This window comes from Lycium barbarum, chromosome 12 (genome assembly GCF_019175385.1).
Source record: "Lycium barbarum isolate Lr01 chromosome 12, ASM1917538v2, whole genome shotgun sequence".
NCBI classification, from domain to species: Eukaryota; Viridiplantae; Streptophyta; class Magnoliopsida; order Solanales; family Solanaceae; genus Lycium; species Lycium barbarum.
In genome coordinates this window covers 95,908,223-95,980,311 of record NC_083348.1, presented here as the reverse complement: position 1 = coordinate 95,980,311, position 72,089 = coordinate 95,908,223, and the positions used below count along the sequence as shown (strand labels likewise).

The following is a 72,089-nucleotide window of genomic DNA, read 5'->3' as shown; positions in this document are numbered from 1 at the left end:
CTTTCAGTTAGCACTGTTGCCACGTAGTTAATAGATGGAAAGAGAGATTGTAAAGTTTATGGAAGTGTATATTTGCCTTCGGGGCTATGATGTTTGCCTTCGGGGCTATGATAGTTGCCTTCGGGGCTTTGATGTTTGCTTTCGGGGCTATGATGCTTGCCTACGGGCTTATTGGCCATGCAGTTGCCTTCGGGGCTATACCAACGCGCGCTTGAATTATTAGTTATTAGACGTCAGAGGCAACTAAGTACAACCGGATTCTTTATTGAATTTTCAGTTATCTTATATTTCATTTCAGTGTTAGTTTCAGTCGCCTTACATACTCGGTACATTATTTCAAATTGACGTCCCTTTGCCTCAGGACGCTGTGTTCATGCCCGCTCGTTTAGATAGGCAGTTAGAGAGACCGCCTCAGTAGATTGCCGAGTACCAGCTAGAGTGGTAAGCTCCATGTCATTCGCAGTTACCCAGGCAAGAGTTTTGTGTATATACAGATTATGGGTAGGTTGGGGCCCTGTCCCGACCATAGTACAGTCATTACTCTTTAAAGGCTTGTAGACATATTCCTGTATGATATATATGTCAGTATAGAGGCCTTTCTGGCCCTTGTATATGTTCCTTTTGGTACTGTTGGTTGTAGACATTTTTGGCGGCCTCGTTGGATTGCACAATTATGTATATACGTTTTGGGTGAGTTTGTCCTTCAGGTATGATAGTTGTTACTTACAGATGATTCAGGATATGGCCTTATCAGCCCTAGGTTGGTATTATCTGTTTGCAAGTAGGCCTCGTCGACCTAAGTTGAGGGTTACCCCTCTAGAGTCACATTTACAGAGTCGTTCGCTCGGGCCTAGTACGGCACCGGGTGCCGGCCACGTCTCTCCAGATTTGGGGTGTGACAAATAAATTTTTACAAGTCAAGTCAATTTTAATTATTGTTGTAGTTAATGTGAGACTATTTTGCACATTATTAGTGCCTATGCGCCGCAAACGGGCTTGGGCGAGGAGGAGAAAAGACATTTTTGGGAGGATTTGGACGAGATGATGGGAAGTATACCGTCCACTGAGAAGCTATTCATCGGAGAAGATTTCAATGGGCACATTGGGTCAATTTCAGGGGAATATGACGATGTGCATGGAGGTTGGGGTTTCGGGGACAGGAACGGAGGAGGAGTTGCACTGTTGGATTTTGCAAAAGCCTTTGGGCTGATGGTGGCCAATTCGAGTTTCCCGAAGAAGGAGGAGCACTTGGTAACCTTTCGTAGTTCGGTGGCTAAGACGCAGATAGACTTTTTACTCCTTAGGAAGGATGATAAAGGTCTTTGTAAAGACTGCAAGGTGATCCCGAGTGCGAATCTAACGACCCAACATAAGCTTTTGGTGATGGATTTGGAAATCAAGATGAGGAAGAGAAAGAGGGTCGTGGACGACAGGCCTAGGATCAAATGGGGGAGTTTGACCATGACGGGTGCCCTGGAGATGGGGGAGAAGCTGAGATCTATGGGAGCCTGGGAGAGTAGTGGGGAGGCGACCAATATGTGGGATAGGACGGCCAGTTGCATTAGGGAAGTAGCTAGAGAGGTGCTGGGGGTCTCGAAGGGTAGCCGTGGTCGGCACCGAGGGGACTGGTGGTGGAATGGAGGAGTTCAAGAGAAGGTGGAAGCAAAAAAGGTGGCGTATGCGAAGTTGGTAGACAACAAGGATGATGAAGAGAGGCGAACGAATAGGGAATTGTACAAGATGGCGAGGAGGGAGGCAAAGTTAGCGGTTACGGCGGCAAAGACAGCTGCTGCCTTTGAACGCCTGTATGCAGAACTAGAGGACAAAGGTGGGGATAAGAAGTTGTACAGACTAGCCAAGGCGAAGGAGAGGAAGGCGCGTGACTTGGATCAGGTGAAATGCATCAAGGACGAGGATGGTAGGGTACTAGTGGAGGACGCCCTCATTAGACGGAGATGACAGTCATACTTCCACAAACTCTTGAACGATGAAGGGAACAGAGATATTGTGTTAGGAGATTTGGAGTACTCCGAAAGGTGTCGTGATTTTGGATATTGTAGGAATATAAAGGTTGAAGAAGTTAAGGGTGTTGTTCATAGGATGAGTAGGGGAAGAGCGACCGGGCCCGATGAGATTCCGGGGGAATTTTGGAAGACTGCAGGCAGGGTAGGTTTAGAATGGTTGACGCGACTCTTTAATGTCATCTTTAAGACGACTAAGATGCCCGAAGAATGGCGATGCAGTACAATGATTCCATTATACAAGAACAAGGGCGACATTCAAAGTTTCAACAACTACAGAGGGATCAAGCTGCTAAGCCACACTATGAAAGTGTGGGAAAGGGTGGTGGAGATGAGGGTGAGGAGACGCGTGTCTATCTCAGAGAACCAGTTCGGATTCATGCCGGGGCGCTCAACTATAGAAGCCATTCATCTTGTACGGAGACTGGTGGAGCAATATATGGAGAGGAAGAGGGACTTGCACATGGTATTCATCGACCTAGAAAAGGCATACGACAAAGTGCCGAGAGAGGTTCTATGGAGATGCTTGGAGGCTAGAGGTGTACCTGTGGCGTACATTAGGGCGATCAAGGACATGTATGATGGGGCCAAGACCAGGGTAAGGACTTTGGGAGGAGACTCAGAGCACTTCCCAGTGGTGATGGGGCTGCATCGGGGATCAACTCTTAGCCCATTTTTATTCTCCTTAGTGATCGATGGATTGACGCGGCAAATTCAAGGTGAGGTGCCATGGTGTATGTTATTTACGGATAACATAGTCCTGATTGACGAGTCTCGCAGCGGGGTTAACGCTAAGCTGGAAGTTTGGAGACAAACTCTGGAGTCTAAAGGGTTCAAGTTGAGTAGGACCAAGACAGAGTACTTGGAGTGCAAGTTCAGTGATGTAGTACATAAGGCTGACGTGGAAGTGAAGCTTGGCACCCAGGTCATACAGAAGAAAGATAGTTTCAAGTATCTTGGGTCTATTATACAAGGAAATGGGGAGATTGATGATGACGTCACACATCGTATTGGTGCAGGATGGATGAAATGGAGGCTTGCCTCCGGAGTGTTGTGTGACAAGAAGGTGCCACTGAAACTTAAAGGCAAGTTCTACAAAGTGGTGGTTAGACCAGCTATGTTGTATGGGGCGGAGTGTTGGCCAGTCAAGAAATCTCAGGTTCAAAAGATGAAAGTGGCGGAAATGAGAATGCTGCGATGGATGTGTGGGCACACTAGGAGTGATAGGATTAGGAATGAAGTCATCCGAGACAAGGTTGGAATAGCCTCAGTGAAAGACAAGATGCGGGAAGCGAGGCTGAGATGGTTTGGGCATGTAATGCGGAGAGATGAAAATTCCCCAGTGCGGAGGTGCGAGAGGTTGGCCAGCGACGGTTTCAGAAGAGGTAGAGGTAGGCCGAAGAATTATTGGGGGGAAGTGATTAGACAGGACATGGCGCATTTCTTGCTTACGGAGGACATGACCTTAGATAGGAGAGTATGGAGGACTCATATTAGGGTAGAAGGATAGTATGTAGTTGCGTCTATCCTCCCTTAAGAGTAGTTATGTTGTTCTATAGTTTCTTGTCTCTTGATTTCTGCGAGTATCTGTTGGTTTATAATGACTTATTTACTTTCATTGTTTTCATTTTCATAGTTATCTATAGTAGTTAATTCTCCTTTTACCATGACTTTCTTGCTTTGTTATTCCTTGCTTTCATATTGTTTTCGATACGCTTGATCATATCTAACCTTTTGTCTTTTCCTCTGTTTGTCTCCTCTCTTGAGCCGAGGGTCTTTCGGAAACAACCGCCCTACCTTTCAAGGTGGGGGTTAGGTCTGCGTACACTCTACCCTCCCCAGACCCCACGTAGTGGGATTATACTAGGCTTGTTGTTGTTGTTGTTGTTGTTGTTGTTGTTGTTGTTGTTAATCCCCTCTTATTTTTAGATTATATGATCAGATCAAACTTCTGATATTTTTGCTTGAAGTTTTGGTTGCAAAGGTCAAACTTCAAATATATTCAACTATTTTGAAGTTTGAATTACCTCTTCATCTTTGCTAATATTTTCAAGTTTTTCCAACAACACATACTTGATGTAAACTCAATTCTCATATTAGAAATCCAAAACCCACTTCTACAAACTTAGCACAATGGTAATTAATGTTGAACGCTTAGCAGACTAAAGAAATTTTTAAAAAGGTGACTGCGTTTTAAATGATGATGTGTTAATAGGCGGGCAATTTGCGCGATTTCCCTTCAAAGACGCTAGTCTTTAATTTCCCCCCCTCAAATTACTGGTCTTTAATTTTTACCCTTTCGCTTAAAAAGGTGGCCGAAAATACCCTGAGGTTCTGGGTTCGAACCCCCATTCAGTAAAAAATAAATAAAAAATCGCAAGGCATAAGTTCATATGAAACTATGCCTATTCACTATGTAGTTACATAGAAACTATGCCGGACACGGCAAAGGTTTCTATGAAACTACATTGAACCCATGCCTATAGGCATAGTTGCGAAATTAAGGTAGAACTTCATTTCGACAAGGCATAGGTTCTATAGAAACCTATGCCTTGCGATATTATTATTATTTTCGACTCTGCTGGAGATCGAACCCAGAATCTCTGGTGCGAAAAGGGTACTTTTGCCCATAAATTTTTATTAAATGAGAAGTAGGGACAAAAATTAAAGACCGGCAAATTGAGGGTAAACAATTAAAGACCAGTCCGTATGAAGAACAATCCACGCAATTTTTTGTTAATTGGCTACGGAGTGAACTTACTTCGTTCCAATCCCAGAGAGCTTCTGGGCTTCGAGTAAACGAATTGTCTTGGTTTGGGAATGTTTTGTCCAGTATAATGAGGAAATCTGGGCTTCAAGTAACTGAGACTGTCTTTGCTTGGGCCTAAAATCACGTTTTGTTTGGTCCAAACTCCAAAGTAACGAAACTCACTACGTCCACAAGAAAAATTGTTGCAGTACTATAATAGAAGTACATAACGTTTGCAAAGAATAATTTGCACGGTCAATGTCTTTATAAAATTTTACAACAATATGATTAACTGCTTACTGCTATAACGTAATAACTTATAGAGAAAAAGATACCAGAAGTCATCTGTTTAATAAATTACTCGTTGAGTTATAGCTATGTGTAGATTAGGAGCCCGTTTGGATGAAATTATGGCTTTTGATTTACAAGTCAAAAGCCATAAGTTAGGAATTTTAGCTTAAGGCTTTTAACTTAAAAATAAGTGCTTAAAAGCATTTTTTTTTATTTTACCCAAACATATAAAGTGCTTAAAAACTATTTTGGCTTAAAAGCACCCAAAATAAGCCGATCCACATAGGCTCTAGCTTATCATGTTTAAGTCCTTTATTGACCATTTCTTACTTGATGAGATTAAACTCATTCAAAATTATTTTACCACAAGAAAACTATTTTCGTTATTATAAATTTACACTTAACTTTTTAAGAAATTTCACAATTTCCTTGCATTGTTTAATTGACTTTCTTTAATTAATAAAGAATTTTAGTATTTTCTTATATGGGGATTGGGGACATTAAGGATACATTAAATCTTCTTTCCGAGTTTCAAGTTATTATTTCCCCAATTTAATACATTAAGAAAAAGTAAGTGACCTAGGAACTCATTAAACATCATTTCCAAGTCTTTTAGTTAATACAACATCAACATACCAGTGAGTCCCACAATGTGGGATCTGGGGAGGGTAGATTGTACGCAGACCTTACCCCTATTTTAGGTAGGAAAGCTGTTTCCGGAAGATCCTCAGCTCAAGAAAATTTTGTTGTATAATGACATAAGAATGCATTACTTCTTCTTTTCAAAATTTTATTTTTTTATTGTTATATCCAACTTATGATTATTTTTTAGTTTTTGGGCAAGTGCCTTTTTTAAAACCACCATAAAATTATCATAGGCATCAAAAAAGTTACAATCAATATAGAGCAACTTCATTATTTTGACCTTTTCAATTAATAAAAACTACTCTATATTATTTCTCAGTATGGTCATTAACATTAGAAATGCAGTAAATCTACATTCCAAATTAAGTTATTATTTCAATTTTTCAACATTAGAACTTCACCTAATATTTTGGAACTATAAATTAAACTACTCAAATCTTTATATATGTCAAAAAAGTTTTTAAGAACAAGAATCAATGTAGTGTATTAAAACAAATGGATAATAGTTTATTAATTTGAAGGAACCCTTACCCAATATATATAAACATTACTAATAAATGTCTCTTGTCAAGCTAAAGAGTATATCTAGCTTGTAAGAATATTACAATTATAAACTATAAACATTAAAACGAAAAAAGTGATACTAATTTATAACACGTACGACACATGTATTAAATAGGGAGGATAGGTGTCATATTAAGGAATTAAATAGTATAATTAACCTCACTGATCATTTTGCATTGCAAGGCTTTAATATGTGTTTTGAGCTCTCATGAGAAAATGAAATAACTATGATCAATAAGAAATGCGTTCGTAAAATCCTATGTATCACGATCATCCAATACTAGCAAAGCACCAAGTGATGCGCTAAGGGAGAACACAACACACAAGTCTAGATCTAATTGATCACGCATCGGTGTTATAAACCTTCTACTGCAGAAGAGGCATAAATAAACTTCCAAAGAAATAAGCCATCCATAGTCCTCGACTCCCAGATCATCTATTTCTATATAATTCGTTTCCGTATCATCTATATCCATCTCATCCATCTCTATATAAACCATCTCCGCATCATATTTATTTTTGTGATTTTTGTAATTATGCCCGTTAAAGCTTACCTAGTTGGGACTCTCAACTACCTCTTTATCCAATACATTTTTAACTTGTATGATGCAAGTGATCCTCCAAAATATCTCATGTCATTTAGTTCTTTAATGGTGCATCCTTCACCTATTTCAACAATATAAGCATAAAGCATTTGAAGATTGATCCAATAGTTCCTAGTTAAGAAAAAAAAGAACAAGTTGAGAGCTTAAACCTATGAAATAAATTAAACAGAACAATAATGATTAGTGCCAATGGTTTGGAGAGTGTATGTCAACATTTTAACATAAACAAGTGTTCCACGACCCTTTGCATGTATTTCACTTGGCAAAGTATGACCGCAATTTTTACATGAGTTAATTTAATAGACGATTTCTTAATTTTAATTTAATAGACGATTTCTTAATTTTTACTTTGCCATACCACGATTCTCAAACTATATATTATAATAAAAAATCATCACTTAACTTATGATAAACGCTACTAAGTATTTTTTGTAACGAAAAAAATCACTCAATTTTGCCTCAGTATCATAGAAAGTCAATTTGGAAAACATAAAACAAATATTTTTAATAATACTTGGGCAAATTTTCAAAATTTTATGATATTTTTGTCATAATGTTCAGTAACTCTACGTGATACCTAGTGACTTTATCGTTACAAAAAATAGTTTTGTAACATTGGTGAAATAGAATAAAAATTAAATGACCATCCGGGAAATTACTTCTTTTCTGTTACTACGATGACGATTATTGTTAGCACGAATTCATCTTACAAAAGAAAAGAGCAATTAAATCATTTTTCTATAATAAAGCACGACTACTACTGCTCCAATTGTGGAAGACCACCAATATAGATCAATTAAAAGCGAATATTCCATGGCTGTGGCCTTCACAAGCCCCATCATCATATCCAAAAAGAAACAAGTGAGCAAACGAACAGAACATAGTGCCCACACGAGAACACTGTAAAGTAATACCCTAGACGGTTTCTTTTCTTTTCTTTCCTCTGTTCTTTTCAGTTTTCAATTATCTTTTCTTTGAGAATATTAATAAAGTAACTACTGAAGTTTAATCACCCATCATTCGGATTTTCAGTTTAAAACTTTTTCTGTGTTTTGTTTCCTTACCACGAGATACTAAAGGGAACATGCAAATGTTTGGGTTAATATCTCCAATGTAAGTGACAATTGCCTAATTTTAGGGAAGTTAATGAAAAAGTCAATTGGCTTAAATTAAGGAGAAATTGGAGTAGTTGGAAAACTTAAATTACCGAACTGTAAATAAAGAAGTATCCATAAAGAAAAGCCCAAAAAAGGATAGAAAGCACAAAATGATATACCAACATGAATTGTGATGGAATAGTTGGGGTCCCGCTTTTAATTAAAGATTTCTGGTTTAAGTCATGTAAATGAAAAAAATTCTATTGGTAGCGCTGCTCCTAAAATAGGCCCTATAATGTGCTATCTGAATTTAGTCGAATTATAATGCGAGTATAAGACACCGTTTAGAAAAAAACCTTCAAATGACATGGACACACGTGGAGAAGACAATAATGAGAGAGAACAGGCGATCACTCACATAAGGGGACCAGTTGCCAGTGACTTTGTGCCACAATTCGAGCCGCCAAATCCTCAATTGTGTTTTTTTTTTTTTTGTACAAACGCCCAAGTCAATTTGACAATCATCTCTAAACTTTGTTTGGGTCACAAATAGGACCCTCACAGAGAGTTTTTAGCATTTTGCACCCTTAATGTAAGTTTTTTTTTTGCGATTTACACTCTATCCTATTTTATTTAATGACTTGCGCCTTAATCTATGTATTTCTTTGCAAAATGATATTCTTTTTTTCATTTTTTTTTGAGGGGAAAATAGGAAAGATAGTAATTAATATCTCCCTAACCTTATTTTTCGTGAAGATTCAAAAAAAAAAAAAAAAAAAAGAAGAAGCATAGAATGTTGCGGTGCCGATTAAAATTGGTCAACTAAATTAATCAAAAACGTGATCTTTACTTGAAGTCCAATGATTTTTCATCTACGAAAATGCATTATGTTGTAATTAGAAAAAAAGTTTAGGGGAACCATGGCAGATCTCAAAAGCTTTTATGTCATTTTTTTTGTGCAACATTATATTTTTTTACCTAACAATATTTTATGTGGTTCAAGATTTTCATTTGCAGAAAAGCCATGAGCAGATGATTTCATGGGTTATCATCACCTTAAATGAAACACTGCCACAGTACCACTTCTTGTTGGACATTGAAATTACTCGTTTTTCCAAAAGAGTAGAGAGTGCGGATTTTCTTTTGTCAGAATTAATGGATTATATTCGTGGAGAGAAAATAGAATCTGGAAAAGAGTAGGGAGGGAGGGCTCACTGTAGAGAGGAGCCAACTCCATTTTTTTCCGATCAAATATGAACCTTGGCTAGGATATTCAACTCTCAAAGATTTTGGGATATATTAATTATTTTTCCTATTTTACCCTTAAGAAAAATTTGAAAAAAGAGTGATTTTATCGTTTTGTAAAGAAATAAAGAAATTAGGGTGCAAGTCATTAAAAAAAATAGAACAGGGTGCAAATTGCAAAAGAGGGCATAAGTTAAGGGTGCAAAATGCCAAGAACTCCTCACAAAACCCCGAGGATTGTTTGTTCCGTGAATAAGTTATTTGATTATAATTAGAAAAATTAAATTATGATGAAGTTATTTAGTAAATATTTAGTTTATTAAATTAAAAATAAGAGACACGATGTATACTATGTGTTTGATCTTACACTAGATAAACTTGAATAAAGTTTTATTTTTAATTTTAACCTTTGTTTTCCTAAGAGACATTGGGAGACGACCTTCGAAAAAATGAACAAAAATATTTGATTATTTTATCTCAAATTTTTTATATATTCGTGTAGAATGTGACATAAAATTAATATCATAATTATTGTTTTTAATATCACAATCTGGGAATGCTTATATTGAAAAAACAACCAAACACAAAAAAAAAAAAAATAACAACAACAAAAACATATCTAGTATAATTTCATAAGCAGATCTGGAGCGGGTAAAATGTACTCAGACCTAACCTCTTACTTTCATGGGGTAGAGAAGTTTCTGATAAAGGAACTAACAAAAGAAAATAATCTTATTTTTTTTTAAAATTATTATCCATAATTCTTGTCCCAAACGTACCCATATATTGTATTGACACCCACTTTTTTTGTGATGGATGACGAGAAAGTTGGTCACGAAAGTGGGGTTATGACATGGCGAGGAGCCCTTATTGGAATATGAAAACAATGGAAGAGAAATTAACAGGTTTTACTTTTACCTTTTCCAACATTTAAACGCAAGCAATGATGCTTCCCAACTGAAATCCAATCCATGAAAAAGTCTTTTATTAGAAAAGAAATACAATAAAAGAGAGAGTCATAAGTGGGGTAAAGATAAGAAAGGTCGTCCCTTGCTTTTGTGAAAGTCGGTGCAATTTGATCATGTTCCTTTCCTTTATTTATTTTTTCTCTTTTGCCCTTTTGTTGAAAAAGATGAAACCCCGACAAGTCATTAAGCTATACTTTCTTACTTGGACTCTTGTCCTCACGCTAGGCCACAACCACATCATGCTTATTTATACTTCCAATTTTGCCATCGACATCGCATGAAATCTAATGTACTCACTCATCCACAGTGCTTTTTATATCATCATCAGAAAAATAAATTCATAGTGGATACAGAATTAAATATTGGATATGTAAAATTGTTTCTAACAATACATAATCAGATACGTCAAAGTTGCAGATCTTATTGGATCCGCCATTATATACATCATACTGCACTTTTCCTGTTATTTTTTCTGGAGGATTTATAAATTTAAGAAAAATAATAACAAAAACAATAATAATTATAATTGCTGAAATTTGAAACCTGCAGACTGGTACAATAAATATAAATTGCAACTACTATTTTTATAGAAAGAAAATGCATGTAATTTAATCGTTGTTTTAAATGATTATCTTTCTTTTTCCCCTAGTACTTTCATAGGGAGTATGTATCAGACACCTGATACAGATAAAAGAAATTGCATTAGATTTTAGTATTTACTTTGGTTAGATTTTGATTAATTTGGCTCCTGTAGTCATAACTTTTCATGCTCCCTTGTAGTGTAAGTATAAAAGTACACTTCAAAATTCCGGGGAAAATGCATTTCACCTCTATATCTTTCTCTGTTCAGTATATAATCATAGGTTAACTTGTATTTGACTACTAAATCATCGAATAAAGAACCTCATCTCCAACAGCAGCACATAGCAATTAGCATCCCCTCCCAATTAATCAATCTCTTTTTAGTGTATAAAGGAATCAGCAACAGTTGCCATATATATAGGAAATTTGGAGAATCTCAACTATATCTTTTCTCCTTTGTGCTTTCTTGACGAGTAGTCGTAGTTTTGCCCATAGTTTTTTGTCCTTTGTTTTATGCTCCAATCTATTGTTTCTTGTACATCGATTTTTTATTTATTTATGTGTGGTAGCTACGATTCCTTTTTTTTTTTTTTTTTTTTTTTTTCAGTCTGGTGTATCATGATTTTTCGCTTTCGTTATTTCATTCCCATACTACTTTGAATTACTTGTTCTTATCTAACCTTTTTTGCCATGCTTTCTTTTGAGCCGAGAGTCTTTTGAAAACAGCCTCCTTACCTTTCGAGGTTGGGATAAGGTTTGCGTACACGTTATTCTTTCCAGACCCCACATTGTGAGATTTCACTGGGTATGTTGTGTTGTTGTTGCTGCTGCTGCTTTCTTGACGAGAAGTGCTAACTTCCCTCCCCATTAAACAGAATATTTACCTCACTTTGGGATCTGTTGAAATTAACATGAAATTAGTTGTTCACAACTATTCATAATTGACTTTGCGCTTTATCTCTTCGTTTTTTGAGACCATTCTTTTGAAGAGAGAAAAAAAAAATTAAAGATGAGAATAAATTGTGACCTCCATTTGTTTTTCGTATTAGTATAAGATTCTGATTTTCTATCATTTCACGTTATCTCAAAACATATCTCTTTTTATCATCAATGGAAGAGTATTTTTCTTTTCCTTTATCATTATAGCAGGGAAGAAAACTTTATAAAGTAGAAAAGATATTCTGCCTTTTATGGATATGATTTTCAAGTACACTTAAGATGCATCATTTTTCACAAGTGTTTTGAAGTAAATATTCCAAACTGGTGACAAGAATATTAGGAAGGTACGGCACAATAAAAGACAGGTTCTTCAGACCTCAACGGAGCACAGTGCATGCAGCAGTACAAAATTAGAATCTGAGGTTGCAGTGGGGTTTCCTAACACAAATTATATGAAGCCCAACTTCTGTAACTAACATCCATCTGCTGCCTGTAAAGACAGGCAATAACGAGGGGCGTGACTACTAAAAATATACGGGTAAACCCTCTATATTTTAAAATCAAATACTTACACCTCCTGTATTCTCAAGATCCTATACTTATCCCCTATAATGTATATCCATAGCTAAATAAATTAAAATATAATCATTAAAAGACAAACTAAAATTATAGATAAGAATTTTTTTTTGGAGTTACTTTTATAAAATTCTAAAACAAGATAAGAAATTTAACAAGAAATTTTATTCATACCTTTGATTAAAAAAATAGTAATAAATATTTTTAGAAACATTTATTGCTCGAAACTCATAAATAGAATAAATGAACACAAATTAGTTAATAAGATGTCCCAACTATTAGTAATAAATTTCTTGCCGTTTAAATATGGTAGTTATTTGGAATTTTATCCAATTATAATATTTATTTTACAGAAATTTATCTTTTTTTTTAATTTTAGTTTTTTATTTATTTTTCGATTCAAAATTATCTTAAATATACTTAGTTAGATAAAGTTTCATTTGTGTAGGATTTTCATTATATAAAAGCTTTAATTTTTCTTAGAAAAGGGATAACATCATAGGTGTAAGTGAACGATTTTCATAATAAATGGTATGTAAGTGTTTGATTTTAAGATACTGGGAGTCTATCTGTAATTAAGTCATAGTACAAGGGTGTTCAGTGTAGTTCATTCTTTTTTATATAATTACCAATACTTTTAACGGATTATTACAAAAACTTACAAAAACATCTATAATAAACTATTATTCTTCAAAAATACTCCCTCCATTCCATAATAAGTGACTCTTTTAGCTCATGCACACCCTTTAAGAAATTACTTACTCCTAGAAAATTATGAGTATTTTTACTAACTTACCCTTAATTAATGGTTAGAAAAAGAAAAGTTATTTAATGATTTTTTATTATAAATAAAGGTAAGTTTGAAAAAATAAGATTAATTTCTTGTTGAAATCCTAAAGTATCACTTATTTTGAAATAAATAAAAAGCCTAAAAGGTCACTTAATATGGAATGGAGGGAATTTTTTTTTCTTTTTCCTTCAAAATAACCATATTTTGAGAGTTCGACCGATTAAAATGCATTGATTCATTGAATAGAAGTTGAAAAATAAAGATAAAGAAAATCTTATCCACCTTCCAAAAATTCTGGTTTGCATGATTGCCAAGTTCTACGCTCCATATTCCTCAATCCCCCACGGAATCGAATACCCATAATACCAAATCATTGGCGGGTCCCTTTATTGTCGCATTCCACGCTTTTTAATATCTCCACCTCCTTCGCACGTGAAAATGAGTTGCTCTTTTTCCTTTTTCCTTTTCCTTTTATCTCTTTGGGGACCAATATTATGCAAATTACTAATACTGTAGTTTACTGTATTCACTATTTGCAATAGATTCGATTTGTGTTTAGGGGAAAAATTCAACTATATGTATGTGCATGTACGTCCTCTAGATGCATGAATTTAGACACAAATTCGAGAAGAAACGTCTTTTCATACTGATTTTGAGATGAACACCTTGTTCAAGTGAGAAACTAGTATTAAGAGGATTATTATCACCTTTTATTATCATTTTTTCCCTTGCCTTCACAATTTTTTGCTAGTCATTAAGATTCATCACCTTTTTTAGCAACTTTTTTCTTTCTTCTTCAATTTTAAATTAAATATTTCTATCAATCTGTTGATTGTTTAGGTGGGTTCTCAATTATTCCCAATCATCTTTGATAAGGTTCTAGTTAGGACGGACAGCACATACACACGCGCACACGCACATATACATTAGCAGAATCTATATTATAGAAATACTAAAAGTTCTCCAACCATATCAAAGTCAAATGCTTAGCAAGCTGCTTTTGGTATTCGTCCACTAGAGACAAAAATGTTTGGATGACAATCATATTAAACAAGTTTCTTTAAAAAATTTTGATACCTTAGTTTCACAACTAGTCATATTATACTATCGATACTAAACCCATTACGCACAAGATTAGGTTTTTTGTTCTGAGTGGTTCATTCATGATTGCACTTATACAAGTCAAAACTCAAAACAGCAAGCCACTCACTCACTTTCACACGTTAATGGTAAGTGGATATGAATCTTTCTGTCTTAGAATATGATCTGAAATCTTTTGAACAAAATATATGCCATTATGCCAATCTTCCATAGAAAACAAATACGTATAATGATTAATTATCCTGTTAGTTGACGTCAACCGAAAACATAGTATCATTTCACAACTTTCGATCAGTCCAAAATTCACTAACCATGGTCGTTAACGAATGCTTTTTAATTTTATTTTCTATCAAACGATATAAAACACGGTCAAATTAACATTTTTTAGTTTCTGTCCAGTTGGATAATGTTTATAAATTAAAACAGAGGGAGTGTAACCCTTTACTTTTCCATGTGTATATATTTTTATACCGTAAAGATAAATAGCTGGTAATGAAACAAAAGAATTGTATTACTCACATAATAAGTAGTTATTTCCAGGTACCAGTTTCAGATGTCTTTCCTTGACTTATATTCTCTTTTCCTTAATCAATAAGCTGCAGTTCATTTAGAAAATAGCCATTTGATTGATTCTTTTAATTAGTTTTGATGCAATTGGTTGGTTTTAGCATATGGCATGCCTGCCTGCTGGCTGCTGCATGTAAAATGCAAAGATGACAAATCAAATTGACTAGTATGAATTAGGACAACGAAAGAGGTGGCGGAAAGAACTCGAACACATTAAAATTGTGTAAACGGAACAAAGTGACATGTACACTTTTGTTTTTGTATTAATTTGTCAAATATTGAAAAGAATAATGAAGTGATAAAAGTAAGTAGATAAACACAAGAATATGTAGATTGTGGGAAAAAAAACTGGGTGCACCACACCAGCTTGGTGAGAGATGACTGGTTAGGCGGGACCATGCCCATGCCTTATTGGGGAATAATTCCAAACCAACCTTGTTAAATGAATAATCTAAACAGAACCAAGGATGGGAGATGTATTTAAAGTTAGATCAAATCATGTTTAATGGGTGACCTAACTTCTCATCACCTCAGCCGACAATGCATTATTATATCTGTTTGTAAGCATACAGCTCAATTAGCATGGGGTCCCAATACATAAATTCGCACACATAGATCGAAACTTCAAAAATATTTATTTATATTTAATGAAATCAATTAATTTAATTTTAACAGTTTATTTAAATATACATAAGTAACAAATATATATGTAAAAATAATAATACATTTTTAATATATATTAAAAAAATACTACTGTATATGTTTTTCATATTTATTGATTTAATATTTTTTCCACGAAAGCAACACAGTACATCAACTTTCTAGTTAAGCAAAGATCCGGATTCTTGTCGATGAATCATATTCTGGCAGCATTATTACTCTTATGAAAATCCCTATAGTGTCTTCTACCTACTTTTCTTCCTCTATGTCTTGCCTCTTTTCTCACACACCAAACAATGAAGACATCATGCTCAGTACTGCAGATAGTGCACATCTCTATCTCATCTTCAAACCAACCTCACTATACCCACCTGAGTATATATTCTACCCAAAGCAGGATATACGGGAAGTAATTAATTCTACAACCAGTTAATTCAACTATATATTCCTGAAAGGTTCGCTCAATCTGGTAGCTTGTAAAAGGATACATAAACCAATTAATTAAGGGCTTTTTGGTCGGTTAATTAGATGTGCATGCCTTTCCTTCTAGTTCTTGAATAATAGTTCAGTACTGAAAATTTGATTTATTTAAGTTATTTCACTTTATATATCAGGTACAACTTGGAAATTGCCAAGAAATAATTGTACCTAGGTGAATAGTAAGACGGTTATGGGGCTATACCTAATAAACATTAGTGATGGGTACATCATGGCTGCTGTCACACAAGCTGGTTAATGATTGTAGTACATGTATTTATGAGAAATATGATGATATAAGTAAACAGTGGATTACGTAAAAAAAAGCAAAAAAGAATAAATAAGAGAAGAATCGTCCGAAAGAGAAAAAAATTAAAAGCGGGTGGTAAAGAAGAGTGAAATTTTGGTATGGTGATGGGTGGCCGAGGGCAGACGAATGATTCTCCATTTACATGTGAATCCACGTACTCATTATATGCATTTATTCTTTTGGTATTCCAAAAGTTCAAGTAATGAGAGAGCGTATCCTTGTTTGGTTAAAGAGGCCAATATTGTAATGCAGAGTTAAATATTTCTTTCATTTTCAATTAGAGATTTTAGATTTGACATCTAAAAATAGAATACTCTTTGAAATGGAGCGCATTATTCTCAATATGAAATTTCTCCACATAAATTCGAATTAATTAAATTTCAAAATGAATACTAAACTCGGTATATGGGTACCAAAAAGATAAAAGAGGGGAGGGGGTTAGTTTCTTTATTTGTTGGTCATTACATAATGGAGAGATAGGAGTATAGTGTGGTTCAGATAGTCAACCTATGAAGAGAGAAAGAAATAGACTTTTAATAATTCCTATACACTACTCATTCACTCCTTTGATTAATAATCATAGATTGATAGATAGTCACCCAACCACTCACCCACCCAACCACACCACACCCCCACCTCAAGACACAAAAGTCGTATTCCTTAGTTTCCCTTCAAAGACTCACTTTATACATTTCAAGTTTCAACAAACCCAAGCTACGCCTAATTAGCTAAGCTCCCACTCTTCTCTTCATATATATCCCACCACCCCTTTTCTCTTTTCCACCATTCCTCCTCACAACAAAAGTTCACACTTCTTCACTTTTTTTTTTCTCCTCCTCACTGGTCTTCTTTTCAATGGGTTTTGATGATATTTGCAACACGGGCCTGGTTTTAGGATTAGGCTTTTCCTCAGCAACCGATCAGAAATCAACAAAAATAGCACCACTTGGCAAAGGACCGTCTCTTGGGTTTGAACCTTCGCTAACTTTAAGCCTTTCAGGTGATCGTACCTACGAACAACAAGTTATGAAGAAGGTTAATGTTACGAAGCCGTTGATAAATGATCATCAATCAGCTGATTTATATCGTCAAGATAGTACTGCTGCTTCTTCCTATTCAAATGGTAGTGTGAAAAGGGAGAGAGATGTTGGTAGTGAAGAGACGACGACGGAAATAGAGAGAGTTTCCTCAAGAATTAGCGATGAAGATGATGATGGTTCTAATGCTAGGAAGAAACTTAGGCTCACTAAACCACAATCTGCCCTTTTGGAAGAGAGCTTCAAGCTACACAGCACTCTCAATCCTGTAAGCTCTTCATCTACTTTTCATGACTATTCTCCTCTATATTTTTTTCTTTTTTATTTATGAAAATACACACTGAGTGCACGCGACTCATAATCAACGAGTTCAATTGAATTCAATATTTGAAACGAGAAATCACTAAAATTTCAATCATAATTTTAATATCAATATTCTAAAGACTGAATTTATCAGATTTAGATTCTAGATCCACTTTTGACGAGTACGCTCACCATTGATTTTCTAATTATGCAGAAACAAAAACAGGATTTAGCCAGGGACCTGAATTTAAGGCCTCGCCAAGTTGAAGTCTGGTTCCAGAACAGAAGAGCCAGGTAGGACTAATAATATTCTTCTTCTATTTTTTTTTTTTTTTTTGACATTTTTCTTTCGAAGAAAATAAGGAAACACAAAATTGATGGGATGGTCTATTTTTTCACAGAACAAAGCTGAAGCAAACAGAGGTTGACTGTGAGTTCCTGAAAAAATGTTGCGAGACACTGACAGAGGAAAACAGGAGGCTTCACAAGGAGTTACAAGAACTGAAGGCTCAAAAAATAGCACAACCTTTGTACATGCAGTTGCCGGCAGCCACCTTAACTATGTGTCCTTCATGCGAGAGGATCGGTGGTGTCGGAGAAAATCCAACAAAAAATCCTTTCACTATTGCTCAGAAGCCTCACTTCTACAGTCAATTCACCAATCCATCAGCAGCTTGTTAATTATAGACCCTTATATACTATATAGTATATAATAATAGTAGTATCATGTTTAGAAAAATCTCCCAAACCCGCCACTTTTTTTGGTTAAGGGCTTGTATGAAAATCAAATGACTAGTTCAGTTGTATGTGTAGAGTTAGAGTTGAGGTCACTAATCAATCTTTTTAATTTGTTTTCTTATGGTCCATATTATAAGTCTGTAAATCATTAAGGAATATATACATATGGATGGATTATTATTTATTATATTGTACATCTGTTGATCATTCTTAATTTTTTAATTTAATTCTCTCATGTATATTTTTCTTTTTATTGTGTCTCCGCAATCTTCTCAATTATTGGAGTCTCATGATTAGAGCAAAGGAGGTCCCAAAAGGCAAAAAGGCCAAAAAAAAAAAAAAAAAAAGGAAAATGTGATGAGATGACGATTCGGGTATTATTATCGCCAAACGATTTTTGTGGATTCGTATAATTATCACAAAGGAATGAAATCTGGACGGACCAAAATATTCTGGATATAGAGATGAAGATGATAATGTATTCTTTGAATAACAGGTCATGAATATTTCTCCATTAATTAAGATAAAAAGTGGGTAATGAATATTATGTTGCGCCACTGGATAATACATGATTAGATAGGTGCATGCTTGAAGCATTATCCATCATTTAAGGATAGAAGAAATAAAAGAAAGGAATAGTTAAAAGGATCGATAGATCTTTTACCAAACAAAAAGAGAAAGATAATGATAATTCAGTTGGAGGTGTTTAATGATGATGGGATGATGTGTAATGTAGGGAAAGATAAAAAGGTTGGTATCTAGGTGGGGCTCTGCTCACGTGTATCTGTCTCTAGTTTTGTTAGTTAATTGATAGAGAAAGTGTCTACATGAATAAAGGGTTAGAGGGGCACTGCCGGACTCCTAGAGGCGTGTAGGTAAAGAAAGGAGTGCATGAATAATGATTCACTTATTAATTTAATTACGTAATTCATTTTAACTTGTTCAAATTCCAATTGCTATCTCTAACAATTAATCAGAACTCAATTACAACGTTATTGGCTGAATGAATCGGTTATTCTTTTTTCTTTGAATAAATGTTGTGTTCAAGCCTGCTTACATGCACCTTGATTAATTTCACAGAATATCTGTCACCTCTGATCATTAAGAACAGGTATCAGGTAACTCTGTCCACCAAAGTTCAGACAGGTGAGAAAAAACCAGTTAGTGTTTTCGTCTCTACTGAGATTTAAACTTGAAACCTCATGATTCTCAACTCACTTCATTGACTATTAATATACACCCTCAGATAATTGAACTGGTTATTTAATTTTTGAAAGCCTTCACAATTTCAAAAAAATCGATAATCTAATCCAAGCAGGATTTTTTTTCCAAAAATAAAAATAAAAAATAATCCAAGCAGGAATTGATTAAGCGTATGATTTTTGTTCACCTGAAATCCAACTTGTGATAATATTAATATTCGAAGTGAAATTCTTCTTGTTATTGGACTTTCATTTCGACCTAATATTAGGTTCATTCACTTTGTGAATTGTGATAATGTGTGTGTGAGAGAGAGAAAGAGGGGCAAAAGCGGTGGAAGCTGATGGCCTTGTGAGGTGCCCAAACTTTAAGGGGACCAGTGGGTCACACATCATGTGAAACGCACGCTCATGGGCCCTAGTTTCTAACAATAACTCATTCATTATGAACAACGAGACTTCCATGTATCATTCAGGTGGACTTAGCCTACTTCCCCCCCCATGTGTCTTTCCCAAGCCATCACTTATTCAGAAAATCCGAGTCCTTTCTTTAATTAAAATAATGTTTCCTTGGACCACCCCTATACGAAGTAGACTAAATTATTGGAAACCACACGAAATAGCCAATTACTCGTGATTCAAAAAGAGTGTTTTGTATAGCTTTTAAAAAAATATTAATTTTTAGAAAAAAATAGATAATTTAATTAAATTATTTCTAATTAAATAAGTGTTGCGATTTGATCACTTAACGCTTAATAAGAGCAAATCTGAAAAATAAAGTTAATTCTTTCTTGATTTGATAAGTGAATATTTTTTTTGAACCAATAAAAAAGTTAAGTGGACACTTTTTATGAACCAGAGGGAGTACCTTTTATATATATCTCACTATTTTCATGAATCGATAAGAAAATCTTCTTTTGTAATTGGATGAGATTTATTTTCTTGATGATATTTAATACTTACTTTTTTTCTATTTCATGAATTAATAGGGAGTACCTTTTTTTTCTTACTATTTCAATTTATATAATATAATTTAGTGAATCATTATAGAACTTAAAATAGTAGGTCAGACTTAGCCAAGTGCACGGCAGTGATTGTTCAAACTTCAAACATAAGGTCCAAAGAACTGGTAGAAACCCGAAGCAGATTCGAAGATCAATTTGGTTAGTTTTGATATTGACCATCCTTTTGTTTAATTTTCAAAAACGCTTAGAAACCAAACACCTAGTAATTGAGAGAACTAAAAAGTTTGCGTTTAAAGTTGAAAATTTTTAAGCAAATTTGGTTGATTTTTCCAGAAAGAAACGTTGAAAGTTGAAAGAATTGAGGGGGATGAGTCATTTTTCTTGGGCATAGGCATAGGTCAAGGGAGCAAAAGCATGTGGAGGTAGTATAGATTAGGAAACACGTAATCATGGTTGGTCATGGACAAAGTCTAAGGTGAATCATTGGGAGGATCTATCATGGGTCTTTTTTTGTGGTCCACCTTTGAATTTCATTATTGGTTTCTCTAGAAATGTCTATGTTGGTTTCTATAGTCTTTTGAGAAAAACATACTTAACCAAAAAAATTAAGAATGAGTTGGTGGTTTAATCATCATGAATGTAAATCACCATTAGAAAATTTATGCGTTCGAAGGTCTACGCATTTGTTGAAGAGTCCCACCCACACTCTGAGGGGATGGGTTATCGATCTCTTTGTATGGTTAGGTAATTTTCATTTCATTAGCTAATTTTCAAGATAGACCTCTGGAGGGTTGATAATTTTTAATGTGGGGACAATATATTGGATAACAAGAATTGAGATATTATTAGGGTTTGTCCAAAATTTCTTACCTTATTTGAATTCTTTCATAATTGTGTTTTATTTCAAAAAGATTGAAAAGATCCGTTTTTTGCACAAAACACACAATAACATCCATAAGGTAGTCGTTTAAAAGGTCTTGTTTAGGGGAAGATTTTTTCTCAATAGTTTTATGCTTTTATATTAGTTTTCATACGTAGATCAATTGATCAAACTATATTAGAATTTACGTCTCTTTTAGTATGTTTTTCTTTATCATCTGATTTAGTTTAAGATTTTGCAATTACCAGCTTCCGCATAACGCTATGATTATTTTCGATCCAACACAGTCCTGCTTTAGTACATCTTAAAGCTAGTTAATGAGTCCCTGAGAGCTGATGTGGGACTCTTAACAATATTAAAATATTAACAAAACTTAAGTAATAATTATTAGTAATATATTTAATTTATAAATCTAAGATATTATGTACTAATGTCAGAAATCACGTGTTTGAAAGAAAAAAAGCCAATTTCCTCTGTCTCTTTAAATAAATATCACAAAAAAGAATAACATTCTAAAATCCATAACCATTGAAACACCATAGCATATAGATAGACATGATGGCTTCTTTTGGATAGCTGTTAAATATGTTTACAAGAAAAACAAAAGCGAAGGCGTAAAAAAAGCATATGATAGTTTCTTTTGGAATTGTTAAACACGTGTACAGTTATGCTTAACAATGTCCACTTTGAGACACATAAGTGATTTTATATTTCTAATTATGCACACGCAACTGTACAACAGAGAAAACAAATTAGAGAAACAACCAAAATTGGTCGACAGATGTCAAACGTAGGAAAAATTGTCGGCCTGTCCAGTCTTTGTAACGTAATGCTAAATTGTTAATTAACCAATGCTGGCTTTGGTGACTTAGTATTAAAATTGAAAAACTGTACATAGTTTGATCAATCATGGAAAAACCAACTGATTAGTTGGTTTCAATCTCAATGACATGAAAGTTGAAACTCTCCCGCTAATTCCTTAATCAACATCTAATTTCGCATGCAAAAAAGCATTAGGATATCTTACTTTAGTAATTGTAGTACTAATTATGGAAGCCTTGTCATTAGTTTGATTATTTTTTCCTTTTATACTTAATAACCAGTATTACTTTGCCATGTTGCCTAAAAGCGTGCTTTCATCTCATAAGCAATAATTGTACATAGATAATTGTGAGTCCGCAACCAAAATGCCCCCCCAAAAAAATCATTTTGAACCAAAATACCCCATCAAAAAAAAAAAATGTTACAAAAGTACTTTTAGCGATTACTGCGCTAAAGCAGTTCACGGAGACGGAGCCGTTAACTGCTTTAGCGCAGTATTTTATTGCGTTATAGAAGCAGTTAATTTTTTTTTCCTATAACGCAGTAAAATACTGCGTTATAGAAACAGTACAAAAGAAAAATGGCCAACTTTATTTTTTGCAACACTTAGTGTTTTTTTCCATACTTTGACTAATGATTAGTCGTGTGTCAAGATTCCGAAACGCCAATATTTTATATAGAACCTGATATTTTTTTTTTTTGCGTACAATAATGTAGGCTCAATACATCAAGGATACGTAAACGTTCGGATCGTCATTTTAGGGGTTGAAAAGATGCCCGAAGTAAGTTTTATTTGTAAACTTTAGGTTTAAGTGTTCTATATACATAGACGTCCATTTTTGTTTGAAGACTTGTTGTCATTAGCTTAAGGTTTTTTATTTTTAGGGTTTAGATTTATTGAAAATAAAGCCGTTGCCAAAAGGTTTTTAACTGCTTTAGCGCAGTAAAAGATTTTTTTTTTGTTTGTATAGCGCAGTAAAATAGCGAGCACTAAAAAACAAATTTGACAAACTCTTTTTTTTTTGCAACACTTAGTGTGTTTTCTCATACTTTGACCAACGATTAGTCGTGTGTCAAGACTCCGAAACGTCAATATTTTATATAGAACCTGATATTTTTTTCTGCGTACAATAATGTAGGCTCAATACATCAAAGATACGTATACGTTCGGATCGTCATTTTAGGGGTTGAAAAGGTGCCCGAAGTAAGTTTTGTTTGAAAAAACTTAGTGTTTGACTGTAAGGTTATTTTAGTCAACTTTATATGTCGAGAAAATTAGTCAGCTTTATTTTCAAAAATTAAAACCGCAGAAGTGAAATTGACATTCACAACTACATTATCCCGAAATTTTTACGTTGAAATCTATTGCGTATCATCATATTATAAGTAAAGAAAACTAAAAACTTCACGCCAATATGGGGGGAAATTGAAATTGAATAGGATAACAGGTGTTCAGGTATTTTTTTAAAAATCGGCTCAGCCAAACTGGCTGTTTTCCCGCGTAGATCTCAAAAAAATACGCACGTTAAAAAAAAATGCGTAAAACGGACGTCCGAGCACAAAGTTATGACCATCTAAAGTTTGACCACTTTACAATTAGTTTTTCTCCCTATATTTTTTAGAATTATATTTATATTCAAAATAAAGTTATGTCGTGATTAAAAAATAACACGCTTAAATCAAAACCTTAAAAAATAAAACACTTAAACCTTAAACAAAACTTACTTCGGGTACCTTTTCAACCCCTAAAACGACGATTTGAACATTTACGTATCCTTGATGTATTGAGCCTACATTATAGAACGCAGAAAAAAATATCAAGTTCTATATAAAATATTGACGTTTCGGAGTCTTGACACACGACTAATCGTTGGTCAAAGTATGAAAAAACACTAAGTGCTGCAAAGAAAAGATTTATTAAAATAAGATGTTGCGATCTTTTTATGGAAAAAAACACTAAGTGTTCCTTAAGTGTGTTATTTTTTAATGCGTAACATTATTTCGAATATGTTGCAAAAAAAAAAAATCGCACAAATCGGATGTCCGAGCGCAAAAAACAGCGTATATTCGAAATAAAGTTACGCTTTAAAAAATAACACACTTAAATCTAAACCCTAAAAATAAAAAACTTTAAGCTAATGACAACAAGTCTTCAAACAAAAATGGACGTCTATGTATATAGAACACTTAAACCTAAAGTTTACAAATAAAACTTACTTCGGACACCTTTTCAACCCCTAAAATGACGATCCGAACGTTTACGTATCCTTGATGTATTGAGCCTACATTATTGTACGCAAAAAAAAAATATCAGGTTCTATATAAAATATTGGCGTTTCGGAATCTTGACACACGACTAATTATTAGTCAAAGTATGGAAAAAAACACTAAGTGTTGCAAAAAATAAAGTTGGCCAATTTTTTTTTTGTACTGTTTCTATAACGCAGTATTTTACTGCGTTATAGGAAAAAAAAATTAACTGCTTCTATAACGCAATAAAATACTGCGCTAAAGCAGTTAACAACTCCGTCTCCGTGAACTGCTTTAGAGCAGTAAATTACTGCGCTAAAGGTACTTTTTTCACTTTTTTTTTGTTAGTTATTTTGATTCCACATGATTTTTTTGGGGCATTTTGGTTCTAGACTCGATAATTGTTGGAGAAGTGGCAGGTTATGCACCATATCTACAGCATGTATAAGTAGGTGTGGTATGCAACAACTATTAGATAATAAGTAAATTAAAATAGGACTTTCTTCAAAATCAATAATTGTAATAATATTATAAATAATTTAATATAAGCAGAATTAATGTTATCATTTAAATCTTTCATACTTCTCTTCATGGGCGGAGCCATGTTAGCCGAAGGGTGGTCAGGTGCACACCCTTCGCCGGAAATTACGCGGTGTACATAGGTTAAATGTTAGCTATTATGAGTATATATTTAATTTTGCACACCCTTAGCACAAGTGAGAAGAAAATTTGCACACCCTTCCTCAAATTCCTAGCTCTGCCACTGCTTCTCTTACGAGATATAATTTCAAACCCTGCTATACAAAACTTTAATATTAATACATACGAATAATTATGTGTGTTCGACGGTAGGACGTGTTTTTGAATTAGTCCAAATTCTTGATATTCCACTCCGGAATGAAAGAGAGCGTGTTAAAAAATTACTAACTGTTATGAGTTTGTTTGTCCATTAAGATTACTTAGCCATGTTATCTTAAATAGCTTAGCCATTCCATTAAGTTACTTAGCCATGTTATCTTAGATGGCTTAGCCATTAAGCATATATTTTCCTCTATAAATAGTGGTCATATGTAGAGAATTGGATGAGCAATAAAATCATATATCTCTCTATATATTTCTTCCGTGTATTTACTTTATATTTTTTATTTTATAACACGTTATCAGCACGAGACTCTGTTATCTCGAGCAAATACTTGAAAAGTCTCGAAGGTATTGATTTTTTTTCCCTTTACTAATGGCAAATCTTTCTAAACGTGAATTTGTAGCCTTAGATATATCCGGCAATAGCTATATGTCTTGGATTCTTGATGCCGAGATTCACCTTAATGCGATGGGTCTGGCAGACACCATCAAAGATAAAAAATGAGGCATCAAACCAAGACCGTGCCAAGGCAATGACATTCCTCCGCCATCATCTTGATGAGAATTTGAAAATGGAATATCTCACGGTTAAAGATCCTCTTACGCTGTGGAATGATCTGAGAGATAGATATGATCACCTGAACATGGTCATACTTCCACAAGCACGTTTTGATTGGCTTCATTTAAGGCTACAAGATTTTAAATCTGTTAAGGCATATAATTCTGCAATGTTTAAAATTATTTCTCAGTTGAAATTATGTGGTGAAAATATCACTAATCATGATATGCTGGAGAAAACATTCTCTACTTTTCCTGCCTCGAGTATGCTCCTGCAACAATACCGAGAGATGAAGTTCAAGAAATATTCTGATCTAATCTCACATCTTCTAGTGGCTGAACAACACAATGAATTATTAATGAAAAATCATGAAAGCCGACCCAGTGGTACTGCCGCATTCCCTGAAGTCAAAGAGGTAATTTTTCGCCATTCTAGGCGTGGAAGAGGTCGTGGCCCCAGTCGTGATCATGGTCGTGGTCGAGGAAGGAATTTTAATCATGATTCTCGTCTTGCACCATATAATATCCTTCACCACCAGCAGTGTAAAAGGAATGATGAAAAGCATGAAGCTGTGCAAAAGAAAAATTCAGAAAATAAATGCTTCCGATGTGGAGGAAAAGGGCACTGGTCACGTACCTGTCGTACGCCAAAGCACCTAGTTGAGCTGTATCAAGCCTCCCTCAAAAAGGCAAAAAAGGATGCCGAAGCAAATTTTATTTCTGAAGATAATGTTGAGCCCATGCATCTAGATGTGACAGATTTCTTTGAACTCCCTGAAGGGAAAATAGATCATCTGGTCGGTGATGGATCTGTAATAACTTAGATATTTCATACATGTCGTTTGTATTATCTAATGTGGCTATGTTTCCATAGTTATGTAAATAAAGTGTGTGTAATGCTTTGTTTAATAGTAATATATGTAATAAAGTGTGTGTAATACTTTGTCTAATCATAATATCTACTTCGATGTTTACTTTGTCTATTCTTTCGTTTTGAAGAATATATGGAAAATCCTCAAATATTATTTGGATCAATGACCAATCATGAAGATATTTGTATGATTGATCGTGGAACAACGCATTGTTGACACCCAATTTTGTCCCGCATCTCCTCCGAAATACCTATTTATACTTCTGGTATTTCGAGAAATTAAAAAAATATGCATTTAAGTTTTACTATAATTATTAGTCTTTTATTAACACCCACGTTTTATTTATTCTTCTGCAGTTTATTATTATCATTATTATTATTATTGTTATTATTATTATTATTATTTTATTATTACCCCATTATTGTTATTATTATTAATTTATTATCATTTTGTTATAATCAATAATTGTTATTTATCGTTATTATTTTTTATTTATTTTAATTTCTATCATCTTTATTATTATTATTAATTATTATCATTTTTTAATTATCAATGTTTGTTATTTACCATTATTATTATATCTATTATCACCATTATCATCAACATTATCATTATTACCATTATCATTGTTATTTAGCAGTATTACTACCGTTATTTATTTGCTACTATTATTTAGTATTATTGAAACTTGCATTTCTCGACATTTCTACCAACTTCCTCACACACATCGCATTTATTTAGCACATTTAAATGATAGCGTTTGTTATTAAATATTATTGCACGGTCATTTGCAACATCATATAATTTTTTACCCGGGTCTTTTTATAATTACATATTTCCGTATTAGGTGATATTCTGGCACCCTTAATACATCGTTAATCAAAATGTGTCTCTTATTTAGAAGCCAAACTATTTCTTGCACTCAGTCCGTATTTTGACTTACTGGACCCCAAATCAAAGTCCGATTAATTCCTAATATTTTGGACTAGACCATATTTTTATCTCAATTTTTTTAGATCAGTCCATGTTTAATTTACTGGTCCATTCTTTTAAATACCCAGTCTAAAATTTGACCCGGTCCACAAATGGACCGGGTCCAATTCATTTTCAGCAAAAGTAAGGGAAACCCTTTTAGGGTTCCCCCTTTCATTTCCGCCTCTTTCTCTTCTTTCTCTCTCCGCCTCCCCTCTTCTCTTTCTCTCTTTTTTCTTTTCCCTCGTCTCCCTCGCACCCCGCTCCTCTCCACTTACCCCTGTCCCCGCGCCTCTGTCACCCACTCATCTCTGTCCCCCCACGCTCTCTTCCTCCTTTTCTAAAACCCTGATCACAACCCTATAAAGAAGGGGGAATTGAGAGAAAAAAGGGACGGCAACAAAGGAGGAGAACAACGAGGAGGAAGAAAGAAGAAAGGAAATCAACGAAAAAGAAACAGAAAGAGAGGGGGGGACTCTTTTTTTTATCTGGGTTTGATTCATAAAAAAGGGGATAATTTACTATCCTCAACATTTCTACTTTACCTATTCTAAATCTGGGATTTTGTTTGTTTTTTTTGAATGGTTTATTTTTTTTAAGAACAAGAAATCCGAACATCAGAAGAGGATTTAGAACCCAAGAAACAAAACATCAATTTTGATCAATAATATAGCCACATATTACTCTATTTTTACTTTCTAATCTGAAGCCTTAATTACTTTAATCGTTTTCGAGTTCGAGTAGATTCGACGACCTCGACATCTCAGTTCATTGCGCACAAAACAGGTAAACTTCGATATAATTGTCACTCGTGATCTTTAATTTCTGCTTGTTTAAGATTTTTAGTTTACTCAGCTGTATGTTCAGTGGTTATGTAATTTCGCTGTCGTCGTGTTGTTTGTTTGATGTTTGGAGCTATTAGGATAGAACGTTAATCGCCAAAAAATGAATTTGAAAGATGCATATCGTAATTCGGATGTTTAGATTGAATTCCCAGAACTTAGAACCCATTTAGAGCCGAATATACATGGGTATACAATGAGCTATCAAGATAAGGCGAAGGCATACACTCGATATACGTCTGCTATACACATTATGGTGTGTATATCTTAGGTATATCATGTATATGATTGAAACAGGCCAGCACTGTCCCTCCTTCACTCTGTTTGTTCAAGCAATATACACTGATATGTATATAATCTTCTTGGGTTAGATACGATGCAATGATTACATGATATGTCGATGTTGTTTGCTGTTTCGATTTGGCCTCTAGTTTACGTTCTATGCTCAATCCCATTAGCAACTATGTATTAGGCCCAGTTCTATTTGTTTTGTCTGATGAGTATGTCTTATATGAAATTAAATATGTCTTAGATCCTGATATCAGTTATGCGCGAGTGTTTCGTTTATGAAAATTTATGAAATAAATCATGTCTGTGCTGTCTCTGAATATCATACTCTAATCCCCACGACTTGAAGTGAAACCTTTCGTTGGTTCAAATGATCAGATGAACTTAAGGCTGTTTGCAGTAAAAGGGAAAAATCAAGACTTATCCTTTCTGTTAGTAGGAGTTGGCATGGTCTACTCTTTGGTTCATAGACACGGATAAGTTCTATGCTAATTACTTGCTTATAGTTAGTGAATTTAAATTCTGCTTAGTGAGCATATTGTTAAATCTGCCTGCATACTTTATTTATAAGAGTTTACTTGCTTAAATAACTCTGTTGTACCTATTTAACTGAGGCTGTTTGTGCCATGTATAATTGAACTTGCTTGGTATATCGCCCCTGTCCTAAACTGTTTGGTATTGTCTTTCTTTCCTATATATGTTGCTGTTATTTCTGAAATATGGCATGAATCAAAACTTAGTTCCTTATAATGCGATGGGTATTTGATAGAAGTGAGAATCATCTTAACTCTGTGTTGAAAGAATCCTTGTACAAAATGCTCTGTTCACTCTTAATGTCTTCCATGATAGATGCTGCATTATTGTACAAGTATCATGACTTGACATTCCCTGTAATTTGCCTTTGTTTCCTATTGACTTGGTAGGCTTTATGGTGTATAATAACTGGTTGACCTGGTATAAATATGATGAAGAATAAAATCAAATAGATAAACTGATCAGGAATATTAATAAGAGTACCATGTATTCAGAACTCAGCCTGGCTTATTTCATTTGATAAAGGCAAATCAAGCTAAAATAAGACCTATAGAATACTGATATCAGGACTATAATGCTTAAAATCCTCCACTTGGGCATGATCTCTGGGTTGGGTTTGACTAAATAGGCCTTTAGAACTAGTGGAAATCTAAAATGCTTACCATATGACCTATTTGTGAAACAAATATTTTGTTGTCTTTGCATCTGCACATTGCATTTTGGGGACCTGTTTTATTACCAGCTGAGTCTTTATCCTTTTTTCGAATCCAGTTGTGCGAAATACTTAAAGGTTTGATTAGGTCGAGTGTTTAGAGGATCACTATTTAGAATCAGGTTTAATCCAGGGCCATTTGGTTACTTGCTTGCCTGAAATACCTTTGAATCTTGTTTAAAGATCTTGAATGCCTTAAGGTGAGAGTTGACACTAGTCTTAATCAACATATTTGTTTGTCCAGACCTAAAATTTATAAAAGGAGTGAATCAAGTTGTTAATCTGAATCTATATTTTGAGTCATGAGATTCCTACGCAGCTTTATCTGAAACAAAATTGGTTCAGGGTTAAAATGGAAATCTACTTACTGTCCTTCTGTTGAATTATTTGTGCTTTGGTCTGAGTTTAATACGTTGTCCATATGTTTAGTTATTACTACTTGACATATTGTCTCATATACACTTTCTATGACTTGGTCGAACAAAGTCTACAATACGATACAACCCGTTGAGTGTTTAGATTAGTTTGTGGGGGTTCGTTGAAATGAAGTTTACAATATAGTATGCTTAGATTTCATACTGGCCCACATTTGGTTCTTAATGAATTTCAGTTAACGCTCTAAATTCCCCCGTATTAATTCTGCCGCTACTGTTTGCGTATGGGTGCATACGAAAAATGATGTTTGCCCATTATTAAAATATATCTCAATTATAAGTTGTGGCTCAATAGGAGCCTGGACAATAATGATGTACTGTCAACATGTAAACTTTTTTCTCTTTTATAAAAACTTGATTTGGGTTTCGCTGTTCCACTATATATTGTAATCCCAGGTTAACTGCCATCTCTTACTAATTAAATCTATACACAAGGTGTATAGACATATACAAATGTTTATATAATTCAGTGTATATTGCGCTGTATATCACATATAACTCTCTTGTATATCTTCACTTTACTAATCGTTTTTCTTTCGTGTTTATGCATGACTATCGCATATGAGTCTCTCGGACTCGTCTTCCTCCGTGTTTGGTGTTGGGCTAAAAGCCCAACATGGCCTCTTCTTGTCCAGCTTGCCACAGCAACAACAACAAAAAAAAAGGGATTTTCTGGGCTGCAGCAGCAGTCCATAAATGGACCGTCCCATTTGCTCTTTTTCCTTCTATCTTATTTTGTTGTATTTCTTATTTACCTTGTATGACTAACGTTTTATCTTTTAGGTAATTTAGATAAATTCTAGACATTAAGAGTTTAGTTTAATAATGGGTAGTTAATTCCACAAAATTACATTCATTTCTAGTCATGTTCTAAACTACTTATATAGTATCTATAACATTTATTTGGAGTAGTTTTTAAATAGCATGACTATATATTTGGGTTTAAAGAAACATTTCTCATTATTACCATCTTAGGAATTTGAAAATATCACCAACACACAAAATATGAATCCAATTGTATTTTATAAGCGTTTTCAAGATTTACTAAAATTATACACTTTTTTAGCTGAAATTGGTTAAATAAAGAATAAAATAAAAAAATAGAAAGGAATTCATGGCCTTTTCATCATACTTGAGAATATAAGTTCAGGCATTTTTCATACTATCATATTCATATAATATCTTTTACTTAGAGGTTACATTTGCCACATTATTTTTAAAGAGACTATTATTCATATGCAAATCATTCTATTTTCTACAAATCTTATTGTTGAATGACATTACTATATTTTTCATTTAAGGCTTTAGCAATATTTTTGAGTCTCATTTAACATTTAGAATCTTCTTTTACACAAATTATTACTTTTCCACAAGTATTATACATTTCTACTCTCGTTTAAAATTTTAACAACGTTTATAAGTCGTATTTCAAAATAGCATTAAAGGTACTCTTTCATACGAGTTATTATTATTTTTTATAAATTCTATTTCAAATAGCGTTCTTACATATTTATCTATAACTTTAGCCATACTTATAAAATTACTTTTCCTTTTTTTTATAATACTATATTTACTTAGCCTAATTAAATTTTAGTCCGGTCGGTTAACCATTGTTAATGGGTCTTAAAAGGTGCCTAATACCTTCCCTTTAGACTAATTGAACCCTTACCTAGAATCTTAAGTTTCGCAGACCTTAAACAGAGTTAACTTTAAACATTAACTTTAATAAATTTTAGGTGTCCTAATTCACCATAAATAATTAGGTGGCGACTCCTTAACATAACACAAACAAAAAACAGGAATCTCCAATACGTCATACTTCTAATTTTAACCTCCGGGTAAAAATGGGGTGTGACACGCATGCCATATTCAAAGATGAGAAATATTTTTCTCACTTGCGTAGAAAAAGGGGGAATATTAATACAATTTCTGGCAATTCGAAATTAATTGAAGGCTCCGGAAGAGCTACTATATTTCTACCTAAGGGGACAAAACTTGTTATAGAAGATGCATTATTCTCTTCTAGATCCCCAAGAAACTTGTTGAGTTTCAAAGATATCCGCCGTAATGGGTATCACGTCGAGACATTAAATGAAACAAATGATGAATATCTTATTATTACAAAGAATGTCTCCGGCCAGAAATATGTTTTGGAGAAATTACCAACTTTGTCTTCTGGCCTGTACTATGCAGAAATTAGTACAATTGAAGCACACTCAATCGTAAACCAGAAGTTTAACGATTCAGGAACTTTTGTGCTTTGGCATGACCGAATGGGTCATCCTGGATCAATAATGATGAGACGAATTATTGAAAATTCAAAAGGCCATCCACTTAAGAACCTGAAGATTCTTGAAAGTAGTGAATTTTCATGTGTCGCTTGTCATCAGGGCAAATTGATAACCAGGCCATCACCAATGAAAGTTGACGTTGAATCCCCTGTTTTTCTAGAGCGTATACATGGGGATATATGTGGACCTATTCACCCATCTTGTGGGTCATTCAGATATTTTGTGGTTCTAATAGATGCGTCTTCGAGATGGTCTCATGTGTGCCTCATATCGTCTCGCAACCTGGCGTTTGCGAAATTATTGGCACAAATAATACGCTTAAGGGCACAGTTCCCAGATTATCCTATAAAGGCTATATGTCTTGATAATGCTGGAGAATTTACATCCCAAGCTTTTGATGATTGTTGTTTATCAGTTGGGATAAAGGTTGAACATCCTGTAGCACATGTTCATACCCAAAATGGCTTTGCTGTGTCATTTATTAAGCGTTTGCAATTGATAGCAAGACCATTACTTATAAAAATACGGTTGCCTACAACCGTCTGGGGTCATGCTATCTTACATGCAACATCTCTTATTCGTCTCAAACCGACTCATTATAATAAATACTTCCCATCACAATTAGTATTTGGTCATGAACCAAATATTGCTCATCTCCGAATCTTTGGCTGTGCTGTATATGTGCCTGTAGCACCACCACAGTGCACTAATATGGGCCCCCAAAGAAGGTTAGGAATATATATTGGGTTTGGATCACCCTCCATTATTCGCTATCTTGAGCCATTGACGGGAGATTTATTCACTGCCCGATTTGTAGATTGTCGATTTGATGAAACAAATTTTCCACAATTAGGGGGAGAGAGAAAATAAATCAAAAGAGAAATTGTGTGGAGAGTTCCATCACTATCTCGTTTTGATCCACGTGCCCCTATATGTGAGCAGGAGATCCAGAAGATCATCCACTTGCAGAAAATAGCAAATCAAATGCCAGACGGATTTACTGATTTGAAAAGAATAACTAAGTCGCATATCCCTGCAGAGAATGTGCCTATTCGAATTGATGTTCCAAAGGGACAATCTACTAGTGTCATAGCCTCTGAATCTCATCCACGCCTAAAGCGTGGTAGGCCATTGGGCTCCAAGGATAAAAATCCTAAAAAAAGAAATACAAACAATGATCAGAATGACACTATGAAAGATCTCATGAAGAGATTCAAGATCTGATTAATCCTGATATTCCTGAAGAAATCAGCAAACCCGAGACTCTAGTGAGTAAAGAACTATCATTAAGTTTTACTAGTGATGAGGGCAACTTGAATCATTCGAAAATTGTGGTGAATAGTGCTTTTGCATATAATGTTGCACTAAATATTATGAAAGGCAGTGAGGATCAGGAACCTCAATCTGTCGAAGAATGTCGACGAAGATATGATTGGCCAAAATGGCAAGAAGCAATTCAATCAGAATTGAATTCACTTGCTAAACGTGAGGTTTTTGGACCTGTAGTCCAAACGCCTAATGGTGTAAAACCAGTTGGCCACAAATGGGTCTTTGTACGGAAAAGAAATGAGAGAAATGAAATTGTGCGATACAAAGCACGCCTTGTTGCACAAGGATTCTCTCAAAGACCCGGCGTTGACTATGAAGAAACGTATTCACCAGTTATGGATGCTATAACATTTCGATACCTCATCGGTTTAGCTGTCTATGAAGCCCTTGAAATACATCTGATGGATGTGGTTACAGCTTATCTTGCTCACTTGATAATGAAATTTATATGAAAATCCTGAAGGATATAAAATGCCTGAAGCGTTTGGTTTAAAGTCTCGGGAAATGTATTCAATCAGATTACAAAGATCATTATATGGTTTAAAACAATCAGGGCGCATGTGGTATAATCGCCTAAGTGAGTACTTGATAAATGAAGGATATATAAATGATGCCATTTGTCCATGTGTTTTTATCAAGAAAACAAAATCGGGGTTCATTATACTTGCTGTTTATGTTGATGACATAAATCTCATTGGAACTCCAGAAGAGCTCCAAAAGGCGATTGAATATTTGAAGGAAGAATTTGAGATAAAAGATCTCGGAAAGACAAAACTCTGTCTTGGTTTGCAAATTGAACATTTCGCAAAAGGGATCTTTATCCATCAATCTGCCTATACTGAGAAAGTTTTAAAACGGTTTTACATGGACAATGCGCATCCTTTAAGTTCTCCTATGGTTGTTCGCTCACTTGAAGTGAGCAAAGATCCGTTCCGACCTCAGGAAGAAAACAAAGAGCTACTTGGTCCTGAAGTACCATATCTTAGTGTAATAGGTGCACTTATGTATCTTGCTAATGCTACAAAACCTGACATCGCGTTTTCTGTTAATTTGCTAGCAAGATATAGCTCTTCTCCTACACAGAGGCATTGGAACGAGATTAAGCATATATTGCGATATCTGAAAGGAACTAGCGATATGGGTCTGTTTTATGCTAACAATAGTAGTACAGATCTAGTTGGTTATGCCGATGCAGGTTATTTATCTGATCCACATAAAGCTCGATCTCAAATGGGCTATCTGTTTACATGCGGAGGTACTGCTATATCATGGCGATCGACAAAGCAGTCCATTGTTGCTACTTCTTCAAATCATGCTGAGATAATCGCTATTAATGAAGCAAGTAAAGAATGTGTGTGGTTGAGATCAGTGATGCATTTCATCAGAGAAAGATGTGGCTTGAAGTGTGATACAAAAATACCCACAGTATTATATGAAGATAATGTTGCATGCATAGCTCAATTAAAAGGAGGTTTCATAAAAGGAGATAGAACGAAACACATTTCACCAAAGTTATTTTTCACACATGATCTCCAGAAGAATGGTGATATTGATGTGCAAAAAATCCGTTCAAGTGACAATCCTGCAGATTTGTTCACCAAATCTTTGCCAACTTCAACTCTTGAGAAGATGATTCAAGATTGGAATGTGAAGGCTCCGACATCTGAATCTTGGTCTTCGTCAGGGGGAGTGAAATACGCGTTGTACTCTTTTTTCCTTAACCAAGTTTTGTCCCATTGGGTTTTCTTGGTCAGGTTTTTAATGAGGCAGCTCTCAAAGCGTATTACTAGATATGTGTACTCTTTTTCCTTTATTGAGGCTTTTTCCCACAGGGTTTTTCCTAATAAGGTTTTAACGAGGCACATCATCTAATTAATGGACATCCAAGGGGGAGTGTTATGAGTTTGTTTGTCCATTAAGATTACTTAGCCATGTTATCTTAAATAGCTTAGTCATTCCATGAAGTTACTTAGCCATGTTATCTTAGATGGCTTAGCCATTAAGCATATATTTTCCTCTATAAATAGTGACCATATGTAGAGAATTGGATGAGCAATAAAATCATATATCTCTCTATATATTTCTTCGGTGTATTTACTTTATAATTTTCATTTTATAACACTAACCTTATTTTAGTCCACGATTGTGGTTATATAGTTTTCAAAGCAACTTGACAAAATATAAATTCCTTTGCTTTTGCTTCATTATCATTTATTTATTCCCAATGGAATTTTCCATCGGCATAAAAGACACGATCATAATAAATTCATAATTGACCAGGAAAGATACAAGGAGAAAAGCAAATCTCAAATGATTTAGCAACTTGAAATATGTGTTGCTATTTGCTATGAGGCCATGTAGCGTTGCTTCGGTGTCAACTTCATCTATCAACTTCATTATATTGTCAGGTAAACAGTGGCGGATCTAGATTTTTCATTTAGGGTGTTTGGAAAAAGAAAAAAAGCTAAATATATATTGTAATTTTTTTCCAAGAGTGTTCAAAAATTAATATATGCACATAAATACAGAAAATTTACCCTATATATACATTGTAATTTTTTGCCGAGAGTGAACACCCTAGCCCCCAAGTAGATCCGCCCCTGCATGTAAATCATGACCATCATGAAATAATTACTCCATCCGTCTAGTTACTTGTAAAGAGAATAATACATTTATATATTTGAAAATATCTAACTATAAATTTCTCATTTTATTTTTAATGAGAAGCATTTATAGTCATACAAATATTATGATACGACTAATTTAAAATTACAAATTTCAAAAATCTCTCTTTTTAACAAATTTCATGGTGAGTCAATCTATATCACATTATTTGAAATGAAGGAAGATAATATATATAGCTTGAGATAGTCAAGCCTCAATCAATTGGAGGTCCACGGACGTGTAATATTTTAAAGGTGGAGAATAAATCGAAAATTAAAACAACCCTTCTAAGAATTATATAGGGGACCATATTTTGATCTCCGATCCTCTGTTTAATTTGGAGCATCTCTATCACTAATGAAGACTCTCCACGTGGCTTTTAAATAAACGAATAATCATTTACAAATTATTAACATGTTATTATGCGTTTTGGGTTGATACTTGTATACGGTGAAAATCGGGTCAACGTAAAACCGGTGAGACCGGGGGCCGAGGGTAAGTCCAAATGAGCACGAGTATGTTCGGTCTTTTCTTCAGACCGGGGGGATTGCACCGAATGCGGCTGACCCGAGATAAGAGAAGTGCATCCGTTGATCCGGTGTCTCCTAACCAAACTCAACGTAGCCGTTAGTCCGGTTTCTCCAAGTCAAACTCAGGTCGGCGTTGGTCCGATTACTTCACGTCTGAACTAAACGTGGTCGTTGGTCCGGTTAATCAGTTGCGGTGCTGCCACGCGTTAAGACCGTTTTGTCATTTTGTATTGACAACCGTACGGGTGTCAGACGGTATTGTCCTATCTCATCCTTTTAGGGTTTCTTTATTCTAAAAGGCTTTGTATTGTATTCAAGGCCCATGAGTCAAACCTATAAATAAAGGACATTTTCCTACTTTGAGGGGTTGACTTTTTCAGATCTAGAACATTGTAATAGAAAAATATATATTGAATCTCTCTCTTTCTCTGATTTTAGTCCGGATCTGTAGTTTTCTTTGACTTTGTTCATCCATTCAATACTCTATATATATTGCCCCCCCCCCCCACACACACACATATATATATATATATATAGAGCAAACAAATCCATATATATTTCGTATCAACCAAAAGTAGATTAAATTTCATCCACATATCATATACCTCACTTACAAATTCAATTGTTACCGAAATTCGGGGTAAACAGTTTGGCCCCCACCATGGGGCTAGGATAATAGTGATTTTTTAGTCTTTCGTTCTACCTCTTTTTACCCGTTTGATAAAGGAATCTTCTGCCAATGCTTGCAAAAAAAGGACCAAATGGCAAGCAGCGGACAATCTGGTCACGTCAACAACAATGAAATTGTGGCCGAAAACGAGAACAGTGAGTTACGGAACCTACCAGCAGAACCAATCGATCCAAATTTTGTTGATTCGAGGGAAGACCGCAACCGGCAGAACACCGTGAACCAGGAGAATGCCACATTACCGGCCATTGATCCCTTGAATACTCATAACTCAATTACTTTATCTCGGGCCCAAGGGCGGAAAGCATCGGATACTCCGGATGAGATTAACTTACATTTAATTTTTAAAATGTTGCAGGAACACGGAACCGCCATAGCCGAAAAGGGAATTGCAATAGCTCAGCTGCAAAGCAAAAATGATAAGGCAGCTCCGGAGAGGTCGAAGGGCGTCACCGAATCGAGAAAGGATGAAACACGGATAGTCGAGAGTAATGGATCGGGAGCCGGTTCATCCACCGAAGTTCTGAAAATGCTCGAAACCTTGGAAAAGCGGGTAGATTCAACTGAGAAGAGGGTGGAAACATATAAATCTCGGGTGGATCAGATCCCGGGGGCTCCGCCGATTCTAAAAGGGCCGGATTCGAAGAGGTACATTCAAGGACCTTTCCCTCCAAGTGCGACTTCGAAGTTGATCTCGAAAAGGTTCAAGATGCCGGATATCCAAAAATATGATGGTACAACAGACCCACAGGAGCACGTGACTTGGTACTCCTGTGCTATAAAAGGCAATGATGTCGAAGAGGATGAAATTGAGTCCGTTTTGTTGAAAAAATTTGGGGAAGCACTATCGAAAGGGGCGCTAACCTGTTATGACCATCTACCCGAGCATTCAATCACTTCCTTCGAAATGCTCGCAGATGCATTCATAAAAGCCCATGCCGGGGCTAAAAAGGTGCATGCACGGAAGACGGACATCTTCCGCATAGCCCAAAGGGATGATAAGTTGTTGCGAGAATTTGTGAATCGTTTCCAAAGGGAACAGATGGAGCTCCCTCCGGTTTCGGAGGAATGGGCTGCATAAGCTTTTACCAAAAGGCTTAATCCTCGGAGCTCGACGGCCTCATTCAAACTGAAAGTAAACTTGTTGGAATATGAGGTTGTAACTTGGGCAGATGTTCATAACAGGTACGAATCAAAGATTCGGGTAGAGGATGACCAACTCGAGCTTCCCCCGGGACCCATTAACACAAAGCTCTGAAAGGTCGAGGAAAGTTTACGAGCCGGAGACGCGATTATCGAGGGAAAGATACCGCCCATACTCTCATTCGAAAAAACCAAGCTTCAGATCGGAAAGATCAAAGGTTGGCCCCGGCCACTTCTCCGGTCGGGGTGATAAACTGGCCGAGCGCCCGTCGAACAGTCGAGGTTTATTATTTAGAAGCGATGCCGGGAGTTCGGCTAGCAACAAAGACCCGCCAAGGATATCGGAGTACAACTTCAACATCAATACCTCGGATCTCGTCTCGGCTATCGCCTTATCACGAAAGCAAGATGGCCAAGGCCATTGAGGTCAGACCCGGGTGGAGGTGGCTCGCTCATTGAAGAATGGCCACCTTCGAGAATTCCTGAGTGAACGAGGGAAAAACCACTACAAAGAAAGGGAATCTCACAAACGGGCCGAACCAGTGGAACCTCAACATGTGATCAACATGATAATTGAGGGAACAGATGCTCCTCGAGGGCCGGTTATGAAATAAACAAAGGTTTCAGTTGTACGTGAGAAACGCAACCGGGATTACGTACCCGAGGGTTCCATTTCCTTAAGCAACGAGGATGCAGAAACCATCATTCAACCGCGCAATGATGCATTGGTAATTTCTATTCTTATTTTCAAATCACAAATTAAACTTATTTTTATTGACCCAGGTAGCTCGGCCAACATCATCCGGTGGAGAGTGGTAGAACAGCTAAGGCTACTCGACCAGACTGTGCCGGTAGCCCTGATCCACCCGATATGGTTGGAGCCGGAGTTCTCGAAAACCATTTTCTCGGAATTCTCAGACTCAGCATCAAGAGCTTTTTTAGCCACCTCCTCCATTGATTTGGCTTCGTTTATCCGAGCTATGAGGTCCTCTAATCCTTTTTGGGCCTTTTCGAGGGTAGCCTTCCGGGACTTCCACCGTTCATACTCGACCAAAATCGTGGTACGAGTCTCGGCAGCCTCTATGTCGTTAAGAGACTCTTCTAAATCGACCTCAGTTTTTTCCAATTTAAGTGATAGTTCAGACCGCTCTCCAAGAAGAACTAACTGAATGTGGTTAGCCGACTCAAGCTCGGCCTGAAGCACGTCATTGGCCTTGGCTGCCTCCTCGAACTTGCTCTTGAGCTCGGCACTAATCCGAGCTCGATCCTCAGCCTTCTGTTTAACCACCCTCAACTTCTCCTTGTCTTTAACACTCTCGGATTCAAGATGTTGATGCCTTTCTGCCATCTTCACGACATCAGCCTTGACCGAATCGAGTTCGCTTCAAAGTTGGGAAATAGTGGCCTCGAGTTCAACAAGCCTTGAAATAAAACGGACATTGTCTTTGTCGAGGACGACATTATGCGCTTAAAGGAGCCGGTTCTTTTCAACCATGTCGGCTAACTCGACCTTCAAACGAAGAGTTTCGGCCTTAGCCGCCTTGAGCTTGGGTTGAAGGTTGGAAAGAGTGGCGGCCCGACTCAATTGGTCTTATTTTTCTTGCAGGAGGAGTCGATACTTCTCTGTTTATCGATCCTGGGCATCCAGTTGGCCCTTTAAGTCATCGACCTTGTGTTGGGCTCGGACAAAGCCCTCATTAACAAGCACAACACTCTACAGAATAAGAAAGGAAATCATGTTAAGGAATTGAAAATCACACATCTATATTATGAAAGGACGAACGAAGAATTTACCTGGTTGCCCGTATGCATGCCTTCGTTGATAAGCTACTGCCAAGGAACCCCGACCATCTTCTCCTTGTCAGAATCTGAAATAAGGGGCCTTAGATAACTTGCAACCCCCACAGGACGGGATAACAAACTTCAATCCTCGGGGACGGTGACCACTAAAATAGCTACGAGATTGTTCCTCGCACCCTTTTTTGTGGACCGGCTAGCCGGCCTCGTGACTCGAGGAATGGGAAGATGGCCAAACCCGAAAACTTCCTTGGTTGCTGGAGGGGTATCCGAGAACATGTCATCGAGGTTATCAGACCTCGGCACAGGAGTAGGAGAAGTTGGAGAAGCCCCAACGGTCTCGGTGAAAGCAGGTGCCTCGGATGTTGTAGTTGGGTCACCACCGGGCAGTGGGCATGTATCCATTGGAGCCTCAGTATCGGGGGCCGACTCTGCTCTTTGTTCGGCCTCAATATTCGAAGATGGAGAAGCCCCAACGGTCTCGGTGGAAGCAGGTGCCTCGAATGTTGCAGTTGGGTCACCACTGGGCAGTAGGCATGTATCCGTTGGAGCGTCGGTATCGGGGGCCGACTCTGCTCTTTGTTCGGCCTCAATATTCAAAGATGGCCCGGATCTTCTAGGCCTCTGCAGGGGAATCTCTTCGGGTGAAGCGTCAGATGAAATGTCAATGAATTCAATGGACCTTAGAGGAGTTGGAAAAAGAACTTCTTCCCCACCTGTGTACGGAGCAGGAACGGAAGGTCCTTCCTCAGCTGTAGGAAAGGGCGGGATGGTGGCTTCCTCCTCCAGAAAAGAGGCGACGGAAGGGCCCTCACCATCCCTTTGAATAAGAAAGTCGGACTCTGATTCATCCCTCAAAGTCCGAACAACGCTCCTTGCCTTTTTCTTTGGTTTCTGCCCTTTGTCCGAAGGCTTTCTCCGTCTCTTACCGACAATAGCAATGAGCCGAGATGACCCTGCCGTATCAAATTCAGGATCCGGTGCAGCTGGCTCGGCTGCAGGTTCCGGTCTTGGCTCCACTGAGCCCTTGGGTAAACCTGAATACCGAAGGGGTTATAAGATAGAAAAGGAAAGAGAGAAAAGGAAAGAGGGAGGATGCAATATATACCAAATCAAGGAGAAGATTATCGTGATTTTGGGCAACCCATCGGCCACGCGACAGGTCCCCCCATGTCCGTTGTTCATGAGTGTGTTGACTAATGATTGCTCCAACCCATTCGGTGAGGTTCCGGATGGCCGGAGGTATCCATGCCTCTGCTGATAAAAAGAAAAAATGGGAGAAATCACATGTATGCAAGGGAGCAAGTGGTGACAAGGCATGGAGGAAGAATAATTATAGAAGGGAGAACTGAGAAACTTACGCCTATCATTCCACTTCTCCGGAAAGGGCATGTACTCGGTTGGAATAATGTCCGCGGTCCTTACCCGGACATAGCGTTCCAACTACCCCCGATCTCTGTCCTCGTCGAGTTTGGAAAAGATTGGGTTCCGACCTCGCTTGGCGAGCTTTATCACTCCCCCTCGGAAGAGTCTTGGGGAATATAACCGGATGAAGTGCGCCATTGTGAATTCCCTTTTGATGTTATTGGCCAATAACCGGAGGCAGGCCACGGTCCTCCAGATAATCGGCCCAATTTGGGTCAAGGTCACGTTGTGCGTCCGACACATGTCCAAAATAACCGGATCAATTGAAGGGTTGAGTTTGAGCGTAAATGGACAAGTGTAAAAGTATAGGAAACCTTCTCTATGGTCGGTAACAGACTCGTCGGGCCCGGGGGAGAACACTTATACCGGACGATTATCCCATCCGCAATAATAGACGAACGGTATCGCCTTACGTCGAAACCCCTATCCGCAATCGGAGAAGGCTTCTCGACGTCAAATTCGTGGCTGTAGTTGGGTCTGGACGGCACAATGTCCAAAGCAGTCAGTTCAACAAATGTTTTTTCCTTGGGTTTTGAGGCTGGCTCGGCTCCTTGAGAAGAAACCGCGGGAACGTCCTGGGAAGTAGTTTCGGTGTTGGCAGACATTTTGAAGGTGTGAAAGAGAAGATTTGAGAATTTGAAGTGGGAGAGGTAAAATTCAGAAAACGAAACAATGGAGGAGATGTAAGAAGGATGGAAGAAGCAGTTGAAGGATGCAAAATGGCAAATGAAAGAGGTAGCAAAGATGCTGTTACGATCAAAACAACAAATGAAGAGAAGTTGAAGTTGGGTTTTGCGCTCAAGAAGACGAGAAACAAAGGAGCAAAGAATTGAGTAAGTGAAGAACTGAAAATGAAAAAATGAAACGGCTAAGGGCCTTATATAGGCGTGGAACTATAGCGGTTACAGAGAGCAACCAATCGGGCGGCGACACATGTCCCACAATTAATGAGACGTGATATGAAGCGACGTGCGTTACGGCGGTTCCTGAGGTCGGCCATTCGGGACGGGACACGTGGCCAATGTCAGAAGGACGTGACATAACTGTTCCCGCCAAATTACAAAATAAGAACGAGCTTGTGGAATCCCGGTTTTGTGACTTATCCACTTCCTGTTACTCCGGTAAAACTACGATCCGGAAAGTGTGAGGACTATCTGTATACGGTGAAAGCCGGGTCAATGTAAGACCGGTGAGACTGGGGACCGAGGGTATGTCCAAATGAGCACGAGTATGTTCGGTCTTTTCTTCAGACCGGGGGGATTGCATCGAATGCGGCTGACCCGAGATAAGAGAAGTGTATCCGTTGATCTGGTGTCTCCAAACAAAACTCAACGTGGCTGTTAGTTCGGTTTCTGTAAGTCAAACTCAGGTGGGCGTTGGTCCGGTTACTTCATGTCCGAACTGAACGTGGCCGTTAGTCCGGTTAACCAGTTGCGGTGCTGCCACGCGTCAAGACCGTTCTGTCATTTTGTACTGACAACCGTACGGGTGTCAGACCGTACGATCCTATCTTATCCTTTTAGGTTTCTTTATTCTAAAAGGCTTTGTATTGTATTCAAGGCCCATGAGGCAAACCTATAAATAGAGGACATTTTCCTACTTTGAGGGGTTGACTTTTTCAGATCTAGAACATTGTAATAGAAAAATACCTTTTGAATCTCTCTCTTTCTCTGATTTTAGTCCGGATCTGTAGTTTTCTTTGACTTTGTTCATCCATTCAATACTATATATACATATATATATATAGCTTAATCACCAATTTATATATATATATATATATAGCTTAATCACCAATATCAATAAACTATTTCAAGGCATTAGCACATATATCCATATATATTATAGCAAATAAATCCATATATATTTCGTATCAATCAAAAATAAATTAAAATTCATCCATATATCTTATATCTCACTTACAAATTCAATTGTTATCGAAATTCGGGATAAACAATGCTATAAGTTCGGTATGACTAATCAATTCTATATATATTTATTATATATAGAGTTATCTTTTTCAGTTGATGTCTTTCTTATAAGATTCCACGCGTAGGAAGGGAAATTATGACTTCTGTCACTCTAATTATCGCTCCGATTAGCAGCTGCATCATTAATTATAAGCCATGTATTAGAATTCCAAAATTCAGTAACAAGTAGAGAGGTGGATTCATCATTCTGCTGCTGTCATAATTAATGTGGTCTCGATCTGTAGCTGGTTCCTCATATTTGGAAGTACAGCTCATCATTGATTTGAAGTTATTCTGCTGGAACTTTTCTCAGCTTCTAGTTGCATTATTACTTGTCATCTTCATGCAAAGATAAGACAAGTAAAATACTAGTTTCCAAAAAAAAAAAAAAAAATCTCTCCCAATTCATGTGATACACTTTTATTTTTAATTTATCGGAGAAAAAAAGTCATTTTATAATTTAATCTTAAAATTCACATGTTACCATTAATGAGATGATCATTTATAATCAAACACAAATATTTAAGATTTGTTTTGATATACTATATAGGAAACAAGAAATCAAAAGGCTACTCTCTTTGGAAAGATCGTTATTGTAAGTCAGAGATTTAACCTTGAAGTGTTAGTGTGTGGAAAGGGATATATGGAGAAGAGAGTGGATAAGAGAATAAGCAAATGCGCAAAAAAAAATAAAAAAAATAGATAGCAGCAGATCACAAAACTGCCGTAACAGAAGAAAATTTATGTCGACATGAGATATGATTCTTATTCAGCAGCTTTACTTTGAATTGGACGTTCTATCGACGCAAGAAATGATTGGGACCCTCTACTTTTTGTCTTAATATACATCTACCCGCAGTACATTTTACATGACATTATTCCTTTAATCCATTCATAAAAGAATGATGTTTTTCTTATATTTAGAATTTATTTAATTTATTTATCTTATTTTACTCTTAATAATATGTTATTTTAGCGACTAAAATCTCATGCATATTGAAGATTAATGTTTTCAAAATTCACTTTTTTTTCCCTTTAAGTTTTGTGCCCGATTAAATTACTTCACATGAATTGAAAGTGAGGAGTATTCAATTTTGATTTTGCTTTGTTTCCTCTCAATGCATTGTTAGTTTCTTGCCTTAATTAGATAAGGGCCCAATACTGTTTCTGTTTTATCCACAATAAGTTTACAAATTGTAGAAGAAATAATTAATCTGCGTCATGGTTCACCACTATTTCTTGATCAGTCCACATCCTAAAACATCATATGTGCACAACAACATAATAATGTTTCACATGAATAGTAACATGAAAATATCTGCTTTTGTACTAGTGGGAAATCCTTTCACAAGAAAGCTTAGACGTGACTCAATTTCGTTCACTGTGTCTTAATTAATAAAGTAGCTAGGAACCGATTTATTCATAGGGTTTCTCCATTATTGACCTTCAAAAGATCTCTACGGGTGCAGGTGAGGCTTTTATATTTATCATCTTGATTGGTAGACCGACAGAGATCTACACATTCTATTAAATTTCATCAAAAAATAATTACGGGTGCAGCCGCAGGTGAGGCTTTTATATTTATCATCTTGATTGGTAGACCGACAGAGATCTCCACATCCAATGTAAGATGGCAAAATCAATAATTAAAATATGACCCGTCTAACTCGTTCAAATTTGGATGAGTTAATGACCCGTTTATTTATTAGTTCTATTCACTTTGAACTGTCAAATTCAACCCATTTAAAAAGGAAAAATTTACAGCTCATAACTACCTCTAAGACTTATTTATTAGTAATAACTATCTTTTTTTATAATTATTTTTGGTAGCTTAATTATTTATCAAATTAACATCTATAACTTGTTTTGTAACTGCAGTGTATTTCCCTAAAAATAAGGTACCTCTCTCCCACTTACTCATAATTTTTTTTTCAAATATTTTTCTCTCACCTATCAAATCTATTTTCTCCCTCACCTCTCTTTCTCTCTCCGTTCCATCTCCTAGTTTATTAAATTGATTTTCTCTCACCTACCAAATTTATTTTCTCCTTCACCCCTCTTTCTCTCTCTGTTCCATCACATATCCTAGATCTCATTTTCTCTTACAAATCAGAAGAATCCTACAGTAATAGCAGCAGCCATGGTCGACAAAAAAAAGAGCTCTAACTTGGCCATGTTCTTAATCTCCTCACGTGTCTTCCCAACTATCTTTCGCCTCATGCCATTCATAGAAGCATCTCGGCAAACATTTGTGAGATCGTCTCCACTATATCGCTCTGTTTTATGAGCTACTTCTTCGATGCCCACATCTGCAGCTACATGATGTCACAGGAAGACATTTGCAATTTGTTAAAAGAAAGATTCATTCAACAAAATAGATAAACTAGCTACAATTCCTTCAAAACTTCAGAAGCATATTACCAAAATCCATTTACAAAATAGGATCCAATTAAAAAGACACCAGTTTCATTAATCGAGAGACGTACGTCTTTATAACGTTGATGCTTTGAGACATTGGAGAAAAAGTATGCTTGTATCGAATTCAAAAGAACAAGAAAAAGAACACCATTGAGGAGAGTTGTGGAGCTTCATGCCCACTAAGTGTTGATAAAATGTTTTAGTATAATTTAGTATATTTCAATGTATTAACAAACAATATATCCAATTTTCAGTATATTTCAGTGTATTTCAGTATATTATTTTGCGGTATTTCAATGTATTTATATATTTTTTGTGTAAATATAGTGAATGTTCCAAATATAGAGCCTATTTTTACTACACTTTGTTTTCATGACTTATGTATTTCGCTGTATTTTAATGAATTTCAGCATTTTGTATTTCTAATTTGTGAAATAGTTTCTGATATATTTCATTGTATTCTATTGTATATACGCATACTACAACTTTATATTTCTTAAACAATCAACCATATTTCATTATATTTCAGTGTATATTTTTCTGTATTTGGAAGTTTTTAGATCTTTAGTGGTTTTTGAATTCAAAAAGTTTTGATTGTGATAAAAGTTGAGAGAGACTCGTAAGCTTTTATGGAAGAACAATCATTATGCGTGATTTATGGGAAGTTTCAAATTGAATCCCATAATTTTTTTTTAAAAAACTGTTCCATAAATAGGGCCTGATTTTAGTGTTTAGTGAGTTGTGTGAAATATGGTTGATTTAATCCGACTTACTATTTAAAAAGGAAAAGAATATTATGTTCCAAAAATATAGCCTATTTTTTCTCTCAGATTTTTTTAAAAAAAATATGTTCCAAAAATAGAGCCTACATTTATCGTGTTTTGTATTTATCTGTATTTCACTCTATTTCAAAAGTGCGAGATACAACTGCAATACGGCCAAAAGCAGCTACGAATTGTAAATCTTCAACTTATAGCTATAACTAATTAGAAGCTATTAAAAGATAGTTATTTGTGTAAGTTTCCCATTTTTTGAATTGTGCCGATTTGGGCTAAATATATAGCCCAAATTGACTCATGAAGTAATGAAAGACATTGTCGAAATATTTAATTCTTTTTGTTTAATATGTTGTGTATTATCGTAATAAGAAGGTTTATTTTATTAATTTTATTTGGTAATTAAAAAATTTATTAAAATAAGAAAAACAATGAAAAAAGATTTGGTAAAAAGTTGAGTTGGTTAGCTCATCTTGACCTAATTCATCTTAATCCAAAAAACCTTTGGGCCGATAAAAAAACAATCTATGTGTTAACTCAACCATTCTAACCTGGGCAATTCGCAGTAATGCCCTTATTTTGGGGTGGTCTTTAATTTTGGCCATCAAAATGAAAGTATTTAACTTTTGCCCTTCACCTAAAACCTCAAGGTTCCGGATTTAAATCCCTGCTCAAGCAAAAATTAAAAAAAAATTGTTAGGCAGAGGTTGCCTACAAACTCTGCCCCATCGGGCATAGTTTGCAGGCAAATTCTGCCTTGCAAATCCAAATTCTACCTAGAGATTTTTTTTTAAATTTTTAACTGAACGTAAGTTCAAACCCGAAACCTAAAATTTTTAGGCGAAGGACAAAAATTAAAGATCAGCAATTTGAGGGGTAAAAATTAAAGACCAGTGCATTTGAGGGGCACTCCGCACAAAAAAGTGTTTTAACCTGCCCACGTTTTTCCACCCTCGTCCAAAGGCAATGCCCCACATTAAAGAAAAACTTCATTACGTAATTAATGTAGGAAATCTAACTTTTTTATTACGCAATTTGGTTTCAATTATTTTCTTCCATTTTCACAAGCAACTGCTACGAACATCGCTCTCTCAATCCTGATAGTTGTAACTTGTAACAATAAACTGTATTTTTTGTCCCATTCCTTGGTGGAAGCTCAAAGGTACCTATTTAATTTTGTGGTAAGTTTGGCTCTTTCATTATCATACTGATATGAAAATATTTTATTCCTTCGTAAACCGTCAGCTAAGTATGACTTCGCACAAGCATAATTATTCTTGTGTGGTACATATTATTCTTGTATATTGCAATATTTCGAATAATCATAAATTTTAGTTTAAAGTCAATTCTTGTCCAAACCAACTAGAAATGACAGAAAAATCTTTTTTGCGTGGGATAAATAAGACATTTTTTCTAATCAACTGGCTTAAACAATTTAAAACTAGAAGGAAGAAGCAACTGAAAGAATGTCTGGGCCACATGAGGTTACTTGGGCTAGCAGAATAACCCAATAACGAAGGTTATTAGTCAACCCAAATTGTGAGCCCATAGAGCTCAGTATCCACTAGCAACGGATTTTCGAGTTCATGGTAGCCCATTACCTACCAAATGGACACTCTAAAGGAGTAATTGCACGGTTTGACCTTCCATTGGACTGATTCTTAATTTTTTCCCTTCAAAATCAAACTTATGCCTAGTGAGGCATAATTTCTTTAAGAGTGCTGGCATAAATTGTGAAAATTATGATGCGCAACTTATGCTCCTCTAGGCATAAGTTCGATTTTGAAGGCAATAATTAAAGACCAGCCCATTTGAAGGGAAAAATTAAAGACCAGCACAAAATAGGGCCAGAAGTTAAAAAAACTCTACCAACTGCAAGAAGCTTATCAACCTTGGGTTGTGTTTGGTTTTAGAGCCCTTTTGACTCGGTTTGCCCATACAAATGAGGTAAGGAGCCTAGCTTTTTTATTAAGACGGAAAAAGTTGCACTCCAATTGAACTGATCCCACAAAAAAAAAAAAAAAAGAAGGGATTTTGTTCTACAATTTTGAATTTGCTATGTCACTTCCAAATCAACAGAAACAAAGCCATCGATTTTGTTGGATATTGATCAAAGAATTTAGGTGATGTGTGTATATATATATATATATGCACATACACACACTTTTTTTTTTGGTGTGTGTGTGTGATCATTTGTTTTGGGACTCCAATGTCTATCTCATTGGAGATTTACTTAAGTTTTCCAGTCGAGGTCATATTGACTCTTGCTAACTTGTTTTACCCTTGGGCTTTAAATATTTTTGTTGCTACAGATTTTCATATTTGGTACATTCACACTTATGCACCACGAAAGGAAAATGCGAACTCCTTTGAGAAATATTCCCTTTATTGCACTGAAGATATGCATTGGGTTGTGTCATTCTGGAGTTACATATATTTTACTCGGAGGTCATAATTAAACTGCCCTTTGTCAAAATTAAAGCTCTTGCACATCAACACTGGTCTATATCTGACAATATCTCGTCAAAATTAGTAAAGATAGTTTTTCTATACTGAGAAAGCTGTTTGGACGTTGGTTTCCTACATATTAACATGTGGTATGAGCTAGTTTACCAGACAATCTTGCTTAATATATATACTAAGGGGTTGTTTGGCCAAACGACTCCTAAGAGTTGTCAACAATTAATGGCAGGGTTACTTGTTTATTAGGTTACGGTTCTTTTCACTCATGAACTATCTAAAAATCATTAATCACAGAGCATGGTACAAAGTGCTGGGTTACGGTTATATTTACCAAACAAATATTGAATTGAGATGTACTTGTTTTCTTGATATGACCTTTTTCAAACTCGAATACTCGTCATCAAGAAATGTTCCACGTCGCACATGAAATGTGGTTCTATCACTTTACTTCTGAGGTATCAATTTGATGGTAATAAGGGGAATAGATGTTGCTTCAAGTGTACTACTAAGTGGTACTTAATTGAATAAAATCGATAATTTAACCTGAAAATGAATAGTAGAGCTCTAATAATATAGCTTGAAGACAATCTTTAGAACAATAAGCAAATTTCAGAAAAATGAATCATATTACATTCAATATGATTTTAGGCAGACCTTACAGTGACAACGCCTCATGTTTACATGTGGTTTGTTATGCCTAAATATCACCTACATATGTCATTGTTCTTCTTATTTTATTTCGTTTTTGTGTTTCTGAACTCCACCTATAAATTACTTTCTCATAGTTCTTCAAAGTATTGTATATATTTCCTTTTATTCGTATCAATCCTCGCAGGGGTCCATCCTCACTTAATTCTTGCAAGACTTTTTTTTTTTAGTTTGTGTTGTGTCTATTTTTCAGTTGACAAAAGTAAACAAGACGTACGATGCCATCAAGAAAGAGAGCAATAATGAGTACGTACAATTCGCAGCACAATTAGAAGTCGAGTAGCCTTAATTTGAGGTTGAAAAGATTGTAGCCAAGAGAAGAATAAACATCACAATCTCAATCAAACCAGAGGAAACATTATTGGCTTTAGTACAATTTACAGCAAATACAGACAACATCAATTAAAGCAATAAAATGACATTTAACTTTTTCCCACCCCTTACTCTTACACCTCTACTATATTTCATGTCCGCAAATCACGACAACACGGAGATTTCATATGTAAGCGTCCCACGATAATATCAACACAAATTAAATATATACCACAAATTTCTTCTTTCCCTAACTCCCCCTTCTACCCATCATCTGCCGCATATGTATTTATGCATTTATAGGGGCATATGCATAAATACACAGGGCCAATATCCGAAAATTACTGACTCGACTATATGCAAATTTTTATATGTATGCATAATGAATATTTGATCGAGGTTTCAAATTCCGTCCATACATTCGGGTGGAGTAACGGAATTACGGGATTTGTCAGTGCAATAATCATAGATCATGTGGTTCATTCGAACCCAACGGTATCGCCTTGCTTCCACAGCGCTGAGTTGTTGGTAAGCAGCTCCTTCCCACAAATTACGTGGGTTTGAGGCACAATTTGCTGGTCCTGGCACTACACATCCCTCTATGTCGAAATCTTTGTAGTATGCGTAAAATGGGGAGTTGCTCCAATTTATTTTCTCTAAACCACCTCTTGTTGCCCAGTCATCGGCCTCCCACAATGTTGAGAATACACCCATTGGTTGGGATTTGGGGAATGGTATTCCTCTTGCTTCGTTGTTCTTGAACACTCTAATGGGAACTTCGTCTATGTAGAATCTTCAATTATATTAAACATTAAATTATTATTATTGTAAAAGATGGAAGAATACTAATTGTTAAATTGTGTACTTACACGGTGTGATGGTGGTTCCAAAGAATGGTATAGGTGTGAAAATCAGCGGATGGGTCGAACCAAAGGTTGATCCTTTGTTCCTTGTCACCTTTTCCATGGACAAAAACATTCGTCTGGACAGTGTACGGCTGACCCGAACGGTTCCCTAAGAATTCGAAGTCTAGCTCGTCCCTTACGTTATCTGTGTCCGAGTTCATCTACAAATGACAATGTCGTACAAAATAAATTTCCACGAGTTTAATTATATCTGTCCACTGATGGTGTATAGTTTTTCTACATCATCAGGTTACAATGAATTATCTTTAACTACGAGTAACTGTGTATAAAATATACGGAGTAATAAATTACTTGTTATAACCAATTAAAATATCATGTAGTGTAAAATATTTTACATTGCCAAGTTTATTTATGGTAAAGACTTATTTGCACCAATATTTACACTAGATCAAATAATTTAATTTTAACTGTTAAAAATTAACTAAGTGAGATTACATATTAGTTAAATAATTATGATTAAGTGATGAACGTGTGTAAGAAAGATTGTCTGGCATTTATTGGTTAAGTGTAATCATACGGGTAAAATTAAGTATTCTATGCTTACGTAAAAGGCCGTGACGGTTCCAGCGGAGTCACCAGGAACAAGTTTGATCTTCATGCTAACACGTCCAAATAGATATTTGCTTTTGGAAGCAAACCCACATCCTAAAATCAAAACACAACCATACTGGATTAATTACTTGGTCCATGCATGAACATGCCACAATTTAAACACAATGATAGATAAATAAATAGAATGAAATAAGCAGGAAATTAAGGTAACATCTTGCCTGAGTTTTGGTCGAGAACAAGCTGAATTGCCCTGCCGCCATCGAGTTGTTTGACGTGAGAGTCAGACCAAGTGACTTTAAAGTCCTGTAGAAAAGTGGTGGGTCGTGCACTCACTACTGAGAATGAAAAGGTCAAACCATATAGCAATATTAGAATGACAGCTGAATTTTTTAACGAAAAGGAAGCCAATGTGGCCATATTTTTTCTATTAAACAAAAATAATAATATTTAAAGAAGTGTATGAATCATATACATTTGAAGAATCCTGTGCTGATTGTGTTGAATACTATGATCTTTATATATGCGTAATGTGAGGAGCAGGAAATGAAAGAAATGAAGATGATGGAGACTGGTGAATTCAAATGGAAAAACCTCCATCAAAGGATTACCGTTCCAAGCAGCTAATTGCAAGCCGTAACATGGACCCCCTATTATTGCACCTATCTCTCTGTGCCAATTTTTTTGATGATCTTCTTCCTTGTCATATCATCATTTAACAACTACCCATATTTTTCCTTTCAGGTTTATTACTCCCCTAATAAGCTAGCTACATGTCCTGTCTAATTTGTTAAAATAAATGTCCTATCTAATCTACTCCCTCTTCCATGTAATGTGCCTCCAAACCCTTTCTCCTTATTATTTTTCTTATTGTAGTTTATAAGTTTTGATTAGAGGTGATATATGTGCGGTTTGTGCTGAAGTAGGACGGAACAAAATGAGCTGAATCAATAAATTGATGATTAATTGTCCAAGATGGGCTAATGAGTCATATCCCAATCCCTTTAAATCTTACCAAGTTTTAATTTCTTTGTTTGTTTTCTTATAACTTGTTTAATTACCAAATAAAACACTAATAATACTTCTTTTCTTTTTATTAGAGCTATATATAATATATCAAACAAAAAATTTTATTTGTAATATTTTGACAAATTTTCTCATGGATCAAATTGGACTATGGATCCAGCCCAAATCAACCACATTTTTAGATGAGTTGAGTTAATAAATGGATGAGTCGTTAACACGATCAAATTTGAATGGATTGAATGAGTTATATTTTAGTGTGCTAATTTTATCACCGTAGTTTGACTATGTATACGGCCTTAAATAGTTCACTTCACATCCTAAGCTACGTTATAGCCTTACTGGGATATAGATACATGTTAGAAATAGAGATTCTTCTATCATGATTTAATTCTACTAACCGAACATATATGCATGTCTCTATCATGATATCTTCTGTAACTTCTGCTATATATCCAAGTATAGAGCTTCCGAGATAGCAGAGGGCACTAATCTGCACCCAACTCTATCCCAAGATAGTGGTGGGGCGCCCAGGCACGAAGTGGGTGAGCCTAGTCAACTCCAACACCCATGTCTTACCAGGAGGAGGCTCAACCCGACTGTATAATGGGTCTCCATCTACCGGCAATCCAAACATGACCTCCACATCCTGAAGTGTGATCGTGGCCTCACCAGTGCATAGATGGAAGGTATGTGTCTCCGGCCTCCACCGTTCAACCATGGCTGTAATGAGCGCCCAATCATGCTATACCCGATCAAAGGAGACGCAGCGATAGATACTACCCCGATACAACATCTCTAAGATGCGAGGAGGTGGGGGGCGCCCGCGTAAAAGAGTCCGCGCTCTATGCAGCCTATGGGAATGAAGCCTAGTCCCTATGTCTATAACACCACCCCATAATAGCTCGGACCAATGATTATCTTGCAAAGCAAGTACTGATCTATCGTCGGGCCCCGGGTGAATGTTCGGATCCATGAAGGTGTCATATTTGTAGAAACTAAATTATTCATTATTCTTGAAATTAAAGTAAAATTATATTAACTAATTAATCATTTATAGGAAAATTATATTAATGATGTTCAATCCAAAACTAAGAATTTAGTTTATCTTTCGTTATTCAGGATATTGTTCGTTATGCAGGATTTAGTTAGTTATTCGTTATTCAGAAAATTATATTAACTAACTAATATGATGAAAATTATATCCTTTGTCCTTCTTTATTCAAAATTTGTGGATTATAAGAATTATGTTGTATAATATTTCTGTGAATGATTATATCTAACTATAATTTACTCAACTAAATATTTATATTAAATAACAACTTATTCTCCTGATTATAATTAAAGTAATAACAAACTAATTCATTTTACGTGAATTAAATAGTTAACACATAAAATTAGATAACAAATTAGCACATTAACACTTAACATAGGATCAATAATTTCACAAATAAATAAATAAATTAACAATGACATAATTAACAAATAATAGGAGATTACTATATTGTTCCAATTAAACAATCAATTAAAAAATTAACAATTAATAAATATTAACAAAAAAAAACTGGTAGTTTCAAAAAACGAAAAAAAAAAAATCCATTTAAGCAAAAAAAATAATACGAAAATACGATTCATTTTTCAAAGTTAATTAATGTTTATATTAAATAGCTAATTTATTTAACGGAAAATTATGTCAACTAACTAATCCTAAACTAAGGATTTAGTTTATCGTTAGTTATTCAAAATTTGTGAACTATGAGAATTATGTTGTATTATATTTTTATGAATAATTATATCTAATTAAAAATTACTAAATTAATCAAATACCATAAGAAATCATAGGCACCCAATTATTCTTCTAACTACAATTAAAGTAATAACAAACTAATTTTATTTAACGGGAAATTATATTAACTAGCCAATTAATAATTAATTAACTATGACTCACTAATTAACACAAACACTCGATAACTAATTAGAACATTAACAGTTAACACTGGATAAAATATTTCACAAATAAATAAATTAACAATTAGATAATTAACAAATAATCGTAGATTACAATATTTTCCTAATTAAAACATGAATGATCAATTAACAACTAATAAATTAACAAAAACAAAAAATTAAAAAAGAAGAAGCCACTAGGCAGTTCGAAAACTGCCAGTGGAAGCGATGCCAAAAATGCAAAAATACGATTCATTTTTCGAAATTCGTGACATAGAAACATTGATCATGATCATCATGTATTTAACAAAATAATTAAGAAGTTCATAGTAAAGTATTTTGATCGAAGCTTGTTGTAGGGTTGTTTGAATCGAGTTGTACGTTACTTTTTTCCAACATTCAACATTCAAATCTTGTTTCTTGACTAGAATATACCGAGAATCTTGACTTTCGGAATAAAATTTGAAGCGAAAAGGCCGTTTTTGGAATGTGGACCCACGTTTTTTTTTTTTGCCTTTAATGGAGTTTTTGTTCTTAAAAAAATGGGGGTGGGGACCCGTGGTGGGGAAGATGGTCGGTTGTTTAACTTCAATAGCGAGTAATTTCATGCATTATTGAATAACGCAGAAAATTCCTGCGTTATTGAATAATGCAGAAAATTCCTGCGTTAAAGAAATTAACCGTAATGGCACGGTTAAGTCCTTTAACGCAGTAAATGGTACTTTGGTATCACTTTTTTTTTTTTGGTTGGAGTATTTTGGTTCATTTGCGTTTTTTTTTTTTTTTTTTGATTCATTTAGGTTCCGGACTCGATTGATATAGTATTATTCAACGATTTATGATCAATAGAACACTAAAAATAAATAATGATGAAATTAAGTGCACTAGAACACTAAAAGTTTACTTTCTTTGATTTAATATTTTTTCTTTTATTTTTCTCTGCATTTGTTGTTCGGTGTTTGAAAGGGGTCTCTATCTAATACACTGAGAGTAGGGGTTTTAATAATCAACTAACAAACTTCATTACTATTCCATTTGGTGTCATCATAAACAACATTGGGTACGTGCATGTACCCAATGTATGGATGACCAATCATGCATTGTTGCTAGGTAGGCTTGAGGACCTAAAATTGTTGAGGATATAACTTGTCAAGATAGAAGCCACTTCTTTCCCACTTTCTGTTCATCAGTTTCTTCTCTTTATTTATGATCTGTCATCACCTAAAGTCTAATATATAGTAAAAAGAAAAAAAGGAAGCTATGTATAAGGATGTGGACGTGTAGTGATACTCATAATGACATAAGCGGATTCATAATTTTTAATTCATGTGTTCTACATCATAATTATTTTTGTTTACTAAAATTTGAATATATTATTCGAAAAATGATCAAAACTACCATTAAACTATTCGAAATAGATACATTTACCCTCTGCTTTGGTTTTGGTATCAAAACCACCCTTGCCGTCAAACAAAGGGACCACAAATGCCCTAACTTTTAGCGGCTTGCCACTAGAGCTGATTAGTTAGTCCGATAGGGTAAAGATTGCTGACATAGTTGTCCACCTGGGCATGTCCATTGAAGTTTTGGCCCTTCTCTATGTATTATTTATACATATCAAATGAATTTTATTCTAAGATACAAAGTTTGAGCTAAAGTTATTGGGTTCTGCCAAACTAGTAGTTAAAAGTTTGGCTCGACCCCCTGCTTAATAGTGTGAGATCTTTTGGAAAAACCGTGCACGCTTGACCAACGGATAATATCACCTATGTTGTTCGGACTCTCCTAAAATACTGCCACTCCCGTGTCGGATCCTCCAAAAATGTCTTACTTTTTAAGGATCTGACACGCATCCGTCAGCGTTTTTGAAAAATCTGAGCAACATAGAATATCACACACCATGTTAAATGGAATCCGGAGCCTAAAGGGTACTAAAATGCTCAAAATAAACCAAATGGGGTGCTCCTTTCTACCATATACCAAAAGGGGTATAACGTGGAGGGGCCAACGTTATACCCCAATTTTTTTTTTCAAATTGTCAGGCAAAAAAAAAATAAAAAAATTTATAAGTAAAATGTGGATTGATCCACGTTTTACTTATATATATTTTAGTCCACGACATTAGACAGATATGCGATTTTTTGCGCTCGGACGTCCGATTTACGCGTTTTTTTTTTTGCAACATATTCGAAATAAAGTTACGCATTAAAAAATAACACACTTAAGGAACACTTAGTGTTTTTTTCCATAAAAAGATCGCAACATCTTATTTTAATAAATCTTTTTTATGCAACACTTAGTGTTTTTTTTTTCCCATACTTTGACCAACGATTAGTCGTGTGTCAAGACTCCGAAATACCCCTAAAAAAAATTGTGACAAAAGTATCTTTAACGCAGTATTTTACTGCGTTAAAGGACTTAACCGTAACAGCGCGGTTGAGTCCTTTAAAGCAGTAAAATACTGTGTTAATAAAAAAAAAATTGGTCCATTTTTTTTTTTTTTGCAAAACTTAGTGTTTTTTTTCTCTCCATATTTTGACCAAGGATTAGTCGTGTGTCAAGACTTCGAAACGTCAATATTTTATATAGAACATGATATTTTTTCTGCGTACAATAATGTAGGTTCAATACATCAAGGATACATAAACGTTCGGATCATCATTTTAGGGGTTGAAAAGGTGCCCGAAGTAAGTTTTGTTTGAAAACTTTACGTTTAAATGTTCTATTTTTATAAGGTTATTTTAGTCAACTTTATATGTCGAGAAAATTAGTCAGCTTTATTTTGAAAAATTGAAACCACAAAAGTGAAATTGACATTCACAGCTACATTGCCCCGGGATTTTTACGTTGAAATTTATTGCGTATCATCATATTATAAGTAAAGAAAACTAAAAACTTCACGCTAATTTGGGGGGAAATTGAAATTGAATAGGATAACAGGTGTTTTTTTAAAAATCGGCTCGGCCAGAGTGGCTGCGTAGAACTAAAAAAAATACGCAAGATAAAAAAAAAATCACGTAAAACGGGGAAAGTAGGTTCTTGATAGGATCTATTAGGGGTTTTTGGCCGTTATCATTTGTTCTAAGTTACCAATTGATGCTACGAAATGGAGTTACTTTCTGGTTATGTGTGTGTAAGAGCAAAGCGGGGAAAGTAGGTTCTTGATAGGATTATGTTCTGAGAGGGGCTGAATTTGGTCTATTCACTCCTGGTTTTTGTAATGTTTTCATGGTAATTAATAAAAAAATTTAATTGCCAAACAAAAAAAATAGAGTTACTTACAATTTTAAGTGACTTTATTGTATAAATACTTTTTACACATATAGAATTACTTAAACTCATGTAACTCTTATACAGTGTTTGGTTTCTAGTATAAATTCAGGTGTTATGTGGATTTAAATACTATAAATCATAGATTATATTACTAATTAATTCTAGTATAACTTACACATGTGTTAATCTATTATTACTTATATATACAAAATAAATTGTGGATTAACAATACATAAGAAAGAATATCTAAAGATAAGATTGACCTTAAACAAGACAATCCCCACATAACAATTTACATATTACTCCATTATTCACCGTTTGACAATCTTTGCATTAACAATACTTACATTAATTTTATTGTTCCTTATTTCCATACATTATAATTCATGCATTGTAGTCCTCTCATAACTGTACCGCATAACTAAATGTCCCTGTGAGGCAGCTAGTGTCTCTTTGGAGCCACAAATAAAAAGGCAATACAGACATATAGAAATACCTATCAGTTTGAGTCACATTTTTTTAAAAGTTAATGCTGTCCCAATCACATTTCTGCCCTCGGCTATTGGCTGTCCACGATTTTTTATGGCGAATGTAAACACAGTCGGCGTAGGGCCTCATCTGGTCACTGATATGGGATAGGGTTGGCAACACGTGTAGGCCACATTACAATTTGAGACACAAAAAAAGCCCATATTTCTTAATCACAGTTATGGTGGCAAAGCACATTATTGGAGGGTTGCATGATAAGAAAAAGTACAGTTTTGTGTGATGACCCGCCACGTCATCATGTCATTTAAGCGCCACGTGAAACTATTTTTGCCATGTAGGAAGTTTATGTGGATGCTTACACGAAGAGGAGGCTAGCTTATGTAAGAAGATTCTAGAGAAATATGGAGATTTCTCATGGAACACCTTAGAACCTTATGGAATTGCATAGAAAGTCTTTAGAATAATCTAGTTGTGTAGAGATTTGTAGAATAGGAGGCTAGCTTATTTGTAAATATGTAGGGATTTGTATAATAATTATTATTTACATACTAGTCCCTAGGTGAGTAGTATAAATAGGAGGGTCATTCATTTGTAAATCAATTAAGTCTTCTATAATAAAAAGCTTCCTTCTAGCAAATTTCTCTTGTCTTTCTCAATTACTATTCCCTTAGCGATCTTGAGTGTAGTAAACTAGGCTGACTTGGCATAGCAAGATCGTGAGCAAGTTGTGTAAGAACGTGAGCGAGTTGTCAAGTGCCGCACGTGTGCTTAGTTGAAGACTAAGGACGTGACAACGTGGTATCAGAGCGAAGATTACGACTAAGGGAATGACAAATGACGGAGAAATCAACACTGCTAAAACCCAAGCCAACGTCATCCAGGATGCTGCTGACAAGAAAGGCCATAACAAAAAGAGGATTGTCGCCAACCAGAGCTAAGAGGTACCACCAGAGGTTGTGTCAAATGAAGGGCTTACATCCCAAGAACCATCTACCACTAAGGCGAGCAAGGATGACGTGGAGATCCTGTCCGAGGACGCCTCGCTCGGTAAAGAGTGGGTTATGAAGGTTAATGTGGGGATGGACGCCATCGACATATTTGGCCAACGTTTAGGAAAGGTGGAGAGCACTATTAGCATTCTTGAGGGGCATACTATTGAAGAAATTGAAAACATCCGAAATGACTTGGAGGGGCGTATGCAGGCTGAGATTGAGGTAAAGCAAACCATCACTGCCTTAGAGTGCAGACTCATGGAGGCGTTGAGTGTTATCGATGCCATGAAGGCAAATATAGTGGCACTCGAAGAGCAGGTCAACGTTGGCGTGACCGAGGCAGCCAACAATGTTATTGTGACGAGGGAAGCTAAGATCGAAGCTCCCAAGCCACCAATGTTTAAAGGGGTTCGTGATGCACAAGAGGTGGAGAACTTTCTTTGGCACTTGGAGAACTATTTCAGACATGGCAAAGTGAGGGATGATGAGGCCAAGATCAACACCGCCGTGTTGTACCTAACAGAGACTGCCATGCTATGGTGGAGAAGAAAGGTCGCCGATGCTGAGAGAGGTCTATGCACAATTATCACGTGGGATCAGTTCAAGAACATCTTCAAGCGACAGTTCTTACCAAGTAATGTTTTGTACGAGGCAAGGCACAAACTTAGGGAGTTGAAGCAAATATGGAGCATACGAGACTATGTTAAGGAGTTCACCACCCTTACGCTTCAAATTCCTAACCTCACTAATGATGACTTATTGTTTCACTTTATTAACGGGTTGCGAAATTGGGATAAGCAGGAGTTGCAACGCCGTCGAGTCGCAGACATAGACCAGGCCATAGTGGAGGCCGAGTCTTTGATGGACTTCAAGCATGACAAACACGACAAAGGCCAAGGCAATGAGTCAAGGGGTAGCGATGCCAAAGGCGGGGGAGACCGTGGCGAGAGCAAGGAGTCGCATCAACAATACTCTAAGACTCAAAATGAGAACAGGTTCGACGGCAAGAAGTCAAGTGGTCGTCAGGGCTATGCCGAAAAGAAGGCACAGAACGAGAAGAAGGGGTGCTACTTATGCGGAGGGCCGCACAACTTCAAAAATTGCCCTGACCTGAAGAGCCTTAGCGCTATGGTGCATGAAAGAAATGAGCAGACGCAAACACAGAGTACGGGAATCGCACAATTGGGGACGATTAGACTATGTGGTGCTGTCGCGAAGCAAGATAGTCAAACCAATGCTAATAAAAACCAGTACGTGGATCTCACCACCAATAACAAGCCCGCTCGTGCACTGGTAGACACTGGGGCGACTCACAATTTTGTGACCGAGGCTGCAGCAAAGAGATTAGAGTTGAAGCTTGCTCCAATTAACTGTTATATCCCGTGTTTTTGTACGTCGGATTATTCGTAAGCTAATCGACATAAGTTTAAGGACAAGATTAATTTTGAGATATGAGACAAGGATTTTTAACCCCGATTTTACTATTGCTCGGTTTACTAATTAATTACAATTGGTGTAGAAATATTAGTGAGGATTAATGATTAATTAAGTTAATTAGACCATTGAGTGGGCCCAACCAGAAAAAAAAATAACATGGAAGATGCATGCTAGTGGGACACGTGTCAAAGGGTGCTTGGTTGAGTGGATACGTGTCCACATGGTAGGCATCATATAAGTTATAATTGATGACTAACATTATTAGTCATATATCTTATCATCACTTTCTCTCCAATTCAAAGAATGAAGCTCATAGCCATGGCACTCACGGCCATGGCAGTCCACTCCCTTAAAAAAAAAAAAATCTAAGTCCCTAAGGTGCTCTAAACGTTCATGGAGGTAGCCATGGCAGCAGCTCACGGCCAGCTGTGACAAAAAAAAATAATAATATATTTTTCTTGCTTAGATTAAATTCTAAGGTAGTTTGCAAGTCCAAGAAGGTGATAGCAACATTGAGTATTGAATTGAGGAAGAAGAAATAGAGCAATTGGTGCAAGTGAGTGTAGAATTTGCTCCGATTAAATTAAGGTAAGATCTTCTCATTTTATGGTATAATTGGATTAATGGTGTTGTAATAGAAAGATTAAAATTGTATTAGATGAAATTAGAAGTAAGAAATTGCATGAATTCGTTGATAGTAGGAGTTGTGGTTGTTATATGGAATTGTTGAGTTGAAAGATTAAAAGTATGGTTTATGATCACATGTTGTTGTTCGTGTTGTTGATATGGCTTCCAAATTTGGAAGAAATAAGTGCATAACGTATCGTATACAAAGCGTATGTTGGTATGTTCGGTGTATAATCTTAATTATTAAGGATTTGGATTGGAAAAGGATTAAGAAAGGTTGTTTGAGTTGTTTATGGGTTGGATTGTAAGGATTTGATATGAATATTTCTATTACTGTTGTTGTTGGTATTGCTGTGATAACAGGAGATTAGTTGGAAGTTCGGGTTAGGCGAGTTATATAGGGGAAATGCTGCCCGATTTCCGTTGAGTTCTTAACTAACCAAAATCCTAATAAAAAAAAATAAAGAAAGATGAACTAAAGGGTGACTCATATAAGTGATTGGTTGTAGATTTATAAGCTAGAAAGTATAGTTTACTAACGATAGCGTTACTTTTATATTAAATAGGCTAAAGGGGTGACGAAGCGAACGTGGTTACGGTTAACCTATAACAGGTATGTAAAGTTACCCTTCTTTCTTTTTGGCATGATATTTATGAAACAAACAGACGATGTATATATATGACTCCAAAGAAGCTCATATTCTTAGAGCCACTAGGATGGCTAATGTTCTTGATTTCCAGAAGCTATTTCATTATGTCTTGATACGTGTATATGATTCCAGAAGTTCTATTTTAATTTAGTCCGTAGTGACATTCGAAAGGTACTTGATATGACTATCGTCTAAATTTTCAAATGGTAGTTCATTTTAATTATCTTATTGAGTCTCAGATATGATTTAATTTGCATATGGTTGCTTACTACTCTACTCGTGCATGCCTCAATACATCTTTCATTGAGTCCCGGGCCAGGATACGTTCTCGTGCACAGTTTCACTGCATTGTTCACCGAGTCCCTCACTAGAGGGCCGGGATACGGTATATATATATATATATATATATGATATGATGGTGTGATGCTGTGATTATAGCGCCAAGGATGGTATGTGGCGGCCTTATTCACCGATTCCCATAATGGGCTGGATATGATATATGATATTGATATGCATGATTTTCATTTCATAAGGCAAGTGTATTGATATTTTAAAAGTCATACTTGTTTCCGGTAATCTCTATTTCAGTTATGATCCTCGTTATTGCATTTCATGCTTTATATACTCAGTACATATCTCGTACTGACCCCCTTTCTTCGGGGGGCTGCGTTTCATGCCCGCAGGTACAGATAGTCGGTTTGGTGACCCTTCAGCATAGGACTTCCACTCAGCTGTCTTGGAGAGCTCTGTTGTTCCGGAGCCTAGACTTTTGGTACAGATCTTATGATGTACGTATATATTTACACACGGGTACGGCGGGGCCCTGTCCCGTCATATTTCGAAATCGATACTCTTAGAGGTCTGTAGACATGTGTGTGGGTTGTGTATAAGTTTGTTCAGCTGTGTCTATACGAGGTGCTATGGATATATTCGTATGTAGTGGCAGCCTTGTCGGCTTGCGCATGATATTGATATGTAGTGGCAGCCTTGTTGGCTTGCGTATCATTTTATGTTTTGATTAGTTGTGACTCATCAGGAGACAAGTTATCTGAGTATGTATATATATGATAACGTTATGAACTTTTGGGGTTCTTATGCGAGTTTCCATACTGTTTCATAGATCTAGTTTGACTAAATCTAACAGGTACGTATATGAGTGTCCAGCTCGGGCACTAGTCATGGCCCATGGGGTTGGGTCGTGATATTAACGCCCTCGTCAAGACCGTGAATGCTAAGCCAGAAAATGCTCGTGGTGTAGCTAATGGCATTAGTGTCAAATTGGGCGATTGGAAAGGTATGACAAATTTTACCGCCACTACTATGGATATTTTTGACATTGTTTTGGGGCAAGAATTCTTTACACATTGCCACGCGATGATCGATCCCTACCTATAACGTCTCTTGGTCATGGAGCGAGAAGGCGCTTGCATGGTGCCTACAGTGACTATGTTGCATGGACAGGGCCATGCACAACTTTCAGCTATGCAGCTTGTGAAGGAGCTCAAGAAAGAGGAGTCAACATTCATGGCAACCATTATAAGTTTGGAGGAAGATAATTTGCTTGAAGAAAAACAAAAATGGTATTTTGATATACCGCGGTTTTTTGGCACATTCGACGCCTTTTTACTATGAAATTTGATTGTTTTCAAGTAAGTCTTGTGCTCGTTAATATGTTTTGTTGTGTTTTAGGAAAACAATGGCCTAAAAGCAAAAAGCAAAGAACAAAGGAAAAATTGGCCAGAAATGAAAAATCGACGTTCCGTTGATCAGCCGACGAACCGTCCTTTGAAGCGTCGATAAGCTCGATTTTCCTGTGATGACAAGTTGAAGACGACAAAGGACGGAGGCATCGACGAAGTGTCGAACTGATCGACGTTTCGTCGTTTGTGTCGTCAAGCCGAATCTCTCAACAAGAGGAGAAAAAGACGGAATACTCGACGGAGCGTCGAACTGGTCGACGACACCGTCGAATGGAACATATTGCTGAAGGTACAAAGGACGGAGAAATCAACGGATCGTGGAACGATCGACGGTCCGTCGATCTTGCTATCGGGGGCAATTTTGTCAGTTTCTGCTATGCGTTTTTGGAGCCTATTTAAAGAATATTTTAGGTTTTTCTTTGCAATCCAAATTTTATTGTAACCACTTAAAAAGTTCCTTTGGTGGGTGAGCATTGAATACTCCCCTTTTGGAGCTTAGTGAAGACAACAAGATTCTATTTTCCATCATCTTTATTACACTTTGTAAGCTTTATGTCTCATTTATTGCTTACTACTTTTGAGACCATACTGTGTGAGTAGTTTCTTTAATCAAAGTTGTGGACCCAAATGATGGGTGCTATGTAATGGGTATCTAACATTGTATATATATATAATGGGTTGTGATGTGTTTTATTATTTCTCGTATTCATTGTTCTATAAGTGGTTGCAAACACTTGTTCATGCACAAACCCTAGTTTATTTGGAAAGATGAACTAGGGTGTGATTTGAAATAATATAACAAGGACTCGGGGCGCTAACTCTCGTTTAATGAACTCGCTTAGGGATAAGATGAGTTCTACTTGGCATATTTAATCAACCTTATTATTATAACTTTTCTGCATTTGGGAAAATCATGAAAATAAATACTTTTTAACTATTGGAAAATATTAGAAAGTGTATTAGAGATTAAGTGCATACATAACGTCGACCCATTAGAAATCTGATTCATTGTTCAAACAGCTCCCGGGGGAACAATTATATTCGGCATGGGAGCGGTTCAAGTATTATCTAGCTCAATCTCCAACTCACGGGTTTCCGGATGTTATTCTCACGGATAAATTCTACAAGGGCTTAGATACAATGAATCAGATTGCTGTCAATACTGCCGCGGGAGGATGCTTCATGGACAAGTCATTTATCGTCATCACCCGTTTGCTTGATAAACTCACCACCCACAATCAAGCTTGGCATTCAACTGATAGTGAGAGTCTCTCTTATGGTAGTCCATCAATAGCTGCTGTTGCAAAAGAAAACCATGAGAGAGATCATGCCTTTGCTCAATTGCAAACCACGGTGGATCTATTATCGAAGAAATTGGCAGAAAAGGATCCACAGAGGGTAAATGTTGTTGAGGAGTTACCACCTCATCCATAGGGAATGTATCAAGTCTCTGAGGGGATGTACCAAGATGGGCAACAACAGTATGAAGATGCTAATTATGTCAACAACTCGCAAGGGGGTTATCAAAGGCAAAATTATCAAGGTCCGGGTCATCACCCATGGCAAAAGCTTCAACACCAATTTCAAGGGAACAATTATATGAGAAATGATCAGGGAAATCCAAATCAAGGGAATTACAATAACAATAATTATGGCAACAAGAGCTCGAACCCCTACATTCCACCAAGGGGGCAAGCATCAAATTCCCAACAGTGGAGAGACAATTCAGCTAGCAACTCTGCTAGTAATGCACCTAATGATTCTGCGGAGCTAAAAAGTATGATGCAGAAAATGCTAATGAATCATGACAGAACAGAGAGCACAATCAAGGGAATGTCTCAGGTTCAACTATCTCATTCAGCTTCCATTCAGATGCTTGAATCGCAATTAAGAGACCTTTCCAGAGAAGTGCATACTCCTCAACGTGGACAACTACCAAGTGATACAGTTCCAAATCTGAAAGGTAATGGGTAAACTCTGTGGAGCATGTAGCTGCTATCAGCACCCGAAGTGGAAAAATACTTCAAGGTGCTGATAAAAAGGTGATTGATCTCGAGCCAATTGTTGAAGAAGAAGCGCAACCTGATATATCTAATGTTATTGTGGAGGAAGAAACAGAGGAGGAAGTCCCTATTATAGCTGAAGAGGAGCAGAATCTTGATAATCTCAAGGCACAAGCAGAAAAACAGGAAAAGGGGAAGACAAAACTTTTTGGCGCTCTACGCCCTTTGAGCCAATTGTTCAAATCTTTACCGCCTTTTCCTCAAAGGCTAGTGAGGAAAACAGAAGATGACAAGTGCTTGTGATTTTATGATCAACCCAAGCAGTTGACGATGAACATTCCTTTCATGGACGCTGTCCAAGAAATGCCTGGGTTTGCTAAGTATTTAAAGGATCTGTTAACAAAGAAGAAGAAGCCATTGAAACACGACACTGTGGGTATCACTCATCGCGTTAGTGCCATTATTTCCAAGACCACAGTGCAAAAAAGGGAAGATCTTGAAGCATTAACCATTCCATGCACCATAGGGCAGCAGGATTTTGCTAAGGCTTTGTGTGATAACAGGGCTAGCATAAATCTTATGCCCCTTGATATTTTCAAGAGATCAGGATTAGGGATGCCAAGGCCAACTACCATGAGGTTGCAGATGGCTGACAGATCGATAAAAAGGCCAGTGGGGATAGTTGATGATGTGCTTGTTCAAATCGGGGAATTCCTACTGCCGGCAGATTTCGTGATTCTTAACTGTGCTATTGATAAAAAAATTCCTATTATTCTGGGGAGACCTTTCCTTGCGACAGGGAGGGCTCTTATGGTTTCCGAGAAGAATGAAATCAAGTTCCGGGTGAACGATGAGGAGGTGACTATTCATGCCAGCAAGGGTATGAAATTAGCTAGTCTTTATCAAAGTATTTCAGTCATTAATTTTGTTGATGTGGTGCATGAAGCGGTAGAATTCAAAATGGAGAAAAAAATGCTTGGGTGAAGCATTATCAGCCATCTTGTTGCACTTTGATGCAGAAGAAATGGAGGGATATATTGAGACAGTGAATTCACTCACAGGTCTGGGATCTTACTCTTGTGAGCCCAAGAAATTATCTCTTGATCTAAAGAAACGAACAACTCCTCCAGCAAAACCATCAATTATTGAGCCACCGAAGTTGGAACTCAAGCAACTTCCATCCCATCTTAAATATGAGTTTCTTGGAGCAAATGCCACACTCCCAGTTATTGTGTCATCACTTCTGAATGAGGGTCAAACTCAAAGACTCATCACAGTTTTGAGGAAGCATTTAAGAGCTTTGGGTTGGACTATTGCAGACATCCAGGGGATTCCCTCCAGAATTTGTGAGCACCGAATTCAGTTGGAGGAGGAACGTTCACCAAGTGTTAAGCATCAGAGAAGATTAAATCCACCGATGCAAGAGGTGGTAAAGAAAGAGATTATTAAGTGGCTAGATGCTGGGGTGGTTTACCCGATTGCCAACAGTCCATGGGTAAGTCAAGTCCAGTATGTGCCAAAGAAATGGGGCATCACCGTTGTCCCTAACTCTAAAAATGAGTTGATTCCGACAAGAACTATCACCGGTTGGAGAGTGTGTATGGACTACCGGAAGCTGAACACTGCATCTTGCAAAGATCATTTCCCTATGCCTTTTATTGATCAAATGCTTGATCGGCTAGCTGGAAGGTCTTATTATTGTTTCTTGGATGGGTACTCAGGTTGCAACCAAATCAACATTGCATTGGAAGACCAAGAAAAGACTACTTTCACTTGTCCTTATGGGACATTCGCTTTCAGCCGAATGCCATTTGGTCTTTGCAATGCCCCAGCTACTTTCCAACGATGCATGATGTCCATATTCTCTGACATGGTTGAAAACTTTCTTGAAGTCTTCATGGATGACATCTCTGTGGTGGGAGATTCATTCGATGAATGTTTAGACCATCTTGATCGGATTCTACAAATGTGTAAGGAGACAAACCTCGTTCTCAACTGGGAAAAGTGTCATTTTATGGTAAAGGATGGAATTGTCCTTGGCCATAAGATTTTCGAAAGAGGGATTGAGGTTGATCAGGCCAACATCGATGTGATTTCAAAACTCCCTCCACCCATTTCAGTAAAAGGAGTTCGGAGTTTCTTGGGACACGCCGGATTCTATAGAAGATTTATCAAAGACTTCTCCAAAATTGCAAACCCAATGTGCAAACTCTTGGAAAAAGAGTCCAAATTCAATTTTGATGAGAAGTGCATCAAGGCTTTCGACGAGTTGAAGCTGAAATTAACCTCTGCACCTATTGTTGTGTCCCCGGATTGGTTGTTGCCCTTTGAATTAATGTGTGACGCCAGTGGTCTTGCAATTGGCGCTGTGCTTGGTCAGCGGCTCAACAAAATCTTGCACCCAATTTATTATGCCAGCAAAACACTGAATGGAGCTCAACTGAACTATAAAATAACGGAGCAGGAACTACTTGCTATTGTTTATGCCTTTGAAAAGTTTCGGGCTTATTTATTGGGTGCCAAGGTAGTGGTTCACACTGACCATGCTGCCTTGCGCTACTTGATGGCTAAAAAGGATGCTACGCCTCGGTTGATAAGATAGGTGTTGTTTCTATAAGAATTTGACTTTGAAGTCAAAGATCGAAAAGGGTCAGAAAATCAAGTAGCTGACCATCTCTCCAGACTTGAAGCACCGGGGGGACCGGTTGATGTGCTGGATATTGATGACACTTTTCCGGATGAAAGAGTCTTGGTAATCTCCAATGATGTGGCACCATGGTATGCCGATATTACCAATTATTTGGTAACTGGCATTGTTCCTGAAGATTTGAAGGCATATCAAAAGAAGAAATTCTTGAGAGATTGCCGATAGTATTATTGGGATGAGCCTTACTTATTCAGGACTTGTGCTGACAATATGATCAGAAGGTGTGTGGCTGAATCTCAGGTGATGGATATTTTGAAGGCTTTTCATGATTCTCCAGTTGGTGGGCATCACAGTGGAAATAGAACTGCAGCCAAGGTGCTAGAGTGTGTCTACTATTGGCCAGCCATCTATCGTGATGTGAATATGTTGGCACGTTCTTGTGATAAATGCCAACGCCAGGGCACAATAGGTCGGAAGCATGAAACACCGATGAATTTTGTGCTTGAGGTGGAGCTCTTTGATGTATGGGGCATTGCTTTTATGGGGCCTTTCGTGAGCTCATATGGCCTGAAATATATTCTTGTTGCGGTGGATTATGTCTCCAAGTGGGTGGAGGCGTTGGCCTTGCCTAACAATGATGGTAGGAGGGTCAATGCCTTTCTAAAAAAGAACATCTTTACTAGATTTGGCACTCCTAGAGCTATTATTAGTGATGGTGGTTCTCATTTCTGCAACAAACCATTTGCCGATCTTCTTGAAAAATATGGCGTGCATCACAGGGTTGCCACTCCCTATCATCCTCAGACGAGTGGTCAGGTTGAAGTCTCCAACAGAGAGATAAAAAGCATCTTCGCAAAGACGGTCAATGTGAATCGCACTAACTGGTCCAAAAAGTTGGATGATGCTCTATGGGCATATCGCACGGCGTTCAAAACGCCTATTGGGACTTCACCGTATAAGTTGGTATTTGGGAAGGCATGTCATTTGCCTATTGAACTTGAGCATAAGGCCTTTTGGGCATTGAAGAAGCTGAACATGGATTGGCATGAAGCAACAAAGCTGAGGTTGTTTCAAATCAACGATATGGATGAATTTAGGTACAATGCCTATGAAAGTGCAACACTGTACAAGGAAAAGATGAAATACTATCATGACTCGAAGATCCTCAAAAGGGATTTTCAGCCGAAGGACTTGGTCTTGTTGTACAATTCGCGCCTAAAGTTCTTTCCGGGCAAGTTAAAATCTCGATGGTCAGGTCGGTTTGAAATCGCAAGTGTTTCCCCAAATGGAAGTGTCATTGAGGTGAAAACCGAAGGTGGCACTCGAACTTTTAAAACGAATGCACAAAGAGTGAAGCATTACCATTGGTGTATTGATAATGGTAAGGTGGTTGATAGGTATCGTTTGAAATACGGTTCCTGAACTGGAAATGGAGGTATCACGTCGAGTCGTGACGTTAAACCAAGCGCTGTGTGGGAGGCAGCTCACATTTAATGCTTTATAAGTAGTTTAAATTTTGTATTTCCTTTGTTTTCTGTTATGTTTTACTGTTTGTTGATGTGCTGCAGAACCTAAGTGTTGAACCCAGAAATTGCCAGGACAGCAGTTACACGACACATTCGACGGACCGTTGATCTTATCGACGAAACGTCGAATGCACCGTTGAGTTGATCTCCTGAAATATTAGTCACTGGAAATAATGGCAATTCGACGACAGGTTTGACGCTCCGTCGAACTGATCGACGGTCAGTTCGATGGGCGTTCTGCTCTCTTTTTCATTTATAAATAAAAAAAAATCAATCAACTCGACGGAGGGGGTGTTCAATCGACGGAGCGTCGAATTCATCGACGTTCCATATTTTTAACGCGACGGTTCAGAAACGTGGGTTTATAACCCACGTCCGTTGCACTGCTTTTTATTTTATATATAACGTCTCTCTCTCTCTCTCTATCTCTCTCTCTCACTACCACCTCTCCCTCTTTGCCATAACTGCTACCCCAACCCCACCCACTTCCCCCTTCCTTCACCACCCCACTACCGCCACTTCCCCTCCCCCCCTCTCGCGCCGCCGCCCTACTACTCTGTCCCTCTATATGTGTGCTTCTTCGGGTGTTTTTCCAATCTAGAAAGTTGAAATCATATTCATTCTACTTCAAGGTATGCGACTTACTGGATTGTGTGCTCCCTTGTGTTGTTTATTTTTGCATTCCATCGATTGTTTTGCTTATTTTTTATTGTTTTCCTTGTTTTTGCATCATTTCATTTTCGCCTGGTGTGCTCATATTTTTTGCTAGGGGTGGTTTCTTGGTTTGTTTGTGGTTGTTGGGTCATCGATCTTTAGCCGAGTCGGAGGGCATTACGACAAACACACCTCATTCATGACGTTGTTGTTGTTTTGCCCACCAACTGTTCGATGAAATGACAAAGTATGGCATTGTGTGTCACGATGGCTTAAAGGGTATTACGACCTTCGAGTTGTTTTGCCCGCCAAATGTTTTCCCTAGTCTAACCCAAGCCAACATGGGGTGAAGTCTGAGTAACCCCAAAATACGTGACGATTGGCACATCGGCCAAAGAAGTGTATGGGATCTGTAGTTTTAGCATGCGAAAACATTCGACGTTCAGTTCGACGGACCGTCCTACTCAACGTCGAATGAGCCTTATCAAAAGTTCTTGACAAAAACAACATCGACGGTGGATTCGACGACCCGTCGAATCGATCGACGGGGCGTCTTTCAGTTAAAATTTCCAGTGGCTAACTTGGTGCTGTAGAGAGATCGACGATGAGATCGACGGGGCGTCTTTCTCACCGTCTTTTGGTCAAAATTTCCAGTGGCTTACTAGACATCGACGATGAGAT

General features: G+C 36.5%; 3 protein-coding genes across 3 annotated transcripts; 1 reads left to right on the top strand and 2 right to left on the bottom strand.

Annotated features, from left to right (window-relative positions):
- The first annotated feature begins 16,844 nt into the window (after positions 1 to 16,844).
- Positions 16,845 to 18,459, top strand: LOC132622833 (homeobox-leucine zipper protein HAT22-like). The gene is made up of 3 exons (XM_060337503.1): positions 16,845 to 17,492; positions 17,742 to 17,821; positions 17,929 to 18,459. The coding sequence occupies exons 1-3, from the start codon at positions 17,043 to 17,045 to the stop codon at positions 18,206 to 18,208; spliced, it is 810 nt and encodes a 269-aa protein (XP_060193486.1). The 5' UTR covers positions 16,845 to 17,042; the 3' UTR covers positions 18,209 to 18,459.
- A 22,563-nt stretch (positions 18,460 to 41,022) lies between these two features.
- On the bottom strand, positions 41,023 to 42,926 carry LOC132624700 (uncharacterized). The gene is made up of 2 exons (XM_060339439.1): positions 42,722 to 42,926; positions 41,023 to 41,933 (listed from the first exon to the last, which is right to left on the bottom strand). The coding sequence occupies exons 1-2, from the start codon at positions 42,924 to 42,926 to the stop codon at positions 41,023 to 41,025; spliced, it is 1,116 nt and encodes a 371-aa protein (XP_060195422.1).
- An 8,064-nt stretch (positions 42,927 to 50,990) lies between these two features.
- LOC132621931 (probable xyloglucan endotransglucosylase/hydrolase protein 6) lies at positions 50,991 to 53,075 on the bottom strand. The gene is made up of 4 exons (XM_060336415.1): positions 52,662 to 53,075; positions 52,436 to 52,536; positions 51,835 to 52,031; positions 50,991 to 51,758 (listed from the first exon to the last, which is right to left on the bottom strand). The coding sequence occupies exons 1-4, from the start codon at positions 52,858 to 52,860 to the stop codon at positions 51,368 to 51,370; spliced, it is 888 nt and encodes a 295-aa protein (XP_060192398.1). The 5' UTR covers positions 52,861 to 53,075; the 3' UTR covers positions 50,991 to 51,367.
- Between the last annotated feature and the right edge of the window lie 19,014 nt (positions 53,076 to 72,089).

Bases quoted from the DNA above. Each gene is read 5' to 3' on its own strand.
- LOC132622833 (XM_060337503.1), top strand. From the start codon at position 17,043: ATGGGTTTTGATGATATTTGCAACACGGGCCTGGTTTTAGGATTAGGC. The intron at 17,493-17,741 runs GTAAGCTCTTCA...CTAATTATGCAG, and splicing joins TACACAGCACTCTCAATCCT to AAACAAAAACAGGATTTAGC. The intron at 17,822-17,928 runs GTAGGACTAATA...ATTTTTTCACAG, and splicing joins TTCCAGAACAGAAGAGCCAG to AACAAAGCTGAAGCAAACAG.
- LOC132624700 (XM_060339439.1), bottom strand. From the start codon at position 42,926: ATGTCTGCCAACACCGAAACTACTTCCCAGGACGTTCCCGCGGTTTCT. The intron at 41,934-42,721 runs GTTCGTCTATTA...TTCGGTATTCAG, and splicing joins TTTCGACGTAAGGCGATACC to GTTTACCCAAGGGCTCAGTG.
- LOC132621931 (XM_060336415.1), bottom strand. From the start codon at position 52,860: ATGGCCACATTGGCTTCCTTTTCGTTAAAAAATTCAGCTGTCATTCTA. The intron at 52,032-52,435 runs GTAAGCATAGAA...TGTCATTTGTAG, and splicing joins GAACCGTCACGGCCTTTTAC to ATGAACTCGGACACAGATAA. The intron at 51,759-51,834 runs GTAAGTACACAA...ATATAATTGAAG, and splicing joins TGGAACCACCATCACACCGT to ATTCTACATAGACGAAGTTC.